At 41.3% G+C, this 72,089-nt stretch overlaps 2 protein-coding genes across 6 annotated transcripts; both read left to right on the top strand.

The window, feature by feature from the left end:
* Window positions 1–5,999: 5,999 nt before the first annotated feature.
* On the top strand, window positions 6,000–6,727 carry LOC118565862 (lithostathine-like). Its single transcript, XM_036146910.1, has 3 exons — window positions 6,000–6,270; window positions 6,370–6,458; window positions 6,598–6,727. Exons 1-3 carry the CDS (start codon window positions 6,003–6,005, stop codon window positions 6,709–6,711), a joined length of 471 nt encoding a protein of 156 aa, XP_036002803.1. The 5' UTR covers window positions 6,000–6,002; the 3' UTR covers window positions 6,712–6,727.
* A 10,157-nt stretch (window positions 6,728–16,884) lies between these two features.
* Window positions 16,885–67,335, top strand: LOC110366682 (protein Daple-like). Of its 5 annotated transcripts, none has more exons than XM_036145976.1 (8): window positions 16,885–16,987; window positions 21,658–21,736; window positions 25,266–25,426; window positions 40,946–41,048; window positions 41,694–41,905; window positions 52,975–53,077; window positions 53,686–53,897; window positions 64,501–64,630. In XM_036145976.1, exons 1-8 carry the CDS (start codon window positions 16,946–16,948, stop codon window positions 64,558–64,560), a joined length of 972 nt encoding a protein of 323 aa, XP_036001869.1. In that variant the 5' UTR covers window positions 16,885–16,945; the 3' UTR covers window positions 64,561–64,630. The 5 variants fall into 5 exon arrangements, with proteins under 5 accessions (XP_036001869.1, XP_036001871.1, XP_036001870.1 ...); XM_036145978.1 differs by lacking the exon at window positions 64,501–64,630 and adding an exon at window positions 67,011–67,335 and having other exon boundaries at window positions 16,887–16,987; XM_036145977.1 differs by having other exon boundaries at window positions 16,931–16,987; window positions 21,661–21,736.
* Window positions 67,336–72,089: the final 4,754 nt, after the last annotated feature.

Raw genomic sequence — 72,089 nt, 5'->3', positions numbered from 1 at the left:
GACACCTCCCAGGAAGGATGAGTCGTCGGTAGAATCCCTGTAACATCACACAACTAAAAATGTGTAGTGATTTGAGTTAAAATGTAATTAATCTATTTTAATTTAATGTTAGATCTCAATACTATTGGATAGAAACATGTTGCCTGTTGGTGGTTGTTATCTGCTTTAAACCAAACAAATTGAAATTGTACTTATTGACAGCAAAATTATTATTATATTCAGTAATGTTTAGTAATCATTAAAACAATAATAAAACAGTAATTAAATAAAACATTCACAGTATAGGTAAAAATGTTTTTACGAGACTGTACACTCTCATACAGTACTGATACTACAAATGCTTGATTCAGCAAATATTTAGACTGGATCTATAAATTTATATAATTTGTGCCCCTGAATAGTTCACATGTCCAAGTTAGATGACTAAATACACAAAGAAACAAACAAACAAAAAAAAAGCTATGTCACAACGAACTTTCCACACAAGTCAGTTTTGGCTTAAACTATCATATAAACATATATCATGTTTTTTTGTTTTTATAAAATAAAACTGTGGGGGGAAAAGGCAGTTGTAAGGCTTGCTGGTCACAGGCTTGTCCTACATGTCAGTGGTTGTTGTTTTAGAAAAATACACACATCATTGATTTCTAAAGAAAATGCAAATCCCATCTTTTTCATGCTTAATGTACCTACAGTCAGTCGGTCATGACAACAATGTTTGCATGGACATAAGAATAGACAAATGTGCTCCATCCTAAAGCTTAAAGCCTACAAAAAGAGAGGATATCATTAGAAAGACAGACTTTTCTGTTAACTGAGCAGCCTCATGATGGAGTGGATTTTGTTGGGAGTCTTGATTCTCTCAGGAGTTGTTCCCAGCCATGGGAGGAATGAGACGGACTAAACTAAAAGGCTTGACTTTTTTCTTACTTGAGTTCCTGCTAAAACGAATCTGAAATCGGGTTTTGTTCACACATGCCACATTTTGTCTGCTTTAAATGACAAGAGTTTATAACCCTACTTTGTCCGAACTGTTTGTGCAGGTGAGAATACATTCAAGCGAACCCTGCTCCAGACCGAGACAACGGATCTGAGACCCATCATTGAAATGGTCTTCCAAACGGACTCTGGTGCGGTTAGCTTCTGGTGTGAATACCAAACAGCATCGATCACACCCAACCACAGAAAACACATGTCTCTTTGTGAGGTAGAGCTGAAACATACATGTTGTTTGGCATTGCTACTGCCAGCATGCCGTGGCTTCTCTAATGTCATTCCAAAAACAGAAATAAAATGTTTGAAAACCTGTGTTGTTGCTCTTGAAATTCACAATGATTTAGCAGCTGGAAAAACAGCACAGAGGTACTAAACACAGGATTTCCATAACAGTTTTCCTACATATCTGGGTCTGTTTTCCCTTAGTCCCTTAATGTGAAAACAAACCACACCAAAAAGACAAAATAAAAAACGTTTGTTTTTGGTCCGGAACAAAGATTAAGGAATTAAAGGACATTCCTGGTATGAATACACCCCTAGATTCCCCAAGAAGAGATGCTGTCTCTAATTATGTCTACAAATTTGGTATTTTCCCACTGCCTGAAAAATATGGCATTGAAACTGGAGCCCTGTCCAATGCCGACATGCACCAGTTCAACCAGTCCTCTGGTGTTCTCTGTTTATTGTTCCTGCCACACAACTTACTGCTCATCCACTGCTCATCAGAACAAAAGTACAGTAAGAGGATCTGTTTGGGCAGAGAAAATCCAAATTCAGTAATTCAACAAGTATTTCTAATCAAAGTTTGTACTGTATTTACTGTAAACACATCAAAACAAACACAAGTGTTTTTATATTCAATAATTTCACAGAGAGAGAGAGAGAGAGAGAGAGAGAGAAATACTCAGTCTACATCATATCGTCCCTCTGGGTCCGGCCATACGATTTCGTCAACATCACATGCAATGTCTTCAAGTCCAAGGCACTGGGAAAAATACTTCCTAGAGTGTCGTAACCAGGCCTGACATGACACCTGGGTAATATCCTTATATGCCTCCTTCATTGTCTGTAAAAAGGCTATTCATTGATGGGGATGACAGTCATAGACCTTCCAGTGCCAGGCAGAGACGAACTCTTCAATAGGGTTCAAGAAAAGAGAGTATGGGGAGATGTATTGAACAGTGAAGAGTGGGTGATCTGTGAACCAGCTGTGGACCAAAGGAGCCCTATGGAATCTAACATTGTCCCAAACATACCTGATCTGCTTTGGTCTCTGAACATTACTGAACATGTGATGTAATATGTCCAGGATTGTAATAATGTTGGCAGTGTTATATGAGCCTAGTGTTGCATGATGGTGAACAACACCATTCTGACTAATAGTTGCACAGAGTTATGTTGCCACTGTGTTGTCCTGAGACATTGAATATGGCACAATATCAAATAATGTTCCTGGCACGTCTATTTGTTTTAGTGCGGCTGAAACCTGCCTCATCTACAAAAATCGGCTCATGAACCATGACATCTGCCTCTACCTCCATCACTCTCTGGAAAAGACAAAACAAATTCGGCACAGCAGGCCCTAGCACACCATTGCAGAATGCACTTCCAGATGCAGCACCGATGATACTATAGCTTACTTGCACATATTCATATCACAGTTGTTTCACATGTTCACTGTTTATTTCAAACTGAACTCTGTAGATTTGCTTCATTCTACTTCTGTTGTGGGCAAGTACAGGACTCAATACAAAAATGTTCACACTGTTTATTCTTTGAAAGGTGGTGTCATCCTCTATTATGCAATGCTGTATTTATCCTAGCCTTATGGAATTAGTTGCAATCACCATATTGACAATATGAATAATTGCAGTGAACATTCTTCCGCTCCCCCAAGGTGCTGGATGTCTATACATTTTGTAAGGAAACAATTTCATTATTTTTACATAATTGGTCTTGTGTTTCTCATTACAGTAGAGTATGGCAGTGCTACAAAACGTAGTGTAGTGACTGTACTAACCAATTTTAACCAATTTACATTTCGAAATGTGCTTATGATGCTTGCGACAGTGTAGCGGTTCAAGTTAGGCTGAACCTGTAGGCCTTGCACATCTGATGTATGTGTTTAAGCAATTGGGTCATCATGATATACTTCTGTGTCTAAAATAGACACGTGTGTTCAGTGTTTCGCAGATCTCAGTGTGTACGTGTCTTTGCAAATTCTCAGTCGAGTCATCGCAACAGCGAACAGGCTTCAATCGGAGACAACCGGACTTTCATTCAGGTCTTTCTGAAAATGTTTTGACACCTATCCAGGAGTTTGTCAATTTTGGTAGCTCACACTTGAGCAACCTGTAGTTGGTGCACAGCCGTTTTTAAGAACATAGAGGCCCATCCTCCTCGGCTCATTCTAAGTCAGATCTAAATTAATGACCCAACGCCACTGTCCTGGGTCATTAGAAGCTATTGCTTAGTGTGAGAGTACTTGGTCATCAGAATCATGATGCTGATGTAATCTCTTTGAAATTTGTTGGAGGACTGAGCTTTAAACACTGGGGAGTTGGAAGTGCAATCTTCCCCCTCTGCTAAGTGATGGCTTTTCTCTTTTGACCAAAATGGCTTCTTTCACCCCTCTTTAAACCATCTGTTCTCCCTGTCCAAAATCTGGACATCATTGTCGTCAAAAGAGTGCCCTTTGTTCTTGAGGTGCAAGTGGACTGCTGTGCTGTGCCATGCGTTTATGTAGCTGTTGTTTAGTTTCTCCGGTGTAGGAGTCTGAACAGTCCTCGATGCGTTGGAGCGCATACACAACGCAACTTAGCTGTGGTTTGGGTGTTCTGTCTTTGGGATGGACCAGTTTTTGTCTGAGAGTGTTATTAGGTTTGAAATTTACTGGTATATTGTGTTTGGAGAAAAATATTGTCATTCCATATGTGTCAGGAGTTGAGTCGTCGGTAGAATCGCTGTAACATCACACAACTAAAAATTTGTAGTGCTTTGAGTTAAAATGTAATTAATCTATTTTAATTTAATGTTAGATCTCAATACTATTGGATAGAAACATGTTGCCTGTTGGTGGTTGTTATCTGCTTTAAACCAAACAAATTGAAATTGCACTTATTGACAGCCAAATTGTTATTATATTCAGTAATGTTTAGTAATCATTAAAACAATAATAAAACAGTAATTAAATAAAACATACACAGTATAGGTATTGTAATTTAAAATACCACAGTAATAAAATTTCAGGTAAAAGTGCTGTAAATGAAAACTGTAATGAAGCCGTAAACATATTTATAGTACTGAAGCTGTAACTGACAGAAAATACTCATGCTACAAAATCCTACTGCTGTAAAACATATCAATATGGCTACAGGAAGACCAATACAACTCCTCATACTAAAAATGTTTTTACGAGACAGTACACTCTCATACAGTAGTGATACTACAAATGCTTGATTCAGCAAATATTTAGACTGGATCTATATCAGTCTAAATCAATGACCCAACGCCACTGTCCTGGGTCATTAGAAGCTATTGCTTAGTGTGAGAGTACTTGGTCATCAGAAGTTTTACTTCTTCATACCCCTTTTCAGACAACTTTCTTTAATCATTAATCAATGTCAAATATCCGGGTTACCTGATATATTTTATTTAGAGGAAAATTTTGTTTATCTCATTTCTATTTATGTTCAAATGATTTATTGAATTGGAACAGAAAATTTTATTTAATGTTTACCAATTACTTTCTTATGTGGTATTTGGTTGAAGAATTTCTTAAATAGATTTATTATTATTATTATTATTATTTATTTATTTCTGAAATTGATTTATTTAATATTTGTTAAATGTGTTAAATTTGTTAATTGTCTGAAATAAATGTCTTCATCATCATCATCGTCATCCAAAAAGTGCTACCCCACTCCCAGGATATTTTTTCGAAATACATTTCTGCCCACTTTGGAAACATTGGTAGAAAAAAAACTACCATCTCCTTGAAAGGACCCTGCAGTGGAAACCTTACATAAACCTGCCATCATAAAAAAGATGTGTGTGAGTATGTCTGCGTGTGTGAGTTTCCCTATGTGGAAAATTTGTTTAGGAAAAAGCTTAAAGTTGCAAATTTGACCAGTGTTCTCAATGCAAATATTTCTTTGCAGTTCCACATACTTTTTGCATGTAAAGGAAAAAAAAAGACAATTGTCTCATACGTCTTAGTGTAAAGGGGTGGCCTTTCCCCCAACAGTAAGTATAAAGTCTGCAATCCTCATTCAGTTCACAAGGCAGCATCAAAATGGCTAGGATTCTGTTCGCAGTCTTGTTTCTCACAGGTCAGACGTTTTCTGTTAACATCTACAGTGATAAATATGTAACGTTGCTATTCTGAGATGACATTGGTGATAAGTTGAATTGAGAATTTTTATTTTATTTTGTAGACTGGCTAAACCTTTCAAGCTGCCGAGTTTTTGATTACCACTTTGTGGATCAACCTTTGACTTGGACTGAAGCTCAGACCTACTGCAGACAGAGATATGTAGACCTGGCTACAATACACAACTCTGAAGAAATTGCACAACTTCTCAACACACTTTCATCTTTTGGTCATGCTTCTGAGGTCTGGGTTGGTCTGTTCTATGAAATCAACTGGGCATGGTCTGATGGCTTCTCAGGGAGTGGGGCTGACTACAGGAGCTGGAAAAAATCTTATAATGAGCCTAATTTTGCTTCAGCCAGTCAATTCTGTGTGTGCTCTGACAGCAATGGGAAATGGTGGGATGATTTCTGCGGCAACCACTACCCATTCCTCTGTTACAATGGTAACCGTGCCTGGTTTGATATTTCATAATTATCCTTAAATTTGGCCCAACCACCTATTTAACTTCTTTGCCTATTTGTCTTCTTTGTCCTGGACCCCAGGCACACAGCTGGACCCTGAATATATTTATGTGGAAGAAGAAATGAGTTGGTCAAATGCTCAGAATTTCTGCTGGGAGAACTTCATTGACATGGCTACAGTGAGGAGCAGCACAGAGAACCAGATGGCCATGACCTTGGTACCTGCTGACAACCGTTCCTGGATTGGCCTGTTTAATGATGGGAGATTTTACTGGTCTGATGGAAGCTCTGTCCTCTTCGAAAACTGGGATAATGGTTATAATCCAATTGGCTCAATGACAGTCGTATGTGGTGTTACATCTATTGACAACTCAGGAAAATTCAACTTTTTCTCCTGTGAAACAAAACTACCGTTTGTCTGCTACAGCATTTATTCACGTGAGTGTTTTACTGAGGATAACTTATATTGCTCATTAGGTTACCTGATAACACTAGTACAAAACTGACATTTGGGGCCTCCTCTTTATTTTGAAACAGCAAAGAAGCAGGTTGTAAAGATGATACTGGAAACAAAGGACTCTGTGGATCTGAATGACCCTGTTCTTAAAGCAAACATCTTGAAAAAGGTAAGGGTGACATTTTATGGTCATATTTTATGGTAATTTTTCTGGATGTTCTCATTAGATTCCAAATCAAATATTATTTCTGAAAAACGAACTATGTCTGAGATTATTTATTTAAAAATGTCCCTTGCATGTCTCCTAGCTGCAGGATAGACTTGAGGAGCACAGAGTGACCGGAGTCACACTTAAATGGAAGGAGCATCCTGGTGGGGAAGTTTTCAGGAAGGAGAAGAACCTAAAGAAGACTGACCTCTGAAATAGTTTTTTTTAATCATTCTCTGGTCCTTGAACCTATTCCCTGAATTTAAGATATTACCTGGTAATATCTACTGTTCATTACACTAAAAGAGTAGTATACAGAGTCCTATTACAATATTTTTTTAACATTTAACTAGTGCTAATTATACACTTTTAAACTTGGTTAGCCAGTTAGATGCTACTGTAAAAATACAGTAAATTTCCTTTTTCCCATTGTATTTCTAGTTGTTACCTTCCGGTCTTCTCTACCGACCGCTCTATTTCAAAGACCGTATGACATCATTTACATGATCAGCACCCACCCACTTTCCACGCTTTCCACACTACCCACACTCAATTGGCTGTACACATTCACCCCAAAAGAGTTTTATGCAAAATATTCAGAAGATGAAGAAAACACCAGTTTAGATCAAGAAAATATGCCAAAAAATACAGATACAATTTGTAAATGTAGGTGCAGTAATTTTAGGACTATAAGGCACACTTAAAATCTTTAAATTTTTAAAAAAATTGATGGTGCTCCTATTATCTGGTGCACCTTATATATGATAACCGTTGTGCTTACTGGCTGATTTTGTCAGATAAAATACAATACAATGCGCTCAAAAATCGATATGAATTTGGTAAACAATGAAGCCGCTCAACTCAATGGATATTCAGAGTATTACGGTAAACTAAAATATAAAATATGTGCTAGCTAATCACATATTTTACCATCCGTTCCGCCACTTTGTCCCACTGGCAGAAAGTGTGGGAATTGAAGGAATTTGCCACAAGAAATGTAGGCAACAGTATGCTTGACTATAAAGGGTAAAACGTCTATGGAGAGTCAGCACAAAGTCCACCAAGCTCACAGTATGTGCACAGTACGTTCGATTATATGGGAGCCATTTGGCAGCCTCCGTGCTAGCAACAATAAACCTAGTAAGTTAATTCAATGTGAGTTACGCTTATTTTGGCCTTATGTTAGAAACGGGGAGTGTGATCCAACTACTCTGTCCTTCTGACAGAGAAGGACAGAGACGGATAGCTCTCCCTCTCAGAAGAGAGCTGTGTACGTGAAGGGGTGGAGTGATATTACACTCTTGGGAAGAATATCACGTGTGCCTTGTGGTCCGAAAAATATGGTACATCTCAAAAAAATAGAATAATGCGTAAAAGTGCAATATTTGTTGTCATATCACAAAATGAAACTCATATATTATAAAGAATCATTACACATAGAGTGATATATTCCAAGCCTTTGTTTCTTGTAATTTTGATGACAACCAGAAACCCAGGACACACAGAACCATTTTTGATGAATTGAGAACTTCTGTTATTTTTATTAAAGAAAATATTTGTTATTATTATAAATAAATAAACTAAATAGTTGTTCTTTTTCAGCAGAAGTTAAGCAAAAAAAAATGTCAACTACATAATGAGTAAAATATTAGAGCTGACAAACTAAATTTACACCAGCAATGAAAACGCTGCTTTTTATAATTATTCTGCCGGTTTGTGTATCAAAGACGACGCCCATATAAGCTGAGCGGAGCTCCTTCAGCCTTTATCGAATGAAAACCACCCTCTGGTCGTTGGGGATAGTAATAATAATAATATGTGTTGTTTTACATAATTACATAGATCTATACAAGGTCCCTGCCTCTCACCCACTGACCACTGGAGATAGTTAGCACTGTCCCTCCAATTATATTCTCTCCACAATTTCTGGATGAGAGAAAGAATTCTGGAGCTGTTGCCAAACTCCGTATAGCAAAGACCTGCATTAACAGCTTAAAGTTAATGCAGGTGCATACATCCCACTCTGAATTCAAAGAAGAAGACGACATTGCTTTAGCAAACACTCATAGCCTTGAACTTTCCATTAATATCCATCATAATAATACTGAACTGTTACTGAATGATGAAGGTTAGAAAGATTTTGTAGAATTCTGATTTTGTAGCATATAGTGTTTACATTTTGGTGAATTTTAATTTCTCTGTGTGTTTTGCTTCTTTCAAAGAGAAACTTTCCATCTACAAGGCTGTGTGTGCTTCCATTTGCTTATTTTAATTTCTTATCTAGATAATAGCTTTTGTTCAAGTAATTTAAGGATTTATTTGGCCTTTTGTTTGGAATTGATTTAGTATCTTCTTCTGATATTTTTCATTGGTAAAAATGTTAAGTACATTCATAGCATGAGGCTACGACTTAAGTACAACTTTTGCTTTTTGAAATCTTTAGTGTGTTTTTTGTCTGATTGACAAATAAAGTTATATTCAAGTTTTCAAACTTCTTTTTCCTATCTACCTCAACAACTAATTCTGATTCTTATGGCTTAAAGCTAATAAGAATTCCAAACTCAGGATCTGAGAGAACAAGAATATTGTGAGAGAATGGTTAAGACCCCTTCTATCAAATGACATGATTTATGAACTGTGACCTTTGACCTATAATGTATGACCTGTGATCTTTGGCCATGTGACCAATGAGCCCCTTATGTTTACCACATTACTGGCTTTAACTGTCTAATGACCTAAGACCTATGACCGCCAAGCAGCCATGTCAGGATAACTAATGGTTTCCTTATGTTTAGCACAATACAGGCTTTATCCAGTAAATGACCTAAGCCCTATGACCTCCATACTGATTACTAGATGCTAGTGGCCACGTTGAGAGCACCTCCTAACTATTCCAGCTCCTAACCTTGAGGCTGGAGTTTCTGGCTTAAATACGGTCGAAAAAATTGGGTTAAGTAAAACATTCTTTTTTGAAAAAACGAAGACTCACGATAAACTGGAGAAACGGTCACTGTATCACTTGCAATAGAAATGGCTGAAGAACCAGGCTCAGCAGTCTTCGATCTCTATTATCCAAGCCTCAGAAATGGGGAATCCTACGATCCTGGGACATCGCCTATGAGGAAAAAACATCAGCTTCTAGAACCTCAATCCTCCTTTCAAGCTGTACGTCTCTTCTATATCAGACCTCAATCTCCATCTTCCAAGATTTTAGCTATACACCCGATGCCCCTTGGAAATCCACATTTTATTTATGTGAGGTGAAAATGGCTTCACTCAAAGTGAAGCAGAAATGGTGGTCTTTAAAACCTAACGTAATGTTTGCTGAATGGGGGTACCAATTCAAGTATGAAACATGCGATCTCCAACTGTACCAGCTCAACCCAGAAGAGGAAATTATACCCTTATCAGATGTGTTCAACTTGACATATAATGTCAATAAAGATATCAACAAAGAAGGTGAAATGAACTCTTATGCTCAATCTACAGCATATCTCAGAAGAGTGCTGTCCATGCAATCATGAAATTGATATCCGAAAGATTCTCTTCAGCGCAATATGGGAAACAAGTGCTACTACAAGCGGCCGATGGTTTCTACGTGCAAGCAGACACAGGAGTGAGCATTTTCCATCCGTAGATCTGTTTGTTTTGGAAGCTTTCAATATAGACAGCGTAATATTTAGACCATGTTGGTCTTGCTTTTTCATACGTGGTGTCAAGAAATGGATGAAATGGGGGCCCGTATTTCCAGAAGCTAAGTTAGATATTCTCTGTGTGAAAAAAAAGACTGACATATCAGGACCAACCTCTAGAACCAACCCTCTTGTAATACCCCAACCTCCCCTCTACCCTGTAAATAGAGTGAAACAAGGTTCCCTATACGCCATGGGTCTTCAACGTTTTCCAGGCCAAGGACCCCCAAACTGATGGCGAGATGGAGCGGGGACCCCCCAATTATAAATATTGTATAAAATTGTGTTATATCAAACTGGTCCTATAGTGCCATGTGTAAATGTACCTTGTTATTGTGCATTCAATACTAAGATACTCAAATAATACACAGGGTCATATATTCATGTTTTTATTTTAAACATGTGCGAGGCACAGTGAGTAGGGTGGCCATGCCACTGCCATTTATAAACATAACATAACACAATAAACTGATACCTGCCAAGATCAACAATGTCTGTCAATTGCATGTAATCATGCATAAAAGCTATTTAAATGGACATTTTTAAAACATAAATGTGACAAGGAAAATAAGTGATGCTTGTTAGTGCCACTGGCATGCATAACATACCTGTTATATTGCATACAATACTGAACTATTAACATAACTGACAGATTCATGTTTTAATTTTAAACATACATATGGGAAGTGAATTCTCAAACCATCTATGGATGGCATACATACTCCCACATTAGTGAGATGTCTGACCCTGATGAGTAGCACACAACTTGTCTAACCTTAGACATATGGAGGTTGTAAGGCATATAAAAAAATATCTAATCAACCAAAACTTTCGCGACCCCCATGCAGTACCTCCGTGGACCCCCTAGGGGTCGCGGACCCCCTGTTGAAGACCCCTGCTATACGCTGATTCTTCACTCATTCTTCTACTCAAGAAAAGACAGACTTTAAATTCTTCGGGATGACCAGAGCAAACTGACGCGTCAAATTTGATGCATTTGTGGCCGCCATTCAGGGTTTGGACGCCGGGAAACCCTAGAAGCTGCCTCGGTTTGAGATGCCCAGTGTTCACAAGCTAAACGGCTCCGTCTCGCTGCTTCTGTCTGTCTCAGACAGAGAGGAACTGTGTCTTAAGTATGGGAATAGAAAAAATTTTGACTGCAGTTAAAATCATATTTATCAGTGTGTCCTCACCTCGCCATGACTGAGACAAAATATCTCAAAGTTATGCCCTGGAGGCCTGTCCCTCTTACTGGTCCTCTTCAGAGCAATATCTGGGGTAAATTCCTGCATAACCTGGCTTTTTGCATTTCAGAAAGTCACTGATCCTTATGGTTTTGTATCCTTTTCTGTTTGGGGCTGTGAGATTGCGAATTTTGTGCACTTGAGGGGAATTATGTTTTTCTTGAGGAGACAGCAAAACAGTGCCCCCTAGTGATATAGAATTTCGTGGAAAAGGATGTAACAGTGAGCTTTATTGACCACACCTTTATGTTTAAATGCCCTCAGCACACGCAGTAATCTATTGAAGGCCTTTCTATCAAACTTAGAACAGCAATCTTCAAAAACACAGTTGATCTGCAACAATGCCCACATGGACAATCATAAAGTACATTATATTATAGAGTTCCATTATAATTTTAAAATAATTATAGGGTTTGGTTGAATAACAGTATGTATCAGTGATATTTTAATGCGGGCTGATTAAAAAATACCAAAACACCAGAACATGTGAAAAGAAAACGGAATCAGTGACAAAACAAATGACTGAAGGCACCAGGTAAGCCTGGCTGTTGGTCTGGTCTGGAGCAGGCTAGTTGCACAGAATGAATCGCCATGGTAACTTAAGTGTTACTGCTTTTGTGAAACCAAGTCGATGCTTTATTCAGCCAGGATATCTGGAAAATCACAGTTCAATCCTCTATCTTGGCTTTGTGAAACAGGCTCCAGGTAGTGCATCATTCTAACTTTTGCTTCTGTTTCTGTTTCCAACTGCAGAGAGGATCTTGCCTGTGCAGTGAACACCTATGAGTCTCAAGCTGAACTGGTAACTTGGAAGACCATGTCCCTCTCTGCAAAGTCTGGACTCGATGACTTGTTACTGTTGATAAACCCAGAGCAAGAGTAATTTTGTCAAATGTAGTTCTTACACTATGCAATACCCTTCATGTCATGCTGTTTTTTTTCCAGATCGCAGCAATTCTTTGAGGATATTGGACAGGATATTGAATAAGTTATGTTTTTCACTGACTGTTTCAATAGAAATAGTTTCTTTAAGTGTTTACTCTGTACTTATTTCCTTTATAATTTTTTATATTGAAAGCCTGAAAAACTATAATCCCTTCTGTGTTGGACTGTATTTGTATGGTACAATCTTGGCTACCATAGCTGCTGGTAAAGTATCAAAAGTTGATTTAAAAAATAAATTGTTGTACTGCTGTACTACTGTTGTAGTATGTTTTTCGTATGTTTAGACTGTGTACAATATAGCTGTAGTTTTAATAGAAATTTTACAGTTTGACAGGATATTATATATATATATATATATATATTTTATATATATATATTTTATATATATATATTTTATATATATATATATATATATATATATTTGTCTTTTCAGGCATTTATGAGAAGCAAAGGTTGCAAAGTCTCAAGATGGACATGTGGTACTGTCCAGCATCCCATACAACAGACAATACTTTATGTGATATGTTTGCATTGAAGGTTTGTGCTTTACCCCCATGTTCATCATTATATGCATTGGCTATATTTAAATTATATGTATTCATATTCGAAACTTTGTAAATGTTATCTTGCAATGTAAGTTTGTTAAAAAAAAAGAACAAAAAAAAGCAAACAACCCACTTCATCAATGTAGAGTACACAGAAGGGAATAAATTACTGTTTATCTTCTTTTACAGACCGGTAATCTATACAATATAAAGACGTGATATTTTTATGTTTTAGACAACTTTGTTATTTTATATCTTTCAGATCTCTTACATGTTTTATGTAAAACAACAGAGCTCAAAAGAATTATGATTTCTTAACATAATTTATGGTTGCACGTTGAAGTGCTGAAGAATAAAATAAAACTAGTCTATATACACCTGGATTTATGGCAATCTTAAAACATTATAAACAAAGAAAAACTTTGTTTATAATAAACTTTTAAACTTACAATTTTTATTTTCCTATGTTACATAATGCAGTAAAAAAAAGGAAAAAAAAGAAGAGCAAACAAAACAAAATAGAATAAAGTGACAGGTGACAACTTATTACTATCTTAAAGTGATTAATTTCTATGAAGGGTTCTAAACAATGTCCATCATTACCACAGTTCTTTGACTTTTGATTGTTGTGGTAGTTAAGTGCATGTAAGTTTAACACTGTCGTGGATTTTATCCACTATGTCCATCCAGTTATTTAGTGTATGTGTGTGTGTGTGTGTGTGTGTGTGTGTGTGTGTGTATGTGTGTGTGTGTGTGTGTGTGGGTCAACATGACTGATGTTGAAAGTTCTCTATGTGTAGAATTTTTATTTATTTTTATTAAGATTAAGTGGAAGGTTTGTCTTTGATGGTTTCACCACAGCCAACCAGAGAAAGCCTTTGTTTGTTCTGCTTATGTTTCAAATTATAACATGGGGGGTTGTATTGGCTATATTATGTATAGTTTACATGTATAAATAAAGAATGCATTTGTTGAAAGTTTGAAATTTTTTTCAGTTTTTAATAGAAATTAAAATGACACAGATAGATTTAATCTCTCTCAGTGCGCTTTAGGCAGTAGATACATTTTTACGGCAGACTGAGGAAGGCTTGAGGCCGTAATGTGAGCCACCCATTTAACTTTACTACTTTAAGACAAATTTACAGTAGCTTGACCTAGTAGTTTGAAAATTAAATTTTCAATATTCTTGCAGGCTGACCCTAACATTTTATGTATACCCCTGTAACTTTATAATTTAAAGAGCTAACTGCTTCAGGATTTCAGGAGTAGTTTTTTATTATAAGAAGTGTCAACAATCCAAAAATCAAGAATGTGGGATATCATTTGTCAATTTTTGGAAGGGGATACAAATCCTTGCAGTGCTGGCCCTGATATTTTTTTTAATCCCCCTGTCACTTTTGAATTTAAACAGCTTCAAAACTTATGGAGTAGTTCTTGATTATAAAAAAAAAAAACATTTATGATAAAAAAAATCAAGAATGTGAGGAAGTTTCTGGGAGGAGATACAAATTCTGGAAGGCTAAGCATGATAGAATCTGTTTTCCCCAAAAGTAGTGGAAATTTACTGGCTAACACTGTGCAAGATTAGGTCAGAAAGACTTAAAAATACAAACGCCACTAATCATAATATAAGGATAGCAGTGTAAAATAAAATACAAAACCAGATGTTAGAATAAATGATCCAAGGACAAATGTCAAAATACTGTTAGAAACAAGCAAAAAAATAAATAAATGGTCAGCACTTTAAGTAAAACTTTTAATATTCAGTACTGAGAAATACTTATAAATATGCCAATTTGATTTCCAATAAAATTAAATAAAATTTTGTATTTTTCAAAACTCCTTATACATTGTTATATTTTTTAAAGATACCTGTCTCGTTTCCCTAATAGACTTCATGATTGAATTAAATTGTCATTGAATCTATATCTGCCAGATAACAATCATTTTAGCTGTAACTTTATTAAGTCTTTATTTGATCACATTTGAGATCCATTAATGTGGTCTATCTAGCAACAAAAATACACAATCAAGCAGACAACTGTGATGGACTTGGGAAGGCTTCTTAGCGCTAGTGAGGTATGTTGCAGGGTTCCTAGGAAAAACTAGTGGAAGGGAGCATACAGGCTCCTTTTTCAACCTTCTTCCCTACTGACTTCACTTGTCAAACAGCACTTATCGTGGCAACTGCTGACACACTTCTGCTTTGGTTAAAGAGTCCTTACTCTATATGGGTACTGAGATTAAGCCTTCTTTATTATGTCCTTCTTCACAGGAAGTGTTCCAAAGCTCTTCATAACAAAAGCACATCAATACTCACATTACACACCCTTCTTTATTTTCCTTTTTTTTCACAGAACATATCTATTTGTATATCAACAAACAAACACGTGGCCCATATTAAATCTCTGCCAGCAATATAGTTACAGATATAAACTTTTCTTCCTTATCATAAAATGTAACATAGAAAAACTGAAAAACTAACCAAAAGTGAAGGGAAAATAACATCTCCACAGAGTAATGCTTACCCACTGAATATTAAAACTCACCATGTCAGCACTAAGATATAATGAACTAAATTGCAAAACTAAGTCAAAAGTGCATTCGACCGCATGTCAGTTATAAGACACCAGTGTTTAGCTTTCTTTTTTAGGCAGAACAGTCAGACTTTTATGAGACTAAAAAGGAAAATAGTTGCTCTAAAAAAAAATTTCTCAAAAGTTTATGTTGTTTGGCCGCATTGATATCTCTAACATCAGCGTTGACCTTAAAGTCAGTATCTGACACTGACTGCTACAGACCTGAGTGTAAGACTAGAGAATAATTTTAACTTTAATGCACAGTTACAATCTGTGGCTGACTATTTTTTTTAATCTATGCTTTAATTACAACTTAGATTCCTGCTCTTCACTTTACTCTGAGCTTAACAAAACTCGTGTCTTGACTGCAGCTGGTCTAAAATGCTGCTGCTCTTCTTTTAACTGCTACCAGAAAATAAGAGCAAATTTCTCCAGTTTAAGCAGCAATTCACTGGCTACTAGTTCACCTTCGGGTTGATTTTAAATTATTTTGTTTGTTTTTAAATGTTTTAATGGCTTAACCTGCTTCATATGCACACTCCCTCTCGTTTGCTCAGGTTGGCAGATCAGTTTTTATTAGTCATCCGAAAAACAAAGAGTGCAAAGACGGGACCGCACTTGTTGCACAAAACTCTGGATTCAAGCAGCTTTATATATCAGACAGGCCATTTCACTTTCTGGGTTTAATGTTCTCTTAAAACAGTTTGAGATGTTAGCTTTTGACGTTTTTGTTGTTTGGTTTTGTGGATCCGCATTTTATTTTACATTTTGCTGGCTTTATTCTGTTTTGAATTGCAAGTTTTTTGATTATATAAATAATGCTCAGTTGAGAATATTAATAGTTATATAAAACGTGGAAATATGGGTGCTTAGCAAACAGAAGTACTTCAAATATGGCTCAACAACACCATAACACAATCTTTTTCCCCCTGACTTTAACAAGGAAATATTGTAGTTGATTATAAACGGGACAATATGAATTATCAGATGCACATCCAGGCAATGAAAACACTACAGATTATCATTATTCTATGGTTTTATTTATCAATATAGGTCTGACCTCAATGGTGAATCAGACTGAGTTTCATCAAGCTTAATACGGTCCGACATTTCCCCTCAGCTACAACGCTTAAAGCACGCGTCTTTACGCATAACCCAGCTACTGATGTTTCCCCTCTTTTCAGCTCCATGCACTTCCAGCCTGTCACAATTTATAACCATTATCGTCATCACCTTTCACAGCGACAGGTTTCCCCATCTGAGTTTCTGCGCTGACAAACAGCTCTTTGGCGCAGGTGTCGTGCCGTGCCAAACTAGTTATCCCCGCCAGGATTTGTATCCCGTGCGTCGGGAGGGCGCAGTGCGTAATTATTACCAAGCCGAAGGCTGAGTTTGAAGTTGTTCTCTGAGCGCGTTTTGTTTGTGGTCGGAGCGGACGGAATAATGACTTTCTGTTTTGCTTTTAGCCAACTAATAGTCTTAAAGGTGGGATCCTATAGCAAATATAACACTTTCTATACATTGCAACCCCAGAAATAATGATTTTAGGCACAACTTTTCAAGCTCTGCGATCACTGGCTCCTAGGTGACTGTAGAAAAAAAGCACTTTTTTTTTTAGTAACGTCTGGTATCAGCATAATTTATACTTAATGATACCGGTTTAACGCGGTAAGGTGGGCGGGATTTTACCCCATTGTTGCGCTGCACACTTAAAATCTGAACAGGTGTAAAAAACATATTGTACTTGGGATTTTTTTTATTTATTCTACAATTATAAAACTTAGAATGCAACTGTCTTTGCAACTTCAAATTCACACTTAGAATGCACAAGTAGTTTTGATTCAAATTACATTCATACGCGACCGTTACCATGAAGTTGACGTTGCGTAGCTAGCAGCGTTGTTTGTTTGTGAACACTGGCGCGTTTGCTTCGGTGGATTTTGCGTTTTGGTAAAGGCCACGGGGGTTCGTTTCTTCATACTTAGGACGTCTGACCCGGACACAACTCCGACGTGAGGACCCGCGCGCTCACCTCGACAGGTAAGACGCTGCGTCAGGTCAGTGGCTAAAGGAAGTTACCTCCGCCGGGTAAGCCAGCCCCAAACATGTCTGCTGTCATGTGTTTTAGGGGGCTTTAGTTGAGGAGTTCAGTGCCGTGCAGCGTGAAAATCTAACACTCTGTGCCGTGCCGTTCCGACGTTGGCTAATATCAAACTCTGGAAATGACTTTATGTTCCAGTGGCCAACGTTTTGAAGCGTTTCTTCCGAGCCTTCGTCCTCAGGCTGCATTATGTAACCCTGTAACAATATGAGCTGTGAGAATAGCTTCACTCCCCTCAGAGGACTGGGCAGCTGATATCACTCTGTTTATTAAGATGAAATAAAAAGTGCAGTTTTTAAAATGTAGCACAGCGATCTTGTGATTCTGTCATGTAGAAACTTCTGCTTCCTTTATCATTTAGCAATAAAGTGACTTCAGAAGTAAGCGTGTTGCTGCTAATCGCATCGCTACGGTGGCCCAGAGGTGTCAACACTAATTCAGAAGCCGCTACATGCATTCAAAAGCCGCAGCAGAAATATAAAACCACAACGGAAGTCACGCAACTATAAGGGCAATATTATTTGCAAATGTGTGTGGAGAGTTGTGTGTGTGTGTACAACAATCTATACATGTGTAAAACTACTTGTATGCGTAGACAGGCGTCGTTTTGCCAAGAGCGCATTCAGCTGGAAGAATGAATCCAATCAACTCCGCCTCATTTCCAACCTATTAGACGTGGAAATCAAAGTGTTTTATGTCTCTTAACGAAATATAGCAATGGTGTCGTTACATTATCGTTCAGTTAGTGGGTTAAAAATGAAAATGTAACACTTGTTAGTGCGATCGTAAGGGATTGCTATGTCGGTTAAAACTCGATTGATCACTCGTATCTGTAAACGGCTCTGTGGTCATTTCCAGATGTGTCACGAAAATATTAGCTTTATGTTATTAGATTGTCGCAAGTCTGTCTGCTTAAACCAAAAATCAACCTTGCTGAGTCCATCACAGCTGTCTACTGGTTCGTTTTTTATTTGATTATCTTTTTTGGAGATAAGACCTGCATGAATGGATCATATAAAGCGGATTTCAAGTGTGATCAAATGAACACTGAATAAAGTTTAAAGCCAAAATTATCAGAGCTAATGAGATTTTAATTCAATCAAGAACCATATTAAGAAAAAAATATGTCGCTTTTTAAAAAAAATAGACCAATATATGAGGAGTTTAAATTTTTTTATTTCATTTCAATTTTATTAGAATAGGATGTTTGAAAATATTTGGACTTCACATTAAACGTTTTCTTGTAGGACCAAAGTACTTACAGAATTAACAGATTTCCTCCCTGGTCAGTAAGGATCCTCTTGGGGGCTCCAAACTGATAAAAAAGTTTGAGGATACACTCAGTGACATCCTTGGCAGACTTTGATTTTAATGGGTAAGCCTGTGACCACTTGGTGGAGTAATCAACCATCATGCAGACAATATATTTTCAATACAAAAATACAAACCATCTCTCTCACACAGAGCTTCATTTGGGAAACCTCCAAAGCAGTTTCTCTTTTGAATAAAATTAAGTCTCTTAAACTGTCGTTTAGGTCTCTTTCTGGGATTAAGTTTGTACCCCTTCATGAAAAAGGGCAATATTAATGGACAAACCTTTATCGGTGTAAACCCTTGAGAGATTGGAGTGCTGGCTTGACAGTCTATAAGCACTGGGAGACCTAAAGCACAGAATGCTATGCTATGAAGAACAAAACTCAAACGTAAAACCATGTGGTTTAAAATAAATGAAGAAAAAACAGGAATGAAATATTAAGATTTATTAAATTTTGTACTGATAGTTCTATTTTGTGTATGTAATGCTAAATATAATGCTACAGCTCGCTGTGTTTGTTTTGATCATGTGTGCTGTGTTCCTCACTGCCCTGCTTTTCCTTATTAGCTCCATGTAGCAATACCTGTCGCCTCTAAATAGTGGTAGTGACCCTGGGGTGCCTGTTCACTGCTACACAGCTCACATGAGCAAAGCCTGTTGTTTGTACTTCCTCACATAAGCACCAAGCAAGTGCAGCCCGTGGACCCATTGATTTTATCCAGCATCATCTCCCGGATACTGACAATGTTAGTGGCTTTTATTCCGTGTTGGCCACATTCCACTGAGATGTCTGAAGCAGCTAACCTTACTCTCTGTTAGAGGGGTTCCTGAGTGCTCTCCAGCCAGTTTCCAGTCTTTCAACGCTTTTTGCTTGAATATACCTTTTAAACCTATTTCGGTGTCTGAGCTAAATTATCAGGTCCTCTACTTGTCTTGTTACAGCATACATACCCATTTGGTGATGTCGACTGACATGCCAGGCCAGTAGTATCTTTGAGAAATCGCTTCTCTTGTTTTAGTTTGGCCACAATGAGCCCCAGTAGAGAGCTGCAGTGAAAATCCGGGAAAATTTTATCCGCATCCTGAGCACCGCGGACCACTTTTGTTTTGAGGATTTTGGTAGTTCCATTGTGACGCCAGTTAAACAACTCTTCTCCTAGATGAAAAGCAAATCGTTAAAATGTCAATTACGTTTAAGCAGAGTTTTAAAAACTGTGAACATTTGAAGCTTTCAGAACATGTTGAGTATGCGCTGCTCAGAAGAAATAAAGGAACACTTTGAAAACAGAAGATTTATCTGGATAAAAGCTCCAGCTTGACATCCATGCTGATGTTAGGAACAGTGTTCTGTTTTATTTGATGAAAATGATCATCCCACCGAGGACTTAATCTGAAATTTCTGAGAAGGTAAGACTGAAAAACTGATGCAGCGGCCCAATTTGCTGACACGTCATTGCAGCGAATACAAAAGGATGGTACTTAGTAGTTTGTTTGGCTGCTACAGCATAGTATCCATGCCTGACAGCCTTGGAAGATCCTCGTGAAAAGATGGCAGAGGGTGTCCAGGTGTTTCTGCTCCCAGATCATGACTTGGTCATCACTGAGCTCCTGGACAGTCTGAGGTGCAACATTTAGGTGTCGTATGGACCTAAAAAGGATGTGTTGGAGATTTTCTTAGTTCAGGGAAATATGGAGGCCACTTAATGGTATCACTTCATCCTCCAGGAGTCACAGGCAGACTCTTGTCACATGATGTATATATATTATATAATGGAGCAGGAAGAATCTAGAATTTACTGCTGTAGCGAAGGGCCTAACAGCAGGTCCGAGAATTTCATCCTGACCTCTAATGACAGACAATATGCCACTGTTTAGATCTGAACATCCTTCCATGGAAATGCCTCCCCAGACCGACATTGACCCACCAAGTCAATCATCGTGAACGTTGTAGCAGCAACGTGACATTCCATGCAACTTCCACAGACCCTTTCATCTGTTTCACATGGGCTTAATCAGAATCAGACATACTTTAATAATCCCAGGGGGAAATTACTTACAGTGAACCTGCTGTCATTCATGAAAATAACAGGGGAGCATGTTTAACCTTCCTGTTTTGGTGTTCACTCACAAATATCAGGAGGGATTCACAGTGTCAGACGGGGAGCACATGGCCAATTAAAGGGTGCCAGGCCCTCAGATCACCCTATGAGGTCTGTTTCTGAAGGTTTGGTTATACATTCACGCCTGGAGGTCAATTTGAAGGGCTGTAGCACAACCTATCCTGCTTCTTGCACAAAGGAGAAGATGGCAAGATACCATTCTGGTAATGGCACATATTGAGGTTTCATCCTGGTGGAAATGGACTACCTCAGTGACCTCTGACCCAGGCAAATTCTCAAAAAGTTCCATTGTACAGTTCTCCTGTGCAGTTTTTAAAGTATGTCGTTTGCACATACTTTCACAGTGTTCTTGTTTGTCAAAAAAGTCCACAAGTCTGTTTTCAGGTCTACAAATGTGTGCTTAGATTTGTAAATGTGTACTAAGATGTTTGTTAACCCTGTGAAGAGAGAAACATTGCATTGCGAGTCAGTGGTTACCACGGAAACGAGTCAGACAACTTCGGATAACATGCATTGCTTAACGACAGTATGGTGCATAAAATGGAGAATTTATCGCTCAGAAACTCCCGACTTGGAAGTTATAATTTAACTTTATTGTATACTTTGGTTGCTCCCCCAGCAGGAGCAGGAAGGTGCGCCCTCCAGTGCCGTCAGCAACATGCACCAAAAGGAGGATTCCCCTCCGGATGTGGATGAATGTGAGTAAGACGTACTATTTTTTTCTAAACTAAATTGGTCTCCAAACGTTTGTATCCAAAGTTATTTGAGGGAAATGTTAGTTTTTTTTTTTTTTATGAAATTTGAAAAGCGAGCAACATAGACAACTGAAAATATGTAGTGCACCTAATTTTCCTCTTTAGTCTTTTACTATTGCAGAATATGACAATTGCAGTAGAGATACCCTGCCTTGATTATGTTCCAACTTGTTCCTCTTTTGCCGTGGTACACATACATAATTAAATGGTAATTATCAAGTTTTATATTAAAGGCCAAAGCAAAGTAATCCCCACAGCATGATGCAGCCATAACCTTGCTTTATGGTGGGTAAGGTGAGTTCATGGGGACGTGCTCTTCCACCTCTTAACGCGCTTTGCGTGTAGACCAAAAATGTTCGCCCATCTGAAAAGAGCCCCCACAGGGCTTGCTCTGAAGGCTTCCCTTTTATCTTTCACTCTCACCTTTCACTGTTCCGCCAGACTGGTGGAGTTCACATTTAATGGTTGATTTTTTTAAATAATTTTTTTCACTGATTTAAGGGTAGATTGCTTTAGCTCCTCTAGAGTTCCCGTGGACCTCTAAGCTGCATCTCTGAAGGTCTCTCTTTGCTCAGCCTGTCAGTTTTGGTCCCTCTTGCCATCTTCAGACAGAGGGTTGACCAGCGTTCTTTGGTCTCCCTGAGGAAGTTTGTTCTCTAATGTTCTCTAGTACAAGGTTTCTTAATCTTTTTGACCTCAGGGCCCAACTTTTCCTGTCCATATTAGCCCAGGGCCCATTTATAATATCAGCAATCTCATAGGTTACCGAAATGGTTGCACTGTCTATTGATTTATATTAAATATCTTGCACAATGATAACAACAGTGTTCTGATATCCAAATCAATTCCATGAACAAGTAACACTCGTTGATACCTTATCAAAAAAAGAAACCAACATACTTTGATGCTCACAGGAACATTTATTTTTCAAGTTTGTATAAGCCTGCACATACAGATTACATCCTGGCCTAGAATTAAGTGAAATAAATCAAATTGTGTTACAAATTAAACTAAAGGGTCAAATAACTTACTAGTACTCATACAAATGGGAAATTAGGAAATTAGTTGAAAAAAATAATTTGCTTATAAAAACATTTCAAATAAATAAAACAAATATTAAATATGAAAAATGCATTTTTATCAAATAAACTGTAATAAGTAAATAGAGTGCAAAAAATTGCAGCCTTTAAATCAGTGAATGAATCTGAAAATTACTTCAACAGCCTTCCTTTAGTTATGGTAGAACCAGAGGCATCCCTCCATTTACGTGACAAATTGAACCACAGTCACAACATTTCATTTTCTGAGAAACCTCACTCTTTCTATATGTTCATCCAATAATGAGACACTTGGGCCTGTCTTATCTGTAAATACATCTGAAAATTACTTCAAAAACCATCATGAGCGTTGGATGTTTGGTTTCTAGGTGACGCCTTAACTTTGAAAGCTTTAGTGCATTAACAAAGCCAAACTTAACAAATTCAGGATTGTATTTGCCAAAATGTTTCGTCTTTTTTGGGCGGGAAGCGTCATTGTTTTCGTCATCGTTTTTGTCATCGTTTTATGTCTTAAATACTTCTCCATTTTCCGGCCTGGCAGTTCTTCTTCCATTTGTCAAAGCTTGTGAAAAAATAGATTGGCGCGTTACCGCCACCAAGTGGTGTGCTCTGTTGTAATCAAGTTTCTCCAATTACTGTTATAGAGACTTGCAATCCCGCGGCCCACAGGTAAAAACTGGTGTGCTTCTTGCGGACCTGTAGGTGGGACCCCATTGTCAAGAATGGCTGCTCTAGCAAACTCCTGTGAGGCCTTCAGAGAACAGCAGGGTCTGTACTGGGACTAATGTCCGCGCAGGTGCATTCTGTTTACACATTAAGGAACGCCTGAGGAGTGCATCGGCATTTCATTTAAGGCAGAAGAGGGTTCAATATAGATGCTTGCCTCAGTTTTTTTTTATTGTATTAAAGGCATACTATGCAACATTTTTCAGTTAATTAATGGGTTCCATTAGATGATTAAATGAGTCATTTCAGGTCGAACAAAGGTTTTCTCGGCCGCCCTGGTGGTCTGTAGGGGAAATACCGTTCTTGCAATAGCGTACCACGAGCGAGCTATTTTTAGAAACGTAACGTCACAATGACGTCACATCACATGGTACGCAGTAGGGCAAACTTGCATAGTCCGCCGCTGTTTCGCTGTAAAAGAGACGTGCGTTAGCCTAGGTTTTACTCGGTAAACGACTGCTTTTTCCAAATCTAAAACCATGGTTTTTAAACATTGTTGCTATGGAACGTGCAACAGCGACTCGAGGTACGCTGATCGGCCGCATATGAAGGATGTTTTCTTCATTACTTTCCCAAAATTCAAGAGTGCCAAGGAGAAATGTGTGCGCTGGGTACACCCTTTGCGATCGGCCTACATATGTAGCAAGCATTTTGTTGGAGGAAAGGGCCCAACCGAAGAACATCCTGACCCAATTCCAGCGACATCAAGTAGTGAACAGGTAAGAGTATTTTGGTGGCCGACATGTTAATAATGAAGCGCCTGCTACCATGATAGCATATAGGCTATCATGGTAGCAGGCGCTAACATGATACCCTGCTACCAGGATAGCTTACTCAAAAACATTTCAAATAAGACAAACATTAAACATATACCGATTCCTGGACGGTGATTACAAACAAAAAAAACGGCTGATGACGCCATGAACGCCGAGCAGGAAAAAAAAAACAAAGCTTACCGTTCGATCAACTCGGCCCGTTTTCCGGTCTTTTTAAGCCCTCGACACTCAAGCTATCGTTTGAGCTGAAGGTTGGTGTGTTCTTCGACAGTTCGACCAGTAAACCGTGCACCTGGGACATCGTCTTGGGAAAGTTTAATGGCTGTAAAGTCGGTCATATCGCTGGTTCTGTTGCGTGTGTAATAGCTGGTTGCTACGGGCGTTCTCTACCTGTATGCCCTACCTAAGCGGCAAAAGGGGCGTTGCTCTTGAGATGGTGACGTCACGTGCGTGGTACGCTATTGCAGGAGCCCTCGGCCCGCACCCACAGGCTCAGAAGTCTGTGCATCGCGAGAGTCGGTCTTGCTTTACGGCGAGAACTGCTACATGCCCCCAGTGAAAGGCATGCTCGTTGCTAGCGCAGTGGCGATATTTGTCCAGTTATCATGGCAGAACCAGCGAGAAAACAGCGAAAGCCCATGTCGTAGCAGGCAAGAAAGAGGAAAAGGGCTCTGGACAGAGAGAGGAGTCGTACACGGGTGAAAATATGGCAAGCTTTTTTCCGAATGGCAAGAGCTAAAAGAAAAAGAAGGCTGCAAGGCTGACGCGGACCTCGCATTTCTGCTGATGCGATTGTAATTAACATTGGAATGGTTTCTCTCTCTCTGTGTGCATGTTCCCAATGTGCTTGCTCCCATTCAGGCTCCTTCAGAATACAAAGCCATCTTGGGCATAATCTGTACTGTCTCATAGGGAAAACCAGGAAGAACTTCTCCTTCTCTGAAGAAGAGGTCCAAATTATGGAACGTCGTGCTGGCACGAGCAAGGTGTCCAGTAACTCTCCGGTGACAAACCTCGCGCATAGTGCGCTGAATAGGCAGCGGGAGCAGCTTCGGATCGAACAAGAGAACCTGGTGAGTCATTTCCCATCAAGCCGTCGGTCACTGTTTCCATCGGGCGTCATTTATTGACGCTAATTTGTCATTAGCGACAACCGTTTTACTCAGCACACACACGCTCAGAAGCTCACGCTGGCTGCCTTATGAAATCCTGAAGGCAGCCCATCCCAATGTTTTCTTGTTTTCAACCTTTGGTCAGCATGAGGCAAATACTACTTTGAAGCCTTTAGTTGCGTCGTGCACTCCGGCTGCCAGCCAGTTGTCATGAATAAATGAATAAGCTGATTAAATTTGATCCGTTGGGGGTTTTAACAGAGAAAGAGCCGTGGTTGAGATCCTCGGAGGTTGCCATGAACGCAGGGCAGCGTCGAGCTGGGCAACACCTGAACGACTTCTGACGCAGCATCCGGAGCGGCGGTCAGAATAACGCCGGCTAAAAGCCCTGGCGTCATGCCGAGACGTGTTTTAGTGGGCGGGGCCAGATTCTCATGGCTGCACGTCCAGTTTCACACAGGGCCTAATACCGCAGAACATGTTCTCCATACAAGTAGGTGACGGTTTCAGAACAATCAAAAACAAAACCAACACCTAGTTAATTTTTTTTCAGCCATTCTCATGATCTCAGAGTCATTTCACTTTTTCACATTCTGTAACATTACAGCCACAAACTTCAATGTAGAAATGTATCAAAAGCTGCAAGGTTTTCCAAAAATATTTTTGCCAAATATATTGCCTGGAAAAGGTGGTCTGCGTTAGCGCTCAGACCCTCATGTTTCAGTACTTTGTAGAGCGGGCTGCTGCTGCTATTAAATCTGCAAGCATCCCCACAGCATGACGCCGTCGCCTCCAGCTCCAATGCAGGCTGGTATGCAGTCTAGGTTTTCCACCCAACAAAATGCTTTTTTTATAAGCCAAAATGTTTATTGTTGTTCTTATCTAGCCAGAACAGCTTTGTACTACAAGTACACAAGTACTTTTTTTTAATTTGCCATAATTGTGTTACAGAAATGTCGTGCCTTAGCCTTTGATTTATTAATTTCTCTCATTTTCCCAGCATAATACAGCTACCACGGTGTGAACGATTAGCTCAAGGTGATGTTGTGCCATGTTAGTTTTCCACCGCTTTCAGCATTTTGAATACAGGCTTAAAAGTCCAGTGTAGGTCTCATCTGACCAGAGCAGGTTCTTCTACATGTCTGCCGTTTCCCCTACTTGGTTGAACAGATCTGAATGTTTTACCCAGGCTATGTAACTACACGAACAGAGTCGACCCATAAAGGACCTCCAGTGTAAGCAGTAGGAAGTTAATGATCTGCTACAGATGACTTGTCTGAAAAAGCCAGCATACCTTCAGAGGTTTAGTGGACTTCAGGACTTGGCAAGCTGGCTCTTTTTTTTTTTTGGCTATCACGAGCCGGGCCTACTCACATTAAACAGGTGGTCGTAATGTTGTGGCTGATTGGCGTGTACGTCTTGTGAAATATACCAATGGTTTAGGCTTAGTTGGGGTTGAGCTAAGAGCACACCCCTGAAAGCAGATCCTGATGAACTTTGATAGATGGCAGCAGGCGGCGGGCTCGCAGGGACACTACTTGATAGACATTAGGAGAGCTTTCAGGCTCGGCACATCTATCCACTCCCTTCATATCTCATCTGTTTACTGTACTCGTCAGCATTAAAAACCCACATTTAGATGATGAGCGCCATCAAAGATTCAGTCTGGAAACGGCATTGAATTAGTAGCTGGCAGCTAACGGTGAAGTGATGATTCTCTATATTTTTATGCTTTTATGCCACGTTGGTTAAATGTATCATTTATTTGTAGTTGGGAGATCATAATTGTTGTGCAATTATACACTGTTTAAAGTTTTATAATGTTTAATGAATAACTCTCTGTCTGTTAAGTATTGTCCGGTGGATATCAGCTCTTAAGCTGATATCAGGACAATAGTTGAAAGGGATGGTACGAGCACTCCCGGTCTTTTAACAGCAAGCGCTGCACACAGATAGAATAAGGAGTGACAGCTTCTCTTCAAGTTCAATAATTTATTAACAGAAATGTAATGAACATCTAGAGAACATCACTATATAATGCTGTTTATCTGAATTAACAAAATATTTCGATTAACAAATCCTCTCTACTAGGCTAGTGAAACTTAAATAAAACTACTAAGCAAAACAAAGATAAAAGAAGCTAGGCTAAGGAACTATGTACATACAAAAAGGGGAAAAAAAGACAAAAGTGGTTGATCATCATCAGAATAATTCAGTGAATCCTGGTTCACTTCAGATCTGACTTAAAGAACATGGAATGGAGTGAAATTAGCTTAACTAATTTAGAATAACATTTGGCATGTGTTTCAGCCCATTCACAATGCAAATCCTGAGCTAAACAAAACATTATTTGAGGAAATAACATTTTGTTTGAGTTAAAGAACCAAAGTTCATCTTAAAGGAGAAGTCCGGTCAAAATCAGAATTTAAATTGCTGAAAGTACTTTAAATATAAAACTACTACATACTGTGGAATAAATTATACATTTTTTTTAATTAAGAATAATTTTCATTTAATCCTGTTTATGTGGAGGAACCCATCTTGGTCAAGAATAGTACTGTCACCTCCCATTTTGTGACGTCACTCAGCGGACCCGCTTTTGAGCAACGACGCACTGTTTTCCAAGATGGCGATGACTGGTGCTCTGTACGAAGCAGAGAGTGGTGAAGTACTTAGTGACAGTGGGAGATCTGTGGAGCTATGATCATCTGATAGCGATATGGGTTTTTTAGAAGAGTTTCTTGACAGAAACCGGACTTATTTCCAGTGCAAACTCAGCTGGGCCCCCCTAGATAGATAGATAGATAGATAGATAGATCTATCTATCTATCTATCTATCTATCTATCTATCTATCTATATATATATATATATATATATATATATATATATATATATATATATATATATATATATATATATATATATATATATATATGTGTGTGTGTGTGCGCGCTCCGCCGCAGCACGGCTTTACCGGCGCTGCAGAAGAGAGATCACACTGAAGTGACTTCAGTTATATTTGCCCTCTAGTAAATAGGGCAGGTGGTCATTATTGTATAAATATTAAAATATAAAAGCGTTCCAGCACATGCTGGGGCAGAGGGATACCACATCACATTACCCTCTGGTCGGTAACCATCCCCGCAAATTCTAAATTAAAAAATAACTCACCAAAAATCCTCGCTCTCATGTCATGTTGAAAACATTCTTCTTCGAAATGGTTGCTGCATATGTCGTGTTTTCTCTCTGCCCAGAAGTTAGATGGCAAATCCGCTCTCTTCAAGTTGGCAATCCAGCAACAAGCCCGGTGGCTCATGAATCAGAAAGTTGAAATAAGCAATGTTTTTTCCACCTTTACCAGTTGTGTAACGTGGGCATTGTTGCTGTAACAATAGCTCTCGCGAATGTCAGTGGTGAAGTCCTCTGGAAATCTGAAAAAAATGTTGATGATCGCAGCTGTGTTGAACTGCTCCTATTGACTTTGCTTGGAAAGAGCGGATAAATGTTGTCGCTGCTCCACTTTTCCACGTCGCAGGATGTGATGTCAGACGGCCCTTACTGCCCAAATATGGGCAGTAATGGCCGCCCCCATACACAGTGATCCAGATGACAATTTATGTTTTTATTTTCTTATTGAATAAAGATAAGTTAATTAAATAACCACAAACGTATTAGTTTTAGTTATAGCTAATGGTCCCCTGATTTTTCCTTGTTGACCGGTCTTCCCCTTTAAAGAACATAGAATGATTTTAAATTAGCTTAACTAATTTAGAATAGCATTTGGCATGTGTTTCAACCCATTCACAATGCAAATCCTGAGCTAAACAAAACATTATTTGTGGAAATAACATTTTAAAGAATGATTTACTCAGTAAAATCAGTACTTTAGGGACGCTCGATTTTATCAATGAGATTATACCTCCGGGATGTAGGGGTCGCTGTACCGACCGGTCACTAGAATCGGCAATTTCCCTCTGGGATTATTAAAGTATTTCTGATAATCCTAAAGTTAAACAAAACGCCCTTAAATCGACATTAATATTTATTTTAATGCAGTAATAACGCTCATAGCGCTATTGGACGATGGCGGAGCGAAACAAAGCAAACCTTATGTTTGAAACAAGCTTTTGTTGAATAACCGGAAATCGGAAGTTACCGGGGCTAATGGCATTTTTGCTAGCGGATTTTCGACGCTAACTTTAAAAGCTTCGGATTCTATCGTAGTCATAATGAGTGGGCCGGATAACATTAATATCCAATCAATGTATGAAACCCTTGTGGAGATAATGTTTGTTATAACCATAAAACATACTCGAATCACATCGGCAAAAACACCATCTACGCATTACACCAAAACTTTCCACACAAACCGTGTGAGTCTCCCTGCCTCAATCCTGCCAGACCTGTCAGTGCCTATTGTGAGATCGGTCCACTTTGTCCATTCAAGGAAGAGAGCAGGGAAAAACAGAGGATACGTTGGTTCTTAGCAGCGGACTAGCCTGCAGCCTAGCAGCAGCAGACATGTGGCCATGAGCTAGCCCAGGGATTCCTAAACTTTTTTCACCACGCACCCCTTTCCGTGTCCCAACCGGGTTGGGACACGGAAATTTTAATTAAATTGTACTAAAGTTAGACTCAACATCCACAACAGAGCACCGAGGATTTTCAGGTGCATCGGTGGCTCAGTGTGGACCCAGAAAAAGATGGGTCAAACAACGTGAAACGTCTCTGAAGCAGCGATCTTTCAGTTGGATGATCCACCTGTGTTCTCACTTTTATTTCATGTACCAGCTTCTAAATCTGAATCTAACTCATAATTTACGGCGCTGAATAAAAACAAGAAGAAGTTTGATTTGTGTCAGATGACGAGAGAGTCAGCGAGTGAGCCAGAGAGAGAGACGGTAAAGCGGCACAGAGTGACATTAACAGAACGCTCGATAAAGCTATTAATCAGAGAAATAAAACATTATATCCTGGTTGTTTCATAAAAGGTTACATTAAGCAGGTAAACAGGCCCATAGCAACACACCTGAGCTCCCCCCTGCCACTTTTCAATGAATCACATTGAAAAGTACAACAGCTCTGTGCGTGAACATTTTCTACAAACAGCGTCTATCACCAACCCCCCCCCCCCCCCCCCCCCCCCCCCCCCAGCAGCAGAGGCTGCTGCGCTGTGAGCATGTCATGCGCATCAGTGGTGGTAGCGGTTCAGAGTCACGGCACCACAAGCAGCGCTGTGTGCAGGGCAGTCAAACTTTTTTACAGTAGCAGGCCACACACTATCAGGTAGGAGGGTGCACTTATGCCGGTGCCCGAGCCCCGGAGGGGAGAATTTTGAAAAATAGAGTCTCACTGATGTATTTTGGAAGCTTTCAAGACAGGTGATAATTTAAAGAATAGAGTGCATGTTTTAAATTGAATAAAAGCAAAAAAGTGAATGATCAATTCTTCAAAAACAACCTTTGTTTTTTTTAATTGTTATTCTTAAAACATTTTTCTCATGTTATCATGTTTTAACAAGGTTTTAAACAAATTTGCACAAAATTTGTTGAATTTGAATTACTAGCACCATATAAAACAGATCAGATTATGTGAATATATGACAATTTACTAACTTCCGAGCGCGCAGTGAGACAACACGTGTGCTCAAAACCGGTCTCGTGCGCGCGCTCAGTTCCTTCTCTGCTTGCGGGCTGGACCTGCTCATTCCATGCTCAACACCAGCTGTGCTGTGCGATCCCTTGGCTGTTTCTCCACGAGCGTCGCGCGAGAAGAGTTTTTCAGAGTTGAGTTCGGATTGGTTCCTGCGCGCTCAACCAGAAGGCACAAATATCGCTCCGTTATATAATTGGGGAAATGTAGGCGGCAGCAAGAGGTGCTATAGACGGCGATTTGCCGCCGTTGACCGGCTACTTTTGACTGCCCTGTGTGTGTAGGTGCTGCGCAATCAATGGAAACAAGCCATTCGATCACTCAATTTAATCTTGTAAATAAAACATTCGGCCCACTTTAAATTTTTCCTCTGCTGACGTAAACAATGTAAAGTCAGGAGAGAGAAACATTTTCTGATTCTCGCTTGTTGTCTTCTCCATTGCAATTCTGATTCCTCTCTCTTGGTTTATCTCCTCCTTCATCACTAACTTTGACCTTAGATGCCGTAGCTGCATGGCAGTTTCCCCGATTTCAGCCAATTGAGCATATTTGCCAGAATGAATGAAGTAGAGGCCATAGGCTAGGTGCACATTTACAGCACAATGCGTATATTTCATCTTAAAATTAAGCGTAGAAAAAGATGTCTTCTAAATAAATAAATTTTCTTGTGAATACTGTAACGTTCCGTTATGACACCCAAGCACTTGACCGATGTTTTGCTGCTAACACTTTATTTTAGGACGAACAGAACGGGACAGCTTTCACCCCACCAGTGCCCCGAACCACCACTCCTCACCCAGAAGCCACACATTTATTCAGGTTTAAACCCAAAACAACCTAACTTGTGCAACAGCACTTAGCAATAAAGTCTAATACGGATCATTACAATACATTTTATTTATTGATTAAATTTACAGTTTTTGATGTTAATCTTTGCAAAAGAAATGTTTATTTACACGTCTTTATGGTCTGGGGGATAAAAACACTGTCAGCCTGCCATTACAGTTGTCTTCTCGCGCACCCCCTAGTGGCAGCTCGCGCGCACCACACTTTGGGAAACCCTGAGCTTGCGGAAACGTGGTCGCGATCGACCTGGCCTGACGCCGTTTTAGTAGTCTGAGCTTTTAGCTGGTTTGGTGAGGGAAGGTGACCGATCTGCGTCGTCTCGAGTCCGCTTTCCTGCAACAGCTGACAAAAATAAACAAAGCTGTTTCGGCATTCTTTACTTTGTGGCTGGTTTCGCAGAAGTCAGAGTGCAACTTAGCTTTGTTCAAGCAGTTCCTCTGATGCCAGAGAGGTCCTCCACTCCACAGAGGACGAGAATTTCCCCCTTTTTCGCTCCATTGAAGCGAGGGCAGATGAGTCTCACAGAACGCCCGTTCTGTACAGCTTGTGGGCTCTTGGGGCCTTGAGTCCCATGCCTTGCTTGTGCTTCCCAAGCCAGCGTATCTCCTCGAGGGCTCCAGGGAAGAAGAAGTGGTGAAGACGTGAGTCTCTGGCAAGGAGCGCTCTGACCTATTGTCTGTGGGGAGTGGTCTGGGTTCATACCAAGGAATCCTGCTGTGAGGCCTGTCCTGCTAAGAGTGTGAAATATCTTTTGGTTCCTCCCCTATGGTACATGTTCAGAATTCAATCTGACTTCAATTATTTCATCATGGCTTTAACAACATGGCACAACCTATTAATTATGGTAAACATTGCTAAAGTTTCAGTGGTTTTCAGGACAAACTGTCCTCTCTGAAGTCCGTCTTGTGAGGAGTGCGTTTCGCCTCCTCTATTCTTGGAGAAGAGTATTTGAATCTGACTTGTGTATTTCCTGGCACATCACACATGCAACACACATCATTTAGTTTATCGAGAACTGAAAATGCAGGCGGTAGATTAACTTTAAGGAGCTTTTTAAATATTTAAGGTTTGTAAATGTCCATGACTCAAAAACTTATTGCAGTTACAATTACACTGTTCTACAACATGGCTGGGATTAGCATTCTGTTACCTTTTTGCCACATTTAACAAACATATAAAACATTACATCCCATCAACAAATGCATATCTTTAATTCGGCCATTAAACTCAGCCTTATTAACATTAATAACGTTACCCAGTACATGTTAATGCTCACCTAATGATGAAAAGTCACAGTAGTGAACTGGAGGAGCACAGACAACATGTTGCTCTGGTGTCTTGTACATTGCTTAAAGCCCCCGACTTTCACTCGGGGCGGAAACCAGCAAACTGTCGCGAAGCTGTCACAACAGTGCCAAAAGAGCAATGCACCCTGAACGCACCAAAGAGTAACTCTAGTTACCTCTGGGTTATGCGTCTTGGAGCGTGAGATTTAAGTTTCGTTTCAATCGTAGTATTTTAAGATACTGCGGTTACTATGATTAATACTAGGCTATGAAATTAGTCCCAATTAAAACAACTAAATATTAGCTACACCAAAATAGGTGAAAGCTGCTGAGTGCAGTTCTGTAAAGAATCAGGAGAGAGTTTTGATTTGTGAGAAATGTAAGTAACCCGCTAGCAAGTTAGCAGCATTAACGTTATCATCTCAAAAATAGCATTTAATTCTGAAGTATAACACATTTTATCAACAAAAACCTAATGTCTTTTATAAAAATAAATATTCTGTGGCAGGCAGGCGTTCTGAAGCCTGCTGGAAAGATGGAAAAGCAAAGAATGTAGGCTATTAAAAATTCAGATTCTTAGCCACAGCCGTCTGAAAAAGAAAAGGTGAGGGTTTCCCTTTTACCAATATTTCATTGCTATTAATACTTAAAAAATTTTCTCGACCCTTTGAGACAGTTTAGGTATAAATAAATTCAGGTGTTATTTATTTTACATGATATACATTACATTAACACTAGATGCCACCTAAACAACTGCTATTTTTTTATTTTGACTTTTGCTTAGTTATAATAGCATAATTAGGTTCCATAAAATAATAGTGCTATTTATTTGACTATTTCTACTTCTAGAATTCTGATAAAGACAAATACAAAAAGAGGAACACTATTCACATTGGTTTTATTGTACATAGATTTCCACACTGTCCATTAAGTAGTTCTAACTAGGGGCGGAGCTAGACATTCTCATCATCAGGGTGTTATGCCATAAGCTGGTTGAATATGCTTATTATTATTATTAATTATAATTTGGTATTATAATTTAAATAATAAATCATTCAACTCAAAATTTCGCTATAACAAATATAGTTCAAATGGTGGTGATGTTAGCTATAAGCTTATAAGTATTTATACCACTAATGCATTAGTTAACTTGCTGTTATGAACTCATTTATGCTGGAATAAATGATTAGGTCGGACTGTTAACCGACCAGGTTTATCCAGCAGGCTGTGAGAACCCCAATGTAACTGCAATTAGAGTTTAAATCCTTATTCCTTATCACCATCCAATGATATTGTCTCTGTATTAATGTCAGATGTTAACTCCAAAGGAGGTTAGCTCTGTATTCTGAATACCCAGGCAACTGTGAATTGGACTGAACACAAAACAATGTCTATTCCGCAGTCGGTGGTTTTATTGAACCAAAAGCAATTCCCTGTTACAGTAATTCTCTGATTCAAACAACTTTGGAATTCTTACTCATTACTAAACTAAAACATGCAAAATATATATGTGGAAATAAAGAACAAAACAAAAATAAACAATGGATTAAAATGAGCGGTTAGCAGATCTTAACTTAACTCAAAGTTGTTTAACACCGCCCTCGAAACACCGGCATTTCACGTATCAGCATTGATAGACAGAACAGCTTCGGGAATCTCACTGGACGCTTTGATGTCTTACACAAAAGCTAGTTCAGCTAAGCTACCTACAGTTCAGATACACGTCACCCTCCCAAGATGGCTGCTACGATGACGTCTGAGGGGAGGTCCTAATGACGTAACCACGCTTACGCTGATGGGATAATGCCTCGCTTCGAGGGGCGCAGCTAACTGGGAGTTTAAAGCAAAGCCGCGACTTGAGCTCGGACAAAAAGATTAAATTGATAAGAAGACGCGAAAAGAGAGAGGGGGGAAAGCAGGGAAAAAGATGAAAAGAAATAAAGCGGTAACCCACGGCGGGGTTCTTGATGGATCACAAATCAACACAGCAAATCAATTGTAAAATGCATGCACATACAAAGAAAATGTTCAGCAAAATAATTCCAACTTCGTCGTGGAATAAAAGCATTAACCAACACCTACAAAGTTCTACCGCCTGCCCAGGCACTCCTAAACACCCTGTTGGTGAGACAGAAATAAAAGGGGAGACCCCGTTACTTTGAGGTGCCTCGGGGCTGGTCCGGAGCGCTCCGAGTAGTGGCTTTCTGGACGCGTCTTGACGAGCGCAGATGTCCGCAGGCTGCAGCGGGACGGGGGAAGAAGCTCCTTCGTTTCTTCCTCCGGGTTCAACAGTCGCTTTGTTGGCCAGACAAAGCGGGGTCCTCTTCGATCACTGTGAAATACGGTGTCTCTCAGTCTTTTGATCAGAGGGAATTTAAAAGTACTTATTTAAGTCGACCTCCTGTTATAAAAAGCAGGGAATAACCGTTGCGTCGAAAAATCTTGGTCCAGCGAGCAATCGAACACGTGGCGTGGAATCACCCCAACGGAAACAGCTGTGTGTGTGTCTTCTCGTGTTGGCTAAAAGCCAGGGAAGAAGGAAGATTGTCGTGTGTGATCGGCTTTTATAGCCATCACCATAGCAACCTTATCTTGATCGGCGGCCATTTTGCCGTGTTGCGTGATGGGAGTTGGTGGCCATTTTGACCACATGAGTTGGTGGCCATTTTGACCACATTACATCATGGGTAACGTAGTCTGTTACGTCCCGAATTGATGCCCACTTTCTGTCACGTCTGAACTGGCACAACAAGGGGCTTAGTCCACAAAATATTTCATCATTACTGTCAGGATGCTCAGAGTTGTGTTCTTGTTTGATTGGACTCACCTGCGTTTAATTGTCCCCATTGTGTATTTAAGTTGCTTCAGTTTGTTTCCCTGTTGTCGGGTCATTCTGGTCCTCCTGTGTTCCTCGTTCTCCTGTGCTCCCAAGTTTTGCCGTAAGTCTCTTGTTTCATTAAAATTACCTGTTTAATCCCATTGCTGTCTCTGCCTCGTTGCCGCCAAGGTCCTCGCCTCCCCAAACATGACAATTACGAGGGTAATTTGGTACACCAACAAAGTAAGAAATTATTTAACCTGTTGATGTGGTGCCAAAAATAATTTAATATAGGCCTTTACATATGTTAAAGTTTAATCTGCTGTTCTTTAATAGTTGCACTAGTATATACCAATAGTATATTAATATGTTCTCATTTGAATGATGAAATGGACAACCACCTAGGTTACAATTCAGCCTTGCTGTCACCAATCTTACTCAAAGTACAGTATTGGGTCCTCCATGCCGCTTATGTATAAAGGTTTATTGCATATTTAAACATTATTGACAACTCACTATTGTTAGGGAAATAATTAGTTGTCTAAGAGGATGTAGGTAAGGAGAAGCTGTTATCTACACTTCAGATACGATGTAAGAAATGTGTTTGAAATGTTAAGATAAATTACATGATATGGGCTACAGAGTTACCACAGCCCAGTTGTACATCTGTTGAAATTTGAAGTTAATATTTTAAAAGCTGTCAGTGTCAATAATACTTTTAGTTCAATGTATTTGCAGTCTCTTGACTGTATCCTTTTGTTGTTTTATGTTACAGATTAGAAAAAAATAGGGTGGGGTTTACCTTGGCGCATTTCTATATCTTCAACAGGAAATACAGGATAAATCTACAGATAAGGGACATATTTTGAGAATATTTGGTTAAATAGGTATGTATTTACCGTCTGTCTCTGTTGCTGGTAAGTTCAAATGCAAACTTGTTCAAAGTGGAAAAAAAGTCCTAATTTGACATTCATCAGAGCCTTTGATGCTTTAAACATTGACAAACAGCATCTAGTGCATTTAGCGCTTATACAATTGGTAGAAATGTAGCAAGAAATGCTACTTTTCTCTTTAGACCATTCAAAACGCGGCCTGACGCTGAAGTGAAGCATCAAAAAATAGGAACTTGAAATGAAACTTTGGACCAATAGTGTCCCTACCAAAGTTGAAATCAAACCTTCGCCCTTGGACTAAACCCTCGATTTAGAAGCCTCATTTTAGTGACTTACGTCCGTCCGTCCGTCCGTTGTCTTCCGCTTATCCGGGGTCGGGTCGCGGGGGTAGCAGCTTCAGTAGGGAGGCCCAGACGTCCCTCTCCCCAGCCACTTGGGCCAGCTCCTCAGGAGGAATCCCAAGGCGTTCCCAGGCCAGCCGGGAGACATAGTCCCTCCAGCGTGTCCTGGGTCTTCCCCTGGGCTTCCTCCCGGTGGGACGTGCCCGGAACACCTCACCAGGGAGGCGTCCAGGAGGCATCCTGACCAGATGCCCGAGCCACCTCAACTGGCTCCTCTCGACGTGGAGGAGCAGCGGCTCTACTCTGAGTCCTCCCCGGATGACTGAACTCCTCACCCTATCTCTAAGGGAGAGCCCAGACACACTACGGAGAAAACTCATTTCAGCCGCTTGTATCCGGGATCTCGTTCTTTCGGTCACGACCCAAAGCTCGTGACCATAGATGAGGGTAGGAACGTAGATCGACCGGTAAATCGAGAGCTTCGCCTTTTGGCTCAGCTCTCTCTTCACCACAACGGATCGGTACAGCGCCCGCTTCACAGCAGACGCTGCACCAATCCGCCTGTCGATCTCCCGCTCCATCTTCCCCTCATTCGTGAACAAGACCCCAAGATACTTGAACTCCTCCACTAGGGGCAGGACATCCTCCCCAACCCGGAGAAGGCACTCTACCCTTTTCCGGTTCAAGACCATGGTCTCGGATTTGGAGGCACTGATTTTCATCCCGGCCGCTTCGCACTCGGCTGCGAACCGCTCCAGTGAGAGCTGTAGATCACGCCCTGATGAAGCCAATAGGACCACGTCATCCGCGAATAGCAGAGACGCAATCCTAAGGCCACCAAAGCGGATCCCCTCAACACCTTGGCTGCGCCTAGAAATTCTGTCCATAAAAGTTATGAACAGAATCGGTGACAAAGGGCAGCCTTGGCGGAGTCCAACTCTCACCGGAAACGAGTCCGACTTACTGCCGGCAATGCGGACCAGACTCTGACACCGGTCGTACAGAGACCTGACAGCCCTTATTAAAGGGTCCGGTACTCCATACTCCCGGAGTACCCCCCACAGGATCCCCCGGGGGACACGGTCGAATGCCTTCTCCAGATCCACAAAGCACATGTAGACTGGTTGGGCAAACTCCCATGCCCCCTCAAGAATCCTGCTGAGGGTGTAGAGCTGGTCCAGTGTTCCACGGCCAGGACGAAAACCACACTGCTCTTCCTGAATCCGAGATTCGACTATCCGACGGACCCTCCTTTCCAGAACCCCTGAATAGACCTTACCAGGGAGGCTTAAGAGTGTGATTCCTCTGTAGTTGGAACACACCCTCTGGTCCCCCTCGGTGGGGGACCCCAGTCTGCCAATCCAGGGGAACTGCCCCCGATGTCCACGCAATGTTGCAGAGCCGCGTTAACCAACACAGCCCCACAACATCCAGAGCCTTAAGGTACTCAGGGCGAATCTCATCCACCCCCGGAGCCTTGCCACCGAGGAGCTTTTTAACAACCTCGGCAACCTCAGCACCAGAGATGGGAGAACCCGACCCAGAGTCCTCAGGCTCTGCTTCCTCAATGGAAGACGTGTTGGTGGGATTAAGGAGGTCTTCGAAGTATTCCGCCCACCGACGCACGACGTCCCGAGTCGAGGTCAGCAGCACACCACCCCCACTGTAAACAGTGTTGGTACTGCACTGCTTCCCCCTCCTGAGACGCCGGATGGTGGACCAGAATCGCTTCGAAGCCGTACGGAAGTCTTTCTCCATGGCCTCTCCGAACTCTTCCCACGCCCGAGTTTTTGCCTCGGCGACCAGCCGAGCCGCCTGCTGCTTCGACTGCCGGTACACATCAGCTGCTTCCGGAGTCCCACAGGCCAAAAAAGCCCGGTAGGACTCCTTCTTCAGCTTGACGGCTTCCCTCACCGCTGGTGTCCACCAGCGGGTTCGAGGGTTGCCGCCACGACATGCACCGACAACCTTGCGGCCACAGCTCCGACTAGCCGCCTCAGCAATAGAGGCGTGGAACATGGTCCATTCAGACTCAATGTCCCCCGCCTCCCTCGGGACGTGTTTAAAGCTCTCCCGGAGGTGGGAGTTAAAGCTCCGCCTCACAGGGGACTCCGCCAGACGTTCCCAGCAAACCCTCACAGTACGTTTGGGCCTGCCCGGTCGGACCGGCTTCCTCCCCCGCCATCGGAGCCAACTCACCACCAGGTAGTGGTCGGTGGAGAGCTCCGCCCCTCTCTTCACCCGAGTGTCCAAGACATGCGGCCGCAGGTCAGATGAAACGACAACAAAGTCGATCATTGAACTGCGACCTAGGGTGTCCTGGTGCCAAGAGCACATATGGACACCCTTATGCTTGAACATGGTGTTTGTGATGGACAATCCATGACGAGCACAGAAGTCCAACAACAAAACACCACTCGGGTTCAGATCAGGTGGGCCATTCCTCCCAACCACGCCCCTCCAGGTCCCACTGTCATTGCCCACGTGAGCGTTGAAGTCCCCCAGCAAAACGAGGGAGTCCCCAGGAGGGGCACTCTCCAGTACCCCTTCCAAGGACTCCAAAAAGGGTGGGTAATCTGGACTGCTGTTTGGCGCATAAGCGCAAACAACAGTCAGAACCCGTCCCCCCACACGGATGCGGAGGGAGGCCACCCTCTCGTTCACCGGGGAAACCCCAACGTGCAGGCACCGAGATGGGGGGCAACAAGTATGCCAACCCCAGCTCGGCGCCTCTCACCATGGGCAACTCCAGAGTGGAAGAATGTCCAGCCCCTCTCAAGGAGACTGGTTCCGGAGCCAGAGCGGTGCGTCGAGGTGAGTCCGACTATCTCTAGTCGGAACCTCTCAACCTCGCGCACAAGCTCAGGCTCCTTCCCCACCAGAGAGGTGACATTCCACGTCCCAAGAGCCAGCTTCTGCAGCCGAGGATCGGAACGCCAAGGTCCCCGCCCTCCACTGCTACCCGTTACACATTGCACCCGACCCCTTTGGCCCCTCCGACAGGTGGTGAGCCCATCGGAAGGGGGACCCATGTCGCCTCTTCGGGCTGAGCCCGGCCGGGCTCCATGGGCAAAAGCCCGGCCACCAGACGCTCGCCAACGTGCCCCACCTCCAGGCCTGGCTCCAGAGTGGGGCCCCGGTGACCCGCGTCCGGGCGAGGGAACACGAGGTCCCATTTTAGTGACTTGTTAAATAAAACACTCATCGTTTAGTCAATACCCAGGATGTGTTTGGTATTTAATGTAACAAGTACGGCTTCTTAAAGCCAAATAAAAAATCAGTGGTGTATAAAGGAGCTAATAACACCAAGTCCTACATTTCTACAACGGTTTTAACAAATACAGATGATGGAAACCTTTCAGATTGTGAATGTAGTTGTTAGTGTTAGGAAAACTGAAAAAAAGAGGAGCAATTGTTGCAAAACGTGTTATTTAAAATGGGCAAAGATGGAGAACTGTCAACACTGAGCAGCAAACGGGCTTAAATCGGAGGCAACCGGACTTCCGCTCAGTTCTGTCTGAAAAGGTTTCGGCACCTATCCAGGACTCTTTGTCAATTCTGGTGGCTCGCACTTCAACTAGTTCAGTGTCAGTGGTTGTTAGCGGGATGTTTCATGACACAAAGGTCTCAATGTTTTCCACAGGCTTACCTAAAGAGACTGGAGTCCGTCCAACCCACCCTCGGTATGAGGTGCTCGGAACAACTGGCGGACCACCAGCGGCTGGTCGGGTACCCGAGCTCTAGCAGTACGTCCTCAAGTTTTTATATCAGCTGTATGTGTACTGTATTGATAGTAAATCTTCTTATTAAGTATGGGTTCCACAGAGTTCAGTTAAAGCTAGAGTCGGAGTTTTTCCCGGGAAGTTTTCCCAAGTCCCTTTTTGATTAACTGCGCATGTGCAAGACCGTCCTACCTGCTCTTCTGCTCCTCAGGGGGATGGCATAAAAAAATCTCCCATATCCACTATGGTCTTATTTCCTCCTATTTTGACCTTCCTCTTCTTGTTGTAAACGTCTTACTTGTTGCGACTCTCAGCCATGTTCAAAGTCTATGGTGAGAGCAGCGGAGCTACAATGAACGGCTAACACTGAAGCTAACCGGATACATAAACACTAGAAGTGTCCATATGCAGCCAAGAGGTGAAACAAACAAGGAACAAGCACGCACACTGGCGTGTATGTGAGCCATCAGAATGATTGCCATGTGGGACAATAGATGGATAAGGGGATACCTCCAGAACTTGAGTGACAGACAGGGCTGAGAGCCGATGTGATAAAGAGATGTGATAAAAAGATTTAGCATTTCTCTATTTGTGAAACCAATATCAAAGTATCACTTAACAAGATGCTACACATTGCTAATTTTATGCATAATCTGTACTGTCCCGTAGGGAGAACCAGGAAGAACTTCTCCTTCTCTGATGAAGAGGTCCAAACTATGGAGCGTGAGAACCAGCGGCTCCTTCGGGAGATGTCGCGTCTTTCTCTGGGGCCCAAGACTGCTGGCATGAGTATGGTGTCCAGTAACTTTCCGGTGACAAACCTAGCGCATAGTGCGCTGAATAGGCAGCGGGAGCAGCTTCGGATCGAACGGGAGAACCTGGTGAGTCGTTTCCCATCAAGCCGTCGGTCACTGTTTCCATCGGGCGTCATTTATTGCCAGACATTTGCCTTTGTCATTAGCGACATCCGTTTTACTCAGCGCACACACGCTCAGAAGCTCACGCTGGCTGCCTCATGAAATCCTGAAGGCAGCCCATCCCAATGTTTTCTTGTTTTCAACCTTTGGTCAGCATGAGGCAAATACTACTTTTGAAGCCTTTAGTTGCGTCGTGCACTCCGGCTGCCAGCCAGTTGTCATGAATAAATGAATAAGCTGATTAAATTTGATCCGTTGGGGGTTTTCACAGAGAAAGAGCCGTGGTTGAGATCCTCGGAGGTTGCCATGAACGCAGGGCAGCGTCGAGCTGGGCAACACCTGAGCGGACGACTTTTGACGCAGCATCCGGAGCGGCGGTCAGAATAACGCCCCGGCGTCATGCCGAGACGTGTTTTTGTGGGCGGGGGCCAGATTCAGATCAGGCGGGGGCCAGATTCTGACGGCTGCACGTCCAGTTTCACACAGGGCCTAATGCCACAGAACATGTTCTCCATGCAAGTAGGTGACGGTTTCAGAACAATCAAAAACAAAACCGACACCTAGTTAATTTTAGCCATTTTCATGATCTCTGCATCTAGAAACATCCCGTGTTTTTTTTCTTTTTTTTTTTTTCTTGGCTCAACCATATATACCATTTTACCTACAAAGGAAATTCGACCTTTGATTCCCAGCAGGCTTGACTGACTTAAGCTTCAGGGTGGTCCTCTAAACATTTCTTTTGATGACAATGTTCATAAAGCATGCCTCCAAGTGAGGTCCACACTTTTCACTCTTGGTCAGACTCTTCAAGTCATTAAAACGTGGATCCAGAGCCGTTGCTTGAGCCATGCATTGTTAATATTTTGTTAGCGGGAGGCAAGGTCTTCCATGAAGATTGTCTTAAATCTCCCCACATATGCAGGGTCTTCTTCAGAGACCTTCATCACTTGATGCAGGTGGCAAACAAACAAACACACACAAACGTTTAATTTGAGCTTGATCAGTTCAATTTGCACATTATATGTAATGTAAGTAGTAATATCGTTATTGTCATTGAAACATACATTACAACGAAATTTGTTCTCTGCTTTTAACCCATCACCCTTGGGAAGCAGTGGGCTGCCATGTGTGGCGCAATCGGGGGTTAAGGGTCTTGCTCAGAGTGCAGGCGCTGGGGATCGAACCGGGTACTTGCATCCTTCTCTGAGTGCAAGCGCTCTGCTCTAAGCACTAGGCCAACACTCCCCATACACCGAGACGCAGCTTCCTGTGTTTTTGCCCACAGGCAATTTGGGGTTAAGTGCCTTGCCCAGGGGCACATCGACATGTGGCAAGGGGAAGCTGGAATTGAACCCACAACCTTCTGATTGCCAGACGACTACTTCAACCCCTCAAGCCACAGTCACCCTATGTGCCCGCCTTACCCGGAGGGCTGTAGAAGAGTGCTCAGTCTCTGCAGTTTGTCCCATTCAGGTGGCGTCAGCATAACCAGTTTGTGGCGTTGTTGGTCCAGGGTTGCTTTAATTGCTGCATGAATGCGGTTCAGGCGCTTGATCATTTCCAGTGTGGAATTCCACCGCATTGGCACGTCTTGGATCAGTGGCTCCTGCTGCTGTCCCAGCGCCGCTTGCTGTGCTCCATGGTGTTTGCTGCGCTGTGTCTGAAGTGACCCACAATTTTGCGACACTTGGCCAATACAATCGTAAATCCACTATCGGAGAGACTCACGTTGATGCTTTCTCTGCAGCATGTGAGCAATGCAGGGCATGCGCTCATATGGCAGCAAGTTAGCCCCAGCTGTCATATTGCGTGCACTGTCCGTCCCTATAGTTGTGATTTTTCCTTCAATATTCCACTTTTGTGCCACGTGCTTGAAACTGTTAAGCACATGCCTCTGCGAAGGGACGCTCTTCTGATTTCATTACGGTTAAAGACCGTTTTAATTGTGAAGATTACGAAGATTCCGACTTCAGTTCCCAGGTTTCAGTGTTGTGTTGCACCGTCACACCCAGATAGTTATTGTTACTCAGGGAGGTCCAGTGGTCTCCTGTCCAAAGCAACATATTCCGCTGAAGCCAAATCCTCTTTCTTTGTTTTCTTTTTGGCCTAATAAAGTTTGTTGATTTTAGTCATCACTGTGCCTCTTGAGGGTGGCTTGTAGAATGCGTCTAAAGTTGCCACTTTCAAAACTTCTGCGGGGCCCGTGTCCTTGACAATATTAATCGGTCTACAGTCCTTGGCTATCCATCTGGTAATTTTTGTCTGTCAACTTCTCAGACGTAGACTTACTTAATGCCCTGCGCATTAAGTAAGATGGAACAGTAAACAAAATGTTTGTTTACTGTTCCATCTTTGTTTTTCTTTTATACTCGAACTGTCCATCCAGCGGGCTAACGGGTTCTTCTCGCTCAGGTCAGACAATTGAATTGTGGGTAAAACTGGGCAGGAATGCCTTAAAAAAAATATTGCGTTAATTCCAGAAATGAATCATCTCGTCATGGCGGCAACTCAGTGCATTTAGGCATGTAGACATGGTCAAGAGCATCTCCTGCAGTTCAAACCGAGCATCAGTATGGGGAAGAAAGGTGATTTGAGTGACTTTGAACGTGGCATGATTGTTGGTGCCAGAAGGGCTGGTCTGAGTATTTCAGAAACTGCTAATCTACTGGGATTTTCACGCACAACCATCTCTAGGGTTTACAGAGAATGGTCCGAAAAAGAAAAAACATCCAGTGAGCGGCAGTTCTGTGGGCGGAAATGCCTTGTTGATGCCAGAGGTCAGAGGAGAATGGCCAGACTGGTTCAAGCTGATAGAAGGGCAACAGTGACTCAAATAACCACCGATTACAACCAAGGTGGGCAGAAGAGCATCTCTAAACGCACAGTACGTCGAACTTTGAGGCAGATGGGCTACAGCAGCAGAAGACCACATCGGGTGCCACTCCTTTCAGCTAAGAACAGGAAACTGAGGCTACAATTTGCACAAGCTCATCGAAATTGGACAATAGAAGATTGGAAAAACGTTGCCTGGTCTGATGAGTCTCGAATTCTGCTGCGACAGTCGGATGGTAGGGTCAGAATTTGGCGTCTACAACATGAAAGCATGGATCCATCCTGCCTTGTATCAACGTTTCAGGCTGGTGGTGGTGGTGTCATGGTGTGGGGAATATTTTCTTGAAACTCTTTGGGCCCCTTGGTACCAATTGAGCATCGTTGCAACGCCACAGCCTACCTGAGTATTGTTGCTGACCATGTCCATCCCTTTATGACCACAATGTACCCAACTTCTGATGGCTACTTTCAGCAGGATAATGCGCCATGTCATAAAGCTGGAATCATCTCAGACTGGTTTCTTGAACATGACAATGAGTTTGCTGTACTCAAATGGCCTCCACAGTCACCAGATCTCAATCCAATAGAGCATCTTTGGGATGTGGTGGAACGGGAGATTCGCGTCATGGATGTGCAGCCGACAAATCTGCGGCAACTGTGTGATGCCATCATGTCAATATGGACCAAACTCCCTGAGGAATGCTTCCAGCACCTTGTTGAATCTATGCCACGAAGAATTGAGGCAGTTCTGAAGGCAAAAGGGGGTCCAACCCGATACTAGTATGGGGGACCTAATAAAGTAAGTATATATATATATATATATATATATATATATATATATATATATATATATATATATATATATATATATGTCTATATATATATATATGTCTATATATATATATATGTCTATATATATATATATATATATATGTCTATATATATATATATATATATATATATATATATATATATATATATATATATATATATCTCAGTGTTGTAGTCCAGGTTCGAGTCTCCAGTGTTCAAGTCCGAGTCAAGTCCAAGTCATCAAAAAAAAAATCTGAGTCGAGTCACTATTTATCCAAGTTCGTTGTATGAACATGCCGTGACGTGTCATGTATGACATGAAGCAGTAACATTCCATTGCACTAATAATGGCGTTCCGCGAGCGAGTTATTTTTAGAACGTGACGCCATATCACGTGGTACATGTAGGGCAAATATGCATTTTCCTCCACTCTTTCGCTGTAGTTACCCTGGTTTTACTCGGTAAACGACTGCTTTTTCCAAGTCTAAGACGTCTCCTAACCATGGTTTTTAAACATTGTTGTTATGGAACGTGCAACAGCGACTCGAGGTACGCTGATAGGCCGCATATGAAGGATGTTAAAGCCGCAAGCGGCGTCGATCGGCCCTCGCAGCCAAGCGCCGATCCGGCCTATTGGCCACCGGCGGGGTTCGCGCACCGCCGGCCGGCCGGCACCGCAGATGCTGTCACGCATTTTCTTCGCCCGTCCACCGGGCGATTCCTACAAACGCGTTCGGCAGCGTTCCCTCATGACTCAAAAAATCTGGTGCAGATGCAGCGAGGAGATACAGCCGTTTAATAATGATAATGCATTTGGCCACCGGACCGGACTAAATTGTTCGGCGGGCCGGACAATTTATACCGATTCCTGGACGGTGACTACAAACAGAAAAAAAAACAGCCGATGACGCCATGAACGCCGAGCAGTAGAAAAACATCGACTTACCTTTCTATCAACTCTGCCCGTTTTCCAGTCTTTCTAAGCCCTCGACACTCAAGCCATCGTTTGAGCTGAACGTTGGTATGTTGTTCCACAGTTCTACCAGTAAAATGGGCGCCTGGACATCCTCTTGTGAAAGTTTAACAGCTGTAAAGTCTGTCATATCGTTGTGTCTGTTGCATGTTTAATGGCTGGTTGCTACGTGCGCTCTCACACTGTTTGCCCAACCTTAGCGGCAAGGGGCGTTGCTCATGAGATGGTGACGTCACGTGCGCGGTATGCCATTTAGATATTAAAATCATACAGCAAAATATATTCTAATGACATATTAAAATTATAGCCTAATGATATAAAAAAAGTCGAGTCTTTTTCTCAATTTCCGAGTCAGAATGATCTGAATGTAGGAGTCCGAGTCCAAGTTCGAGTCATCAGTGCTCAAGTCCGAGTCAAGTCACGAGTCTCTAAATTTAGCTAATGACTCGGACTCGAGTTTGAGTCTCGGACTCGAGTACTACAACACTGTTATATGTATGTATATATATATGTGTGTGTGCCGCTTCCCAGCGCACCCGAGCCGCCCGAGATCTCCTCCGCACCCAAGCCGTCCGAGGCCTCCACTGCGCCTAAGTTTCCTAAATTTCCCAGCGTTTTCGAGTCTTGTGAGCTTTCCAGTGCTCACAGGTCCTGCCGCCGGTCTCTAGAGTTTCGCCGGCCGGCTGAGCCGCAGCTTTGTCACCGGGGTCTCCCGCAGCGGCGCCCGCCGCCGACTCTGTTGTTCCGCCGCCGGGGTCGCCCACCGCGACGCCCCCGCCTCTGGCTCTAAAGTCAACCAGATTCTTGGTGTGGATTTTTTTTTTCTCTTTCCCTCCTTCCGAGACCCCCATCCGACCACCCTGGCTGGGTTGTTTTCTTTTTTGTTGGACTGGACATTGATGGGCGTCTGGAATCTGCCCTTAAGAGGGGGGTAATGTCAGGATCCTCAGAGTTGTGTTATTGTTTGATTGGACTCACCTGCGTTTAATTGTCCCCATTGTGTATTTAAGTTGCCTCAGTTTGTTTCCCCGTTGTCGGGTCATTCTAGTCCTCCTGTGTTCCTCGTTCTCCTGTGCTCCCAAGTTTTGCCGTAAGTCTCTTGTTTCATTAAAATTACCTGTTTAATCCCATTGCTGTCTCTGCCTCGTTGCCGCCTAGGTCCTCGCCTCCCCAAACATGACAATTACGAGGGTAATTTGGTACACCAACAAAGTAAGAAATTATTTAACCTGTTGATGTGGTGCCAAAAATAATTTAATATAGGCCTTTACATATGTTAAAGTTTAATCTGCTGTTCTTTAATAGTTGCACTAGTATACACCAATAGTACATTAATATGTTCTCATTTGAATGATGAAATGGACAACTATGGGGTAAAAGCGGTTCCATAATAAACTTGTACATAAAAGGATAGTTGTGTCCATATTAGTCAGAAGTTGTGCATAAAAAACATTTGTAAACTCATAATAATTTAAATCGCATGCAAAAGATACAACATACAGTTTAAATAGTTACAACTTCAATAACTAATAAATACAAATTTCAAGTTTAAATTTGTGCTTTACTCTTTATGAACACAAACAGCAGCGGCTGCTTGAGAATACGGATTTTTTCTTTGAGAATACGAATTCACAACAGTGGTCTGACGTCACGGTTTCCAAGGCTGGTTAATGGAGCACAGAGTGCGAAGATAGGAGCCGCGCATGCGCTCTTCAGACTGACCGTCTCTGAATGCACCGCGGCTGCAGCTTCATTCCAGACAGCGCAGAGCTCACAGTGGTAAGTTAAACATTCCCTTTTCTGCTGCTGTTGTTCAAAAGTACGTTTTCAGATCGTTTGAGGTGAGAACATTATACTTTTAAGCTTCCCTACGTGGCCTGTTTACAGAGTTAGTGCGTAATTTAAAAAAAAGAGTGATTTATTTGTTTTGTGTTTATCAGGCTGACGCGTGTTGCTTTATTAACTCAATAATTGCTGGAATAAATTGTAAATGTCTCCAAAGAATGACAGCAGCATATAAAATGGAGCTGGACCATAATTTAATGACAATATATATCAGTCAAAAGACGTGTGGCACAATATGGGGAAAAAAGGGTCGATAAAAGTTGGTTATAGAGACAGTTTTCCTTCCTTCCTCTTAGCCTATATTAGTCGATGCTGCAGTCACTGCTTCCTCTCGACCAATCGTAATCGCGGACCCAGGCACGCCGTCACAAAGCGCCGCCCTCTCAAACCACAACACAGAGCACGTGAATATGTCGCAGCAAGGAGCGGCGGAGGAAATTGTCCCAAAACGGGGTTTTACTTGTTCGCCAGCCTGACTGAAATAAACCACAGGGAACTGTAAAATTTGCAAGGAACCGGTAAAAACAAAGTCTGGTAACGCAACCAACTTGTTTCATCACGTAAGCCGCTCACTGCCGCAGCAGCGCGAGCTGTGTCAGCCCCGCGCTGCTGCGCGTCATCTTCTTAGGAATCTTATGGAAGTTCTTCCAAAACAAAGCAGGTATAGCAGCTACTGGGCTCCGTTCTTTGTGATAAAATGACAAAGGGTCCTGGCGGCGTAAGGACATCACACATGCAGTAACGTGCTTCATAGTGATGGTGTGCTGCTGTTGTCTGCAGCTGAAAAACCTGGCTTCAGACAATTACTCGCCACTCATGATCCGCGATATAAAGTTCCGGGCTGCAAGTTTTTCTCTAACAGCGCTGGTCACTTTAGTTTATTTTTTATCAGTATTTAATAACATCACCCAGGTCTCTTAAGTTAAGTCATTTTTCATAAAAAAAAAATCAGTTTATAATTAAAAATGTTGGTTAAATAAGAATTAAATTGGGATTGAGTGTTTGTGTGTGATATATTAAAAGTAAGTCATTTAGCAATATTATAAGAGCCAGGTTTTAAATCTTTTTGATAATTATCTATCGATCAATATGCATTTTTTTTTATCAATATGCTTTTTTCTATATCGTCCAGCCCTAATATAAAATCTATAAATAAATCTATAAATAAATTCTATAAAGGTTTTTCCTATCTAAGTGAGTTTCCTCTGAGTGAGGACACGAAGAATCGAGAGAAGAAAGAGGGAAAGAAAACAATAGTAACAATATATGAAAAAAAATATAGATATTTATTTTAGACAAATGTTTTAACTTTGGAACAGAATGAAGGTGTAACATATTCAACAAATTAACAGTTACTAATGTGGTTTAAAACAAAGAAATAACTTCTATTCACATCTTATACAAATAGACAACACCTACAAACATACAATTAAAAATAGTTGGAATGGAAATTAATTTACTGATTATTTAATATATTTTCACAGGTGGTGAAAAAAATGAAATGAAGCAGCATGTGTACATGACTCCAACTGATCTACATTAGGTCAGGTGTAGTCATGTTCACTTAAACATGCAGCCAGCTGGAGCAGCTCCCTGTCTTCAGCCGCCCGATGGTCATCCTCCTCTGGGTCAACCTCCTCGTCCTCCTCATCTAGCTGGTCACCTGCCTCTATATTAATATTGTGGATGATGCAGCAGGCGGCGATTACTTTTGGGGCAAACGTCAGGCAGACCTCCAGCGCCCTTAAGATGGAACGCCACCGTGTCTTCAGACCACCAAAGGCACGCTCAACGATGTTTATCAGCCTTGGCGTGGTGTCTGTTGTAGCGTGCCTCCACTTGACCTGTACCAAATATAAAATTAACTTGTAATTTAGGTAATATGCTGATCTGTCTTAATCTTCTATCCAATTAATATAATGTATGTATCAATTGTGTGTCATTGTTGGCTCTATTTAAGGACAAGAAGGTAAGAGATCTTACTGCCAAGCTGTTTCCCTATAGGATGCACCGCAGGTCAGCCAGCAGAGGGTCACCAGCACCTCTATCTCCTGTGGCCATCCATGGACCTTCTGGATGGGCAGCAGCTGAAGGAGGAGGACGATGGTGGCCCTTCTTAGCCTGAAGGCTGGTTTCAGGTCCCCTTCATTAAAAAATATTTGGAGGATCGGCACAGAAGTGTTTATCCTCACATTTTTTGTTTCTGTTTCTTACTGTAAATAAAAAAAAATGCCAAATGTTACCATAATTGTTTTTTCAATTCTCACCTTTTTACACCATAAAACTATATGTGGTTAACATGCAGATTAATATAGTAGTAAATGTAACAAATGGCTTCCCTTCTCTGGTATTTCTACCATTTCACTGAAAGAATTAACTGAACTAACTGCACACAATTTATAGATTAATCATTGTAAAGGTGGGCAGACAGAAATAACTTTTCCTTAATGAACAATGCTGTGAAGGTTAGTTGGTGCAACAAAGTAGCTTAACCCTACTCCCTTTACTGTTATAAAAATTATGTTTTCATTTTAATTCTTTACAGATAAATAGTCACAATTTCAACGTGATCACATGTTTAATACCATCCTCAATGTTGTTGTTTTTTAAAGATAAAAGTAGGAAATAGGCTGTCAATCTTAAAAAACCTACCAGTTGGCACAGACGCTCAACGTCAGACTTTTTATTAAAATGATGCACTAACTCTGTAAACAGGCCACGTAGGGAAGCTTAAAAGTATAATGTTCTCGCCTCAAACGATCTGAAAACGTACTTTTAAACAACAGCAGCAGAAAAGGGAATGTTTAACTTACCACTGTGAGCTCTGCGCTGTCTGGAATGAAGCTGCAGCCGCGGTGCATTCAGAGACGGTCAGTCTGAAGAGCGCATGCGCGGCTCCTATCTTCGCACTCTGTGCTCCATTAACCAGCCTTGGAAACCGTGACGTCAGACCACTGTTGTGAATTCGTATTCTCAAAGAAAAAATCCGTATTCTCAAGCAGCCGCTGCTGTTTGTGTTCATAAAGAGTAAAGCACAAATTTAAACTTGAAATTTGTATTTATTAGTTATTGAAGTTGTAACTATTTAAACCGTATGTTGTATCTTTTGAATGTGATTTAAATTATTATGAGTTTACAAATGTTTGTTATGCACAACTTCTGACTGATATGGACACAACTATCCTTTTATGTACAAATCTATTTAGAAGGCTATCTTACCCCATAGACAACCACCCAGGTTACAATTCTGTATTGCTCTCACCAATCTTACTCAAAGTACAGTATTGGGTCCTCCATGCCGCTTATGTATAAAGGTTTATTGCATATTTAAACATTATTGACAACTCACTATTGTTAGGGAAATAATTAGTTATCTAAGAGGATGTAGGTAAGGAGAAGCTGTTATCTACACTTCAGATATGATGTAAGAAATGTGTTTGGAATGTTAAGATAAATTACATGATATGGGCTACAGAGTTACTACAGCCCAGTTGTACATTTGTTGAAATTTGAAGTTAATATTTTAAATGCTGTCAGTGTCAATAATACTTTTAGTTCCATGTATTTGCAGTCTCTTGGCTGTATCCTTTTGTTGTTTTATGTTACAGATTAGAAAAAAATAGGGTGGGGTTTACCTTGGCGCATTTCTATATCTTCAACAGGAAATACAGGATAAATCTACAGATAAGGGACATATTTTGAGAATATTTGATTAAATAGGTATGTATTTACCGTCTGTCTCTGTTGCTGGTAAGTTCAAATGCAAACTTGTTCAAAGTGGGAAAAAAGTCCTAATTTTACATTCATCAGAGCCTTTGATGCTTTAAACATTGACAAACAGCATGTAGTGCATTGAGCGCTTATACAATTTGTAGAAATGTAGCAAGAAATGCTACTTTTCTCTTTAGACCATTCAAAACGCGGCCTGACGCTGAAGTGAAGCATCAAAAAATAGGAACTTGCATATTGCGTAAGACCAATAACGTCAGACCAATGAAACTTTGGACCAATAGTGTCTCTACCAAAGTTGAAATCAAACCTACGCCCTTGGACTAAACCCTCGATTTAGAAGCCTCATTTTAGTGACTTGTTAAATAAAACACTCATCGTTTAGTCAATACCCAGGATGTGTTTGGTATTTAATGTAACAAGTACGGCTTCTTAAAGCCAAATAAAAAAAAGGGCTTGAAGACTTTTGATCAGTGGTGTATAAACGAGCTAATAACAACACCAAGTCCTACATTCCTACAACGGTTTTAACAAATACAGATGATGGAAACCTTTTAGATTGTGAATGTAGTTGTTAGTGTTAGGAAAACTGAAAAAAAAAGAGGAGCAATGGTTGCAAAACGTGTTATTTAAAATGGGCAAAGATGGAGAACTGTTAACACTGAGCAGAAAACAGGCTTAAATCGGAGGCAACCGGACTTCCGCTCAGTTCTTTCTGAAAAGGTTTCGGCACCTATCCAGGACTCTTTGTCAATTCTGGTGGCTCGCACTTCAACTAGTTTAGTGTCAGTGGTTGTTAGCGGGATGTTTCATGACACAAAGGTCTCAATGTTTTCCACAGGCTTACCTAAAGAGACTGGAGTCCGTCCAACCCACCCTCGGTATGAGGTGCTCGGAACAACTGGTGGACCACCAGCGGCTGGTCGGGTACCCGAGCTCTAGCAGTACGTCCTCAAGTACAAGTTTTTATATCAGCTGTATGTGAACTGTTTTGATAGTAAATCTTTTTATCAAGTATGGGTTCCACAGAGTTCAGTTAAAGCTAGAGCCGGAGTTTCCCCAAGTCCCTTTTTGATTAACTGCGCATGTGCTAGACCGTCCTACCTGCTCCTCTGCTCCTCCTCCTACTTCCTGCTTTCCTCCTACTTTGACCTTCCTCTTTTTGTTGTAAACGTCTTACTTGTTGCGACTGTCAGCCATGTTCAAAGTCTATGGTGAGAGCAGCGGAGCTACAATGAACGGCTAACACCGAAGCTAACCGGTTACATAAACACTAGAAGTGTCCATATGCAGCCAAGAGGTGAAACTAACAAGGAACAAGCACACAGACTGGCGTGTATGTGAGCCATCAGAATGATTGCCATGTGGGACAATAGATGGATAAGGGGATACCCCCAGAACTTGAATGAGAGACGGGGCTGAGAGCCGATGTGATAAAGAGATGTGATAAAAAGATTTAGCATTTCTCTATTTGTGAAACCAATATCAAAGTATCACTTAACAAGATGCTACACATTGCTAATTTTTATGCATAATCTGTACTGTCCCGTAGGGAGAACCAGGAAGAACTTCTCCTTCTCTGATGAAGAGGTCCAAACTATGGAGCGTGAGAACCAGCGGCTCCTTCGGGAGATGTCGCGTCTTTCTCTGGGGCCCAAGACTGCTGGCACGAGCATGGTGTCCAGTAAGTCTCCGGTGACAAACCTAGCGCATAGTGCGCTGAATAGGCAGCGGGAGCAGCTTCGGATCGAACGGGAGAACCTGGTGAGTCGTTTCCCATCAAGCCGTCGGTCACTGTTTCCATCGGGCGTCATTTATTGCCAGACATTTGCCTTTGTCATTAGCGACATCCATTTTACTCAGCACACACACGCTCAGAAGTTCACGCTGGCTGCCTCATGAAATCCTGAAGGCAGCCCATCCCAAAGTTTTCTTGTTTTCAACCTTTGGTCAGCATGAGGCAAATACTACTTTGAAGCCTTTAGTTGCGTCGTGCACTCCAGCTGCCAGACAGTTCAATTCAATTCAGTTTTATTTATATAGCGCCAAATCATGAAACATGTCATCTCAAGGCACTTTACAAAGTCAAGTTCAATCATATTATACAGATTGGGTCAGATTATATAGATTGGTCAAAAATGTCCTATATAAGGAAACCAGTTGATTGCATCAAAGTCCCAACAAGCAGCATTCACTCCTGGGGAAGCGTAGAGCCACAGGGAGAGTCGTCTGCATTGTCCATGGCTTTGCTGCAATCCCTCATACTGAGCAAGCATGAAGCGACAGTGGGAAGAAAAACTCCCCATTAACGAGAAGGAAAAACTTTGGCAGAACCGGGCTCAGTATGAACGGCCATCAGCCTCGACCGACTAGGGGTTAGAGAAGACAGAGCAGAGACACAACAAGACAGACAAAAAGCACAGAAGCACACATTGATCCAGTAATCTGTTCTACATTAGATGGTAATAGCGGGTGATCTGTCTTCTCTGGATGATGTCACAGTTAACAGAATGCCAGACCAGGTGTATCTACTATGAAGAAAAAGAGAGAGCAAAAAGTTAAAAGCTGAAATGACGACAGTCATTTCAATGTAATACAATGCAAAACTGGAGAACAGTAGACTGAAGAACAGTAGAAATCAGTAGAGTGAGAAAATTAGACCCTGATGTCCTCCAGCAGCCTAAGCCTATAGCAGTAAAACTATAAAGGTAGCTCAGAGTAACATGAGCCACTCTAGCTATAAGTTTTGTCAAAAAGAAAAGTTTTAAGCCTAGTCTTAAAAGTAGACAGAGTGTCTGCATCATGGACCAAAACTGGGAGCTGGTTCCACAGGAGAGGAGCCTGATAGCTAAAGGATCTGCATCCCATTCTACTTTTAGAGACTCTAGGAACCACCAGCAGACCTGCAGTCTGAGAGCGAAGTGCTCTGTTAGGAACATACGGGGTAATCATTTATTCAGTTTTCCTGAATAAATGAATAAGCTGATTAAATTTGATCCATTGGGGGTTTTAACAGAGAAAAAGCTGTGGTTGAGATCCTCGGAGGTTGCCATGAACGCAGGGCAGCTTTGAGCTGGGCAACACCTGAGCGGACGACTTCTGATGCAGCAGTGGTCAGAATAACGCCCTGGCGTCATGCCGAGACGTGTTTTTGTGGGCGGGGCCAGATTCTCACGGCTGCACGTCCAGTTTCACACAGGGCCTAATGCCACAGAACATGTTCTCCATGCAAGTAGGTGACGGTTTCAGAACAATCAAATAAAAAACCGACACCTAGTTATTTTTTTTTCAGGCATTTTCATGACCTCTGCATCTAGAAACATTCCGTGTTTTTTTTTTTCTTGGTTCAACCATATATACCATTTTACCTACAAAGGAAATTCGACCTTTGATTCCCAGCAGGCTTGACTGACTTAAGCTTCAGGGTGGTCCTCTAAACATTTCTTTTGATGACAATGTTCATAAAGCATGCCTCCAAGTGAGGTCCACACTTTTCACTCTTGGTCAGACTCTTCAAGTCATTAAAACGTGGATCCAGAGCCGTTGCTTGAGCCATGCATTGTTAATATTTTGTTAGCGGGAGGCAAGGTCTTCCATGAAGATTGTCTTAAATCTCCCCACATATGCAGGGTCTTCTTCAGAGACCTTCATCACTTGATGCAGGTGGCAAACAAACAAACACACACAAACATTTAATTTGAGCTTGATCAGTTCAATTTGCACATTATATGTAATGTAAGTAGTAATATCGTTATTGTCATTGAAACATACATTACAACGAAATTTGTTCTCTGCTTTTAACCCATCACCCTTGGGGAGCAGTGGGCTGCCATGTGTGGCGCAATTGGGGGTTAAGGGTCTTGCTCAGAGTGCAGGCGCTGGGGATCGAACCGGGTACTTGCATCCTTCTCTGAGTGCAAGCGCTCTGCTCTAAGCACTAGGCCAACACTCCCCATACACCGAGACGCAGCTTCCTGTGTTTTTGCCCCCAGGCAATTTGGGGTTAAGTGCCTTGCCCAGGGGCACATCGACATGTGGCAAGGGGAAGCTGGAATTGAACCCACAACCTTCTGATTGCCAGACGACTACTTCAACCCCTCAAGCCACAGTCGCCCTATGTGCCCGCCTTACCCGGAGGGCTGTAGAAGAGTGCTCAGTCTCTGCAGTTTGTCCCATTCAGGTGGCGTCAGCATAACCAGTTTGTGGCGTTGTTGGTCCAGGGTTGCTTTAATTGCTGCATGAATGCGGTTCAGGCGCTTGATCATTTCCAGTGTGGAATTCCACCGCGTTGGCACGTCTTGGATCAGTGGCTCCTGCTGCTGTCCCAGCGCCGCTTGCTGTGCTCCATGGTGTTTGCTGCGCTGTGTCTGAAGTGACCCACAATTTTGCGACACTTGGCCAATACATTCGTAAATCCACTATCGGAGAGACTCACATTGATGCTTTCTCTGCAGCATGTGAGCAATGCAGGGCATGCGCTCATATGGCAGCAAGTTAGCCCCAGCTGTCATATTGCGTGCACTGTCCGTCCCTATAGTTGTGATTTTTCCTTCAATATTCCACTTTTGTGCCACGGCTTGAAACTGTTAAGCACATGCCTCTGCGAAGGGACGCTCTTCTGATTTCATTACGGTTAAAGACCGTTTTAATTGTGAAGATTACGACTTCAGTTCCCAGGTTTCAGTGTTGTGTTGCACCGTCACACCCAGTTATTGTTACTCAGGGAGGTCCAGTGGTCTCCTGTCCAAAGCAACATATTCCGCTGAAGCCAAATCCTCTTCCTTCGTTTTCTTTTTGGCCTAATAAAGTTTGTTGATTTTAGTCATCACTGTGCCTCTCGAGGGTGGCTTGTAGAATGTGTCTAAAGTTGCCACTTTCAAAACTTCTGCGAGGCCCGTGTCCTTGACAATATTAATCGGTCTACAGTCCTTGGCTATCCATCTGGTAATTTTTGTCTGTCAGCTTCTCAGACGTAGACTTACTTAATGCCCTGCGCTCGGTGAGGGTGGTCTGACTGTTATGGGAGTTTTGGGTGGAATTCTAAACAATAGAAACTGAGTTCCCATCTTTACTAAATGACGAGACGGTGGTATTACGTTCCAGCACTTTTATTGAGAAACAGCAGAGATTCACATAGATGGAAAGTAATCACACCCCACGGTTCCGCTGCAGTCTCTGTCTGCCCTGTCTCTGCCTGCCTCGCTTTTCGGGCTTCCCCTAATACTGCACCGTGGCCTTCCCATGAGACAAAACAAAGACAGTCTATCGTAAACAATCAGTATCCCTCAGCAGCTGCAGCATTTGGCCTTGCAATCAGAAAACAGTGGATCTTATACACAGACATCAGGTCTCCAGGCCTCCTCTGTCCGAGTGGTGTGAGGCCATAGTGACTTCAGAATAATAATTCTTATAACATTCCTCTCTTTTTTTTTATGATGATGGCGTCGTCAGCATCAAGTCAAAACAAGATGACCCATCACTTGAAAATGTGAACAAAGCATAGAGGAACCATTTCTGTAAACTCGTAAAGTGGGACCCAAAGGGTTCCCGTGTTGGAACCGGGTAGTGCTGGAACTTTTAATACAGATCAACATGAATGCTTCATAGAGCTTTAACACACAAGATCAAAGATTTAGCTTTTGTCCACAATTTAGGATTCATCTAATTAGGTAAGGCCTGTTTTAGGTACCTATGCGCACATTATTTTAAAATTACATTAGACTATGGTAAGCTAAACCTGTTCAGTAACCAAGGTCGAATCCGTCTACTCTGACCCACCCTGAATACCCTCCTACTCCTTTCTCCACTCACCCCTACGATGGACAATAATCCACCACTCCAAACTTACAACACCAGGAGCAAAGGCAGGAGAGGTTCAGTGCGGGCAGGGGAACCCCAGAAAAAGCTACCCCTAGGGGGCAGTAAAAACTGGCAAGGCCCCCCTCCCAGGGAGATCTGCTCTCGGCCAATCTGAGCCTGAAAACCCTGTATTGAATCTAAGTGTTATCATTACCTGCTAATATTAAAGGATCTTTAGAGCCAATCCGATCCTGGTTCTTCCTATATCAAATCAAAATGGTGCATAAACCATAGATCCTTGTGTGTCTGAAGCAAACAGTTTCCATTTTTTACCATAAAACCATATATAACACAAAAAAATCAAACATGTGAGTCAGTGGAACAGAGCAGTTAAACAAACAGCAACACAATATCAGAAGAGTTCTAAACGTCAAGAACGCAAAGTTAAGGAAGCCTTCAGGCACAAGGCAGAAAATAATCTAATCGCGCTTAGGGTCTCTTCAGGCAACTCCTCCCGTTGAAGAATAAGGAATCAGAGTTCTCTGGCTTCTTCATCCCCAGTCCTCTTCTTGGTTCCTCCTCGAAGGCTGGACGATTGAGCTGGATGGTAATAAGCGTCAGTTCTGGATGGGCACTGAGCATTTTATTTTGCATTTCGCTCTAATAAAACACTTTGTGAAGATGGTCTGCAGACACGAGTCCTTGTTTCCACTGGCGAACAGAAACAAGGTGTGATTAGTGTTCTTATCAAAACCCCTTTCATGTGTCATTTATTAAAACATCCTCCAAGCACTTTCACATTCAAGATATTTCTGTGCACAATTATTTAGCTTTCAGAATTCTGCAATTTGATTATTAGTTAAAAGAGTAATCTTTAAGTTCAAATGTATATGCAGTAAATTCATAATAATTCTTAACAGAATGCTTTTAATGTGTGTCTTAACTGTTGTTGTCTGACAGTTGAAGTTCTCTGCAACATAATTTCATCAACATACTCGTTTCATGTCATTTCCCAATTATTTTGAAAACCCAACTGAGAAAAAGAAAGCCTTTCCATGTGAAAGCTTTTCCCTCTCTCTCTACTTTTTTTTTTTTTAAGTGAGGTGCTGTTCTGCACAGAAAAGACAAAATATTTATACCATGCTGTTACTGTTCAAGGATGCCAAGGTTCTACAACACAAAACAAAGCAGAGAGCAGGAGAGAACAGGAGTTTTTTGAAAATGTTCTAACATTGTTGAACAACCAAAGCTACTTAAGCAAATCAGAATGAGTTCCCAAATTAATCCTAAAATAAAGTAAACCTTACATTGTGTACATTGTGATTATTTATGTATTTATCTTCTTAAACTGAGGATTAAGGACTTTGATTAAGAAGTTCTTGGATGAACGCGTCTCTGCGTTCCTATTTGTCTAGGCCTCTGCAATCTGATCTATGATCTATGTATTCTGAGTGCCTGGTCAGGAAGGGTTAAGGTTCTCTGAAGCTTTCTGTTTTCAGCAACCCTGAAAACCCAGAACCCTTTACAGTAAGTGTAAGGTGTCAGATGACATGTGGGACCACCTTGTCATCCCTCTGGTTCCACCAGCTGTGTCAAGTCCACAGCAGCTCGTCCTGGGTGCCATGCCCCAGGGGTCTCCACACCCCCCTGTGTGGAACGTCTCTCATTGTAAGGATCTCACCTTATGTCCCGTTCAAGATGTTCTTTACACAACAGGAGTTCCAATGTGGGATGTATTTTCTGCTTTGATGTTCCTCAGAGAAAACCTTCATTCATTGATATCACCTTCAAGCTGTTACCCTTTTATCATCACAGCCCCCCAACCATCCTGACCAGATCCAAAATGTCCCCATAATCTAATCTAATTAAAATAATCTTACTTATTTTCTGCATGTAAGACGATAACCATTAAATTATCCTGATCTAAAAGCCCTCAGGTTAACGGGTTAACTGGTTAAAAAGACTTTTGAGTTATTTGTGTTCTAGTTGAAAGATATTAAATCTCCATAAATATTGTAACCATTGTACCCTGATGCTTTAATCCTAAATTTACCCATGTTAGTTAGTAGGATGTGTCATTATGCTAATTTTATTGCAACATTACCCATTTTAGCCAGTAATCTTTCTTTGCGTTTTATTGATGCCTGCCAGAGTAGCAGAAATCAGCTTACACTAAGATGTTCATTAAATGAAATGCTGTTTAAAAGTTCACATTACTCTACTTATATAGTGAAAACTAATTAATTCATTTATTTATTTAACTGTTGATATAATACCCACTTAATTTATTAAGTTGCTCTATGATTCCATCAAGTTACTTCTTTAAAAGTTTTCACCTTTACATAATCTTAATGTGTTTCGTAATGTGTGTTTTGTTTTAATTGTGTACAACAAAATCTGAAGTGAAATGCATGAAGTCGTGTCTGCAGAACTCATCTGTGTTTTTTGTCGAAGGTTGTCCGATTCCTCAGTCATAGTCCTTCAATGTCCATTTTCAGTCCAATGTCTGAATTCAGCAGCCCAACATTCTCCTTCTCATCAAGAGTCCATCCTCCAGTCCTCACGCCTGCAAACAGAATGAATTCTGCCAGCATTTTTTGCCAAAGAAAACGCTCCATAGGTTGAAAAGAAATTACAGCAAAACAGTCACAAACATTTTAACTACAGTGTTCCCTCTAACATGACAAACATAAAAGAAACAAAAGGATAGAAAAAAATAAATCAAACTTTGTCTCTGACAAAATAAAACTCAAACTGGATCAGGCTGAAGTCAATGACATCACCTTTAGTCCTTGTCCCAAGGATCAGCCCCCATGGCACTGCGGCACTGTTTCTGCATTCTCTCGCATCTGAGAATGTCTAAAATGAGACTAAATCTCTATGTTAGCACAATCCTATCATATTGACCAGGTTTCTTTGCAAAGAAAAAGAAGCAGAAAGATAGAGCTGTTAATAGCAGAAAGCAACAAACATCTTTAAGACACCACCTTTCCTGCTGGAAGATCTGGCATAACTTGGTTAAAACTAAGTATAATTTCTGATTATAAAATCTGATTATAACTCCTTACCGCACTGCTAGCACTGTCTTTTCAGAGTCTTCTGTTGGCAGAAAGGTGGCGTCTCCTTTAATCTGAAAGCAATAACTCAGAGAAAAACAAGAGTGTTAATAGCATGCAGTTAAAACCCTGGTCCCCTTAGTGTCCCTTTAACGTGATGTTTTTCCCTTTTTTTCTCTGATCCTGGGAAGGTTTCTATTCTTTACCTTTCCTTTGAAACTCTGTTCAAAACACCTCCAAAAGAAAGAAAACAAAAAAACGAAAGAAATGAACCAAAAAAAACTAAAACAAAATTGTTTTCCAAGGAGCACAATTATGTCTTTTTCAATATGACATAGGTTTTTGACTTATTACAAACCTTTTTGATATCCTTCTGGTCCTTTGACCATGTGTATTTGCTGTTAGTAATACTTTTATTTATATATACCTTTTCAATCTAAATTGGTCTAGTATGAAACTTTAAAACAATGATTTTTTCCCTTTTAGTTTTTTGAACTTCCAGTGTTTCTCTATAAATTATCAGAGTTTTCCCCATAATTCAGCACATTGAGAAGGCTACCCAAAACAACCCAAGATTAGAATTAGAATTTAACCCTTCAGAAGCTGGCTTTATTTTATTTTTTCCCCTCTGACATAGTTTTCGTGCCCCAGGCCAGAACACACAGACCCAGCCTCGCCATAAACATTCAGATGTTTAAATCATGGTCAGATTTGTTTATCATATCTATTGTCCTTCTCAGGTTATACTGTCTCTCTGAGGTTCACCTCAGTTCAGCATAACTAATAACATCAGATGATTTTGTAACTGACGCGTGTAACGTGGCCTTCTGATATTTTGACGCTTTTCAAAATTTCTCATTAGTTGCATTCAAATCCCAAGTAAAAAGAAATAAAATAAATGAATAGAAAACCCTTAGAAAAGCAACCATATTTAGTTCCATACAGTTTGTTCAAAGCACAGTTTTCCCTCATCTATTTAAATCAAAAATCATGTATTTCTTAACTACTTCAACTGGACTGGTTTGTGATGAATCATTATTATTATAAGCAATGAGATCTCAGTAATTTTAAATTACTTTAGGGCTAAAAAAACAAGTGATAGGATCTCTGCCTAAATTTGTAAAACAGTAAACTTAACAAGCTTATGTAAAGCTTATTTCCAATTTCTAACAAAGCTGAAATATTTCCGTTCAAGCCATGTTAATCTCTCCGTGTATCAATTTAATTTGGTCCTGATATTTAATGTTAAAAAACAAACTTTGTTATTTAAATCTCTCTTTTACTGTACCTCTATTGTTAACATAGTCCATGCTTAAAATGTCATTTGAATTACGGAGCTGCAGTTCTCCCAAAACAAATGAACATTCTGAAACCATGAACATTACTTTTACCCCCAATTAATTCACACAGATGAACGTTTAGTTACATAGATACATACATACGTACAGTTACACACAAACGATGACATTCAGACAGACGAACACGTGCAGGCCTGTTTTTTCACCATCTTAAATAGTTCTATGTTTTTCATAATTTTTAAACGCCAACGCCGAAAGATGTATTGAACGCGTTAAATTCCGGCTTAGTTTAAAAGGTGGAGAGCGTGCGCTGGTTACGACCCCCCGATGCTTCGTCCACACGCGGTTTTGCGCTTCAGTCCCGCAAGGATACAACTCTGTGTCTCGCAGACACTTGGACACTTACCCATTTTTGAAAGTTATACGTCGTTATTAGCAGTTCAGAACAGTTTTATCCACAACGGAAGTGCCTAATCGGTCCCCACGTAAACGCTTCCCCGGTGCAACGCCTTTTTAGTTTCGTTTCCGTTTTCTGTTTTTATTCATTTTATTCAATTTTCGCTTTTCTTTTTTCTCTTAATTTTATTTTTATTATTTAGTAGCAGTACTGCAATAAAATAAAATAACAGTAATAATAATAACCCCTATGTGAGAAATCTGCATGTTTAATCAAATCATTTCAAATCATTTATGCATGTCATGCTTCTGGCCCCCCACTTTCACCCACAGGTGAAAATCATTCTGCCCATCCTCCTCCCAGCATGAGAGTCCGCATGTCAGCTGAAAACGTATTTTAATTAAATTTTGAATTCTAGTTTAATGTTTGAACCTTAGTCGCCGTTCGGTATTGCGAACCCTGTTTTATTTGCCTTAAGGATTAAATATAATTCATTATTTCTACCGGCTTTTACTTTTACTACCTTTTAGGTTTACAGTTTTAAATTTTAAATTTTTTTGAGGTATACTTTAAAATGGGGTTTAAAATTTAAAAGCTTGCAAGCATTTTTGACCAATTGCATTTGTTTTTAAAAGAGCTGGAAAATAATCCCCTTACCGTCTCATGAAAGAAAGGTTCGGATCTTCGCGCCGACGCCCAGAGACGCTACGAGACCAGGAGCTCCTCCACGTCCCTTGAAAATCCATTCGGGGTACCAGAGGCCGGATAACCTCTCCGGGCCGGCCAAAGCAGCTCCTGTCCCTGGACTCCCTCGCTCGTCGGTCGGAGATCTTGTTCGTTTACGCCAAATTGTTATGGGAGTTTTGGGTGGAATTCTAAACAATAGAAACTGAGTTCCCATCTTTACTAAATGACGAGACGGTGGTATTACGTTCCAGCACTTTTATTGAGAAACAGAGCAGAGATTCACATAGATGGAAAGTAATCGCACCCCACGGTTCCGCTGCAGTCTCTGTCTGCCCTGTCTCTGCCTGCCTCGCTTTTCGGGCTTCCCCTAATACTGCACCGTGGCCTTCCCATGAGACAAAACAAAGACAGTCTATCGTAAACAATCAGTATCCCTCAGCAGCTGCAGCATTTGGCCTTGCAATCAGAAAACAGTGGATCTTATACACAGACATCAGGTCTCCAGGCCTCCTCTGTCCGAGTGGTGTGAGGCCATAGTGACTTCAGAATAATAATTCTTATAACACTGACGCATGCCAGGCGTAACACCTGAAGTTGAAGCTCCAACAAATGAATGCTTGACATTGAGATGATATTTAAGGCTCGAGGTGCTTTGGTCAAACAAAAAGTTATTCTTGAAGTGTGAGCAAACCACAAAATGTTTGTTTACTGTTCCATCTTTGTTTTTCTTTTATATTCGAACTGTCCATTCAGCGGGCTAACGGGTTCTTCTCGCTCAGGTCAGACAATTGAATTGTGGGTAAAACTGGGCGGGAATGCCTTAAAAATAAATATTGCGTTAATTCCAGAAATTAATCATCACGCGTTAAGGCCCAATATATAGTATAGTCTATCACAGGGCAACACAGAGACAGACAGGACAAACAACCATTCATGCACACACTCACACCTAAGGACAATTTAAAGAGACCAATTAACCTAACAGTCATGTTTTTGGACTGTGGGAGGAAGCCGGAGTACCCGGAGAGAACCCACACATGCCCAGGGAGAACATGCAAACTCAATGCAGAAAGACCCAGTGTTTGTTAGCGGGATGTTTCATGACACAAAGGTTTCGATGTTTTCCACAGGCTTACCTAAAGAGACTGGAGTTCGTCCAACCCACCTCTGGTCTTAGGCACTCGGAATAACTGGCAGACCACCAGCGGCTGGTCGGGTACCTGGGTGTTTAATCACCTCCCACCTACAGGAAGCTGTTGCTATTAAATGTTTTTATATCAGCTGTATATCAATGTGTACTGTTTTGATAGTAAATCTTTTTATTAAGTATGGGTTCCACAGAGTTCAGTTAAAGCTAGAGCCGGCGTTTTTCCCGGGAAGTTTCCCCAAGTCCCTTTTTGATTAACTGCGCATGTGCAAGACCGTCCTACCTGCTCTTCTGCTCCTCAGGGGGATGGCATAAAAAAAATCTCCCATATCCACTCTGGTCTTATTTCCTCCTATTTTGACCTTCCTCTTCTTGTTGTAAACGTCTTACTTGTTGCGACTCTCAACCATGTTCAAAGTCTATGGTGAGAGCAGCGGAGCTACAATGAACGGCTAACACCGAAGCTAACCGGATACATAAACACTAGAAGTGTCCATATGCAGCCAAGAGGTGAAACGAACAAGGAACAAGCACGCCCACTGGCGTGTATGTGAGCCATCAGAATGATTGCCATGTGGGACAACAGATGGATGAGGGGATACCCCCAGAACTTGAGGAACAGATGGGGCTGAGAGCAGGACCTAAACTCTGACCAATCACTTCCCTTCCATGCGAAGAGCAGTGATTGAGTTTTTACAGTCATGCAGCTCCCACAGAGATCTAACTTTTAACCCCCTTTTTCTGAATACATAATGGATTGACTACTGTCGGGATGGAAGGACCATTTTACCGAATATAATAAAATGTTTTTCTGAAGAGGATTACTAAGTATCACATTAAACGTTTTACGAAGAGTTTGCCTTTCTTATGACAGTACTTTGTCAAAGTATTTATCCCTATTTAACTGTTTCACCTGTTGTCACGTTACGTCCTTTTTATTAGCATTTTATGTGGTAGGAAACACAGTAGTGCTGTAATTGTCTAAGTCATGGGTTAAAGTTCTCTGTCCCTGCGACCGATTTCCGTAATTTGGAAAATGAGTGCAAAAAGTTCCTCTAGACTTTTCATTTAATTTTTTAAACTGAAGCTGCTCTCAACCAGTGAAACCTGGCAGAGCTGGGACATTAGCCAATCAGAAAGAGAGTAGGGTGGGTCTTTGCAAAGGGGACATCTGCCAGTCTGAGGTTTATCGATGTTCAGTCATTTTAACTTTTGGAAGAGCATTTTAAACTGGCCACAGATGGCATGAATGAAAGTAGCGGTGGTCAAATGTTTTCTTTAGATTTATGTGAACCAGCAGGTCAGAAAGTTCAGCAGAATGAACATCTGACAACAAATACCCTCGGTAAGCGTGTCTGTCGCTGCTCTTGCAGTTAATTAATGAGTTATTTCCACCTGTAGCCACGTCACCTGTCACTGTTTATTCCCTCGCTTCCAGTATTTTAGCTGATAAACACGGGCGACCAACCAGGGATCTCCCCATGATTTGCTGTTATGTTTTATTTAAAACTCAAAGAGTAACACGCTAGCTCAGGCTTATTTTGCATGATGCATTTTTTTTTTTGAAGAAGAAGAAGAAGGGTCTGAAAGTGAATCAATGCCCCGCATTTGATTCGGAAAAAGTAAAAAAAATAATAAAAAAATATCCACCTGCGTTTTTCTGAAATGAAGAAGGCAGAGCTGCAGTTAGATCGGCTGTCAGTCAATATGCAGCAGCATCCATCTGATGAGCCGCTGAACCAGGACACTCGTTAAATAAAATGACAAGAATTTTGATGCTTACAGATTATTAAGGAAACTACGTAAAAAACATGGACTACAACTGCAGCTACAACATGGACTGGAGAACGGGTTCTAACTGGGTGATGCCAGAGAAAGCCGATTCTCAAAGAGCTTTTATGAAGTTATTTTACACGTAGTGGAGCTCGATGTGAAGCAGCACTGTAGAAGCGTGTCGCACCAGAACCAGCTGAAAAAGACCACTGTGAAGTTGGTTTGAACTTGGATGTTGGACATTCAAGCTCCGTGGAGTCAGTGGGATCTAGCTCACGGTTGATCTGATTGAGGGACTCCATTTTCGGCCAGCGTCTCTCAGCTGCTCCCTCCTCCCATACGCAGTGGTGCAGTTAGGGACCGTCAACAAATGTTTGAACCAAGCACTCTTGAGAAAAAAAATCAATAAACTCCTTATCTTGTGGCCAGCTAAGACTAAACTAATATAAAATCATCCCAATAGATACCATCTGTAAGCCACACTTGTCTTTATTCCATTTTAAGCTATTTTAATTTTTAAAGATATTTTTAAAGACATAAATTGGGACTTTTCTTCAATAGCTTCCAGGTCATGTGACCCACTGACTCAAATTTTTTGTGAAATTGTTCTACTACATTAGCCTCATGGGGCGCACTCATTTTTATTCCATTTTAAGCCTTTTTATATTTTTTAAGATTTTTTTTTTTTTTTTTAAATACATTTTTTTTTTTCTTCAATAGCTTCCATGTCATGTGACCCACTGACTCCAAATCTGCAGAGGCATGCCAGCAACACATCCAGGCTTTCACAGAAGAATGGACGACGCTTTGGACAGACAGTGCATGAAACATGACAAGAGCTACAAGGCTGCTTCCAGATAAACAACTGCCTTTTACTCCACATGCTTTACATTGAGCACTGGAACTGGGTGATATGGATTTGATGCTGTTTTACCAAATGTTGAAAAATTGTTGCTCATATTCAGCACATCTAATGTTTCTATTTAATAGGTTTCTTAAAGTATATTGAATGTAAAACAACAATAAACATCAATAGAAGTCAATCTTGCTGAATTGATGACTTAATTCATGACTTATAGCAGGTAACAAGCCATGTAAGGTAAAAAAAAAAAAACAACTTGAATGCTAAAAGTAATCCATAAGAACAAAACGTTAAACCACTCTAACCAGTGACGAATAAGAAACAAATTCGAAGGTGAACAAGGTAAAATCTGCACAAATTAATTTTCTCCAAAAAATTAAAATAAATAAAGTTAGAAAATAAACATAAAGTCCTTTTTCTAATCTTCTAACCCCCTTCCGCCTCAGAATGTTTCTTGGGTGGCACACAGTGGCAGCTCACTGCTCCCTGAGCCATGGGTTAGACAAAGAGGACAAAAAGATAATTATTATTAAACTTAGATGAACAATAGAAAAACCTCCAGAGGGGAAAATCTAAATAAAAATATTATTAAAAACTATAAATAAATAAAATACATTTACAAAACCTGCACGGCAGCAAATTCACTTGTCTGCTCCTTTTTAATAGAAGTTGTCAAATTGTGGGTCTCCTTGCTTTTTTGTAAGCAAAATCAGTTTTAATGTCATACAAAATGTTGCTCCTAACCTCAGGGTTGACACCGACGATGTGTATGTTTTAGCTTTGAAAATCAATTTAGATGCATGTTTGAGTAGCTGCTGATCGATCCAAATTACATATGATTAAAGTAGTCTCTGTGGTTATGGACCCAGGCAGTAGAGAAACAGTGAGTCAGTTACAGTGTATCAATCTTGGGGGCCCTAGTGGCCGCCGGGCCCTAAGCAGCCGCCTAATCAACTTATTGTCAGTGGTTGGAGGATGCAGCTTGATTACCAGCTCCTTTGTGGTACTCAGAAGTCAAAAAGGTTCCAAGTTGGGGAAGATTAACATAAAGGTCCCCTGAAGTCAGCAGAGTTAAAGCTGGGGGTCTCCCACTAACCATCAACCTCAAAATCCAATATGGCTACACACTTCAAAACACTGATGGATGCAGTAACAGAAGAGTCTGCGGCCTTCACAACGAAAACTGTGGCAGTTTATGAGCCGAAGAATTGATAAAATAATTAACAAAATGATTTGAAATCAACCATTTCACTGGACAGAAAAATACAGGCGGAGGGCGACGCCCAGTAGTGGCCGCCAAGAACGGCCATCCCAAGAGCAGTCGACGATGGAGGAATGCATTTATGCATAAGCAAAAAGTAGATGTACCCTAAACAAAGCAATAAGCAGTATTGATATGGAGATACATGGATCCAGAACTTTGGAAAACTGTTCGCAGTGGCAGTCTCAACAGATGCCAAAACTGGCCGTGTGTGAAGCACATTTTAATCTGTGTGTCAAAATACTGTTAAAATCTTGTAAGCTTCTTTTTTATTTTAACCCTAATATATTACATCAATCACGGCACCAGTAAGCAACATCAGCTTCCATGTTAATCGAGTTCTTTATGTGAATGACAAAAACAGACATTCAATCAGGACAGCAGCTTTCAGTCGCTTTAGAAGGTTACTGTGAAAGTTGAGGGGTTAAATGGCAGCATGGTCATTTTTCTCCTCCAGTTTCAGTCAGTAGCTGTGGCTGGCACTGTATACAGGCAGCGGTACAGCCGGAGCGTGAACATGAGCCTTTCCTCAGTTATTCATTGCTCTGCCTGCCGCCTCAAGGCAACCTTAGTTGGCAGACTGTGCTCTGTAAATAAAACAAAGTGCACAGCAAAGACTCCGTGTACAACGAGGCTGTTATCAGAGCACACATACAGAAGCAAGGCTTTTAATGAACTGAGGAAACAATTAACCAGGTGCAACTCTAAGGGTGCACCTGGTTAGGCGAACTAAAGCACTTAAGATCTTAGAGACCAGGCCATGCAAATGTGGCACGCCTTCCTGCCACCAGAGGTTGAGCAAGGGGCTAAAATAACATATAGCACTCCTGTGTGCACAGATAGTTGGATTAAAAGTCAGAAATCAAATAGTTCAATGCCAAGTTGCAGAAAAACAAATTTTGTGGTCAGATGATTTTACTGGCAGGGTGCAATTCTGGCTGCTGCACCCTGAACCCTTCTACCACCTTCCTCCTCCTGCCCTGCTCCGTCTCCCTCCACTAATCATCTGCACCTGTCAGTTGCTAATCAGCACGGACTCATCTCACCTGCCAGCCTCTCCATACAAACCCTCATCAGTCAGCTCCTCACCAAAAGGTTGGAGAATTAAGAAAATGTAATAGAATTAAAAAAGAAGAAGATATTATATCTAGGATAAGATTCGGACATACAGGATTAAATAGTACTCTTAAAATAATTAATAAGCATAATACAGGGTGTTGTGATTGTGGCAAATTAGAAACGGTCCAACATATTTTTTTAGAACGTAGTAAATAGACTCAAGAAAGAGAGATGTTGCGTAGAGTTAGGCAGAAATAAAAATAAGTTAGACATAAGGGAATTGTTTCAGAGATCATCTGGGGATGTAGTTTTTGGGAGTATTTTTAATTTTCTAAGAAGAACGGGTATTTTAGAGAGGATATAATAGGTTGTCTGATCCATACTCTATTCTGGAAGGTGGCGGAAAATGCACCTATAAGTTGTTTGCCAACCGCCATTAAAAAAAAAGAGAAGAAGAAGAAGAAGCTCCTCACCGTCGGTCCGTCTTCAATCGTCTGATGCCCCTCAGTCGGAGATTTTCCCACGTCTGTCAGAGCGGCAGCCTTCCCTAGTTCTCCCGGTTAGAGATTCTCCCACGTCTACCGGTCAGAGATCCTCCTACACCTGCCTGCCTGAGGTTCCTACTCCTGGACGCCTCCTCTGCTGCGCTCCTGGTCCTACTGCAGCACCCGCGTCCAAAGAACTCTCTGCTGAGCTGCTGGTTCTCTGTGCAGCACCCGCAGCTCTCCAGCTCACTCCGGTGCCCCAGCTCCTGCTCTCATCTCCCATCTGCTCCAGCCCAGTAAGACTCTGGTTCTCTTCTTCCACAACTCACTTCTCTACAATAAACTCTCAGAACTAAGCTCCGTGTGTGTTCGGTTCATCTCGACAAATCACGACATTTACAGATTAGAAACATTCATTATGTTGAAGTGTGAAACAGAAGCATACTCAGCAGAATAGTTGTGCAGCTGGGCACAAGTCATATTGTCCCATGCATGGGTCAAATGGGAGTTTCATGTTTTTGTTTTTTTACTTTGAACTATTTTTAAGGCATTTTTGCGTGCGTCTGAACAGAGGAAAATAGACAGAAAGTGGGCTGCGGTGAAAAAAGCAGGGAAATATCATTGGAAACATGCAGAACTAGACGAAAGAAGAGCGATTAAAGGGAGAGATAGAGAAATGGAGGACAAGCCTCAGCAGATTAGCAGATTTAGCCTTGAAAGGTGGGTAAAAGGTCCCATACAGGACGGGAGAGCATCAAATGTTATCTTTACACTTACAGCGGAAACTTTCTAAACCACGGCAATAAAACTGTGACCATAATGACCAAATACGGCACTTCAAAATTGTTTTCATCAAATATACACACTTTATTTCTTCACGTAATGTGAATTAACAGGCTGAGGAATTAAAAAAAAAAATTGCATAACACTATTACTCACAAACAAACATATGGTACAAAAGACCAAATTAAGGACATAGATTTGACTCAAGATGACGTTATGACAGATTTTCTGCTTCAGCTTGTATAATAATTTAGGTATGACGTCAGAAATATGGGCTCAGCTGTCCCATGGCTCTGTGGTGCTGCGTTACAGAAACAAATCCTGCATGGAACAAACTACCGCTGAGTGGCAGCTCAATTTGTAGTTGTCTACCTCCATCTGGTGGCTTTGATTGGTACTGCTGCTGCTCTTGGCTGATTTTATTGGAAGCAGGTTAAGTGGAAAATAAAACAGAAATCACATTGGAGATTTATCTCTATAGAAACCTGAAATGAATAAAGTCCTTTGATCAAACCTAGGGGTTTAGAATCAATATATAATGGTTTTCTCCACTGTCATTATTTATGAATGAAAAACCAAAAGGAAAAGGCTGTTTGTGTAAAACAGTGTTTTCCCTGATTTGGCAGGGTTTAAGAATAAAAGCAGCCACGGAATATCCACGGGTCGTTAGTGGGATCACCTCAATTAAGTAAGGATTTTAGCAGTTTGCTGTGGTGCAGCATACAGGAGTGTGTTCACACAATGCTAAGAAGGGAGCACATCAGATGGTTTAGGACAGTTGCTCTTGTTCCCAGGTGTGACGTTCCCAGCAAATTCAGCTCCAGGCCTGGCCGTGCTACCGCTCAGAGCCAGAGCAAAAAGACCCAAGCTAGTACCAGCACCCCCCGGTTCTCTCTGGTTAGAGCTAGAGGTGTTGTTCATGACATGTTCAGTCTGAACAAAACTTCACAGCTCTGAATGGAAGGGCTGTCAGCAGAGTCTGTTTCATTGTAAAAAGAAGACTGATTTAGGTTTGGAAATATCCATCTTAAAAAAACAACACGACTCCTGGAAGACCCGAGTAAAGATGTCTGGCCGTGATGGAGAGTTGTAATGTTCACCTGAAACCACAGGCACCTCATATCAACTGTGAAGCATGGAAGTGGAGGGATAGTTGTTTGCCCTTATTTTGCAAAACCAGATCTGAGCACTGTATGGTTATGGTAAATAGAGAGGATTAAGCCTCCCATTTACAGATACTACGCTACTACACTGATTGTACAGTACATGTAGCCATGTCTTAAAATTGCTGACAAAGTGCAGTTTTTCAAAAAATGCTTTCAAAAAATTATGGATCACACTGTCCAACG

The sequence above is a fragment of the Fundulus heteroclitus genome, chromosome 14 (assembly GCF_011125445.2).
Source record: "Fundulus heteroclitus isolate FHET01 chromosome 14, MU-UCD_Fhet_4.1, whole genome shotgun sequence".
Taxonomy (NCBI): Eukaryota; Metazoa; Chordata; class Actinopteri; order Cyprinodontiformes; family Fundulidae; genus Fundulus; species Fundulus heteroclitus.
The sequence above is the reverse complement of the archived record's forward strand: the minus strand, read 5'-3'. Positions and strand labels throughout refer to the sequence as shown.

What these genes read in the sequence shown, in the direction of transcription:
- LOC118565862 (XM_036146910.1), top strand. Translation starts at nt 6,003, where the DNA reads ATGGCTACAGTGAGGAGCAGCACAGAGAACCAGATGGCCATGACCTTG. An exon ending in CTGCTACAGCATTTATTCAC is followed by an intron (nt 6,271 to 6,369) that starts GTGAGTGTTTTA and finishes ATTTTGAAACAG; the next exon opens with CAAAGAAGCAGGTTGTAAAG. An exon ending in AAGCAAACATCTTGAAAAAG is followed by an intron (nt 6,459 to 6,597) that starts GTAAGGGTGACA and finishes CATGTCTCCTAG; the next exon opens with CTGCAGGATAGACTTGAGGA.
- LOC110366682 (XM_036145976.1), top strand. Translation starts at nt 16,946, where the DNA reads ATGACTTTCTGTTTTGCTTTTAGCCAACTAATAGTCTTAAAG. An exon ending in GGATCGAACGGGAGAACCTG is followed by an intron (nt 41,906 to 52,974) that starts GTGAGTCGTTTC and finishes TGTTTTCCACAG; the next exon opens with GCTTACCTAAAGAGACTGGA. An exon ending in GGATCGAACGGGAGAACCTG is followed by an intron (nt 53,898 to 64,500) that starts GTGAGTCGTTTC and finishes TGTTTTCCACAG; the next exon opens with GCTTACCTAAAGAGACTGGA.